This window comes from Clarias gariepinus, chromosome 5 (genome assembly GCF_024256425.1).
Source record: "Clarias gariepinus isolate MV-2021 ecotype Netherlands chromosome 5, CGAR_prim_01v2, whole genome shotgun sequence".
In the NCBI taxonomy this organism is placed as follows: domain Eukaryota; kingdom Metazoa; phylum Chordata; class Actinopteri; order Siluriformes; family Clariidae; genus Clarias; species Clarias gariepinus.
In genome coordinates this window covers 30216440-30288528 of record NC_071104.1, presented here as the reverse complement: position 1 = coordinate 30288528, position 72089 = coordinate 30216440, and the positions used below count along the sequence as shown (strand labels likewise).

General features: G+C 38.4%; 2 protein-coding genes across 3 annotated transcripts; one reads left to right on the top strand and one right to left on the bottom strand.

Moving 5' to 3' along the window:
- Positions 1-19919: 19919 nt before the first annotated feature.
- igfbp5b (insulin-like growth factor binding protein 5b) lies at positions 19920-31600 on the top strand. Its single transcript, XM_053495901.1, has 4 exons — positions 19920-20677; positions 27223-27440; positions 27535-27654; positions 27814-31600. Exons 1-4 carry the CDS (start codon positions 20338-20340, stop codon positions 27946-27948), a joined length of 813 nt encoding a protein of 270 aa, XP_053351876.1. The 5' UTR covers positions 19920-20337; the 3' UTR covers positions 27949-31600.
- Positions 31601-33729: 2129 nt separating this feature from the next.
- igfbp2b (insulin-like growth factor binding protein 2b) lies at positions 33730-50941 on the bottom strand. Of its 2 annotated transcripts, XR_008360480.1 has the most exons (5): positions 50202-50941; positions 39886-40043; positions 37550-37690; positions 35982-36191; positions 33730-34165 (listed from the first exon to the last, which is right to left on the bottom strand). XR_008360480.1 is itself a non-coding variant. In XM_053496197.1 (4 exons), exons 1-4 carry the CDS (start codon positions 50581-50583, stop codon positions 36033-36035), a joined length of 840 nt encoding a protein of 279 aa, XP_053352172.1. In that variant the 5' UTR covers positions 50584-50940; the 3' UTR covers positions 33730-36032. The 2 variants fall into 2 exon arrangements, 1 of the variants encoding a protein (XP_053352172.1); XM_053496197.1 differs by having other exon boundaries at positions 33730-36191; positions 50202-50940.
- Positions 50942-72089: the final 21148 nt, after the last annotated feature.

Here is a 72089-nt window from a genome sequence, read left to right as displayed (position 1 = left end):
CTGATCGTTTTCTGGCAGATATCAAGACGTAGAGGCCCACCGTAGTCGGCTCAGCTCGTTCATCTCCCCTGCAGTTTTATTGATCCCAGAGCCTCATCAAGGTTATTCTCGGAGAGGTACATGTGAGGCAGCATGCATGATAGCTCTAGCTAATTTGTTCCATGCACAGAATTGTTGATTTGTTAGGACAAAAAGAAAGAAGAAAGACGTTAAGATTGCAAGATGATCTCTCCTTTTAGAACTGTCTGAACCACACAGGTGGGATTGGATTTGGGTGTTTTTGCTTTTTGTTTTTCAAATGGTTGAATGATAGGAACATTTCCAATCTTAGCTAAATTTAGACTGTGTCTCATGCTAGCTGCTCAACAAGTTATGCAAGTCTTTCGATATTTTAGGAGTTGCATGAAATAATGTGTGAATATAGTGCAAAATAAAAGAAACTCTACTTATGAAATATCATTGGTAAAAAAAAAAAAATATGATGCAAATAAAATTAAGCTGCCAAAGACACGTCAATTAGGCTAGCAATAGTATTTTCCTAAGATAACATGCTGGCAAAGATCAAATGAGTTGACACACTACATAAGAAGTCTTTGCCTGCAGGGTAATTAGGCACACCTGGTCTTAATCTCACACCCAGTGCAGGAACGCTTAAACACAACTCATTAGATGCCATCTGTGCAGAATGTCATGGAACCTTTTAAAGTAATTAGTCCACACAAAATAAATTAAAGGGTAAAGTGAGTATAAATACAGAGTAGGTAGGACTACTGCTTATTTTCAAATATACAGCAAATAGATTCAAAAACTTGATAAAGAGTAAATCAGAAGGCTCTATGCTTTCTGAGGCATACACAATGAGGTCATAATTTTCATTGATTTTCTTCCCATTCTCAAATGTAATGTTTTGGGAGTGTGTTAATGCAACAAAAAAAGGTCAAAGTGCTGGCTCTCAAATACTGCTCCTCATAGGTCATCTTTCAGGGAGGCATTGGATGGACCCTCAGCGGGACCGTGATTAAAGACAATACCACACGTCTTATATCATCACAGTGAACACACTCCCACTCCTTAAACAATAACAAAGGCGGGACAGTTTCACTTGCATCCAGAGAGAAAAACATGGAACATTTTCCCTCAGCCCTTACAGATGAGCTGTGCACCTCGTACATAAGACTGATATTTCCGTTACTGTTTCCAGTATCAGCCATGACTCATAAGAGGTCAGGAGTGGAACTATTTGTCAAGGAACAAGCAACAGTTTTGAGTTGTGTCTTATCTTTTAGTGCCAGTGTACCTCCCTGACAAACACCCACAAGAAACTCCCAAAATGGATGAGGATCTCTTTGTCTCTGTAAGAAATCAGACAGGACTGGTTACATAGATGCATGGATACTTTGGGGAATCATAAATTGACCATCCCTAAACCAGAAGAAAGACTGGCTTGCAAGCTCAAGCTTATAATTTCCACCTGTCATTACACAAATAGGCTCTACTGTGTCACCTATTACATCATTATCCATTGCCATTAATTGGTAAGGCTTTGGAATGTGATTAATATAACCATGTATTCAGGTGATTTATTTAACTGTAATCCATATGCAAAGATATACACGTAAATAAATGTCCTGGAGAATCCCCATCATCACAATTCCCAGAAAGAGCCCTTCAGACACATTTCTTTTGTGAGTATTTTATCATCTGACAGGAAATTAACTCCTTTAAGATATTGAAACTCAACCCTGTGATATCTGATTCTTAAAAAATATTCCTCTGCATGTTGGAGCAGCAGATACCCTGCTTTAGAGTATTGGCACTTAACCGACTTTTGATTGGCACCCAGATATTCAATGCCAAAACAAATAGAATTATTGCTCTTATTTTGTGATTCACGCAACATGCGCTGTAGCTACAGAAACACTGACAGCCTTGAGAACTGGCACTATAGGTTTGACATTGATATTGATAGTTCCAAATTAACAATGACAGCACTTGTAGTTATCAATCCACACCTTAGTGAAGCTCAGTTCATCGCAAGTCATAGCAGTAACCAAAACACAGTATACTGTATGAAGTATGTTGTTATATTTCTGGAATGAGAATTAATTAAAGTGCAAAAGCATCATTAATCACTCCCATACCTTTTGCTACAGTATGTTATGTAAAAGCTAAAGAAAAAATGATTTCCACTGATTTCTTTTCTTTTTAGCTTAAGGCTTTTTTTTTTAAACTGAAATATATCTGCAAACATAATTAAACAGTAATTTTATAAAAATACTCAATCTGACTGAGGGATATGTTGTTACACTCAGATATCCACCAAAAATTTGGGAAATTCTGTACCAATTTAGTTAAAAAAGTTTTCCACTTGAAATACACAGCCCACTGCACTTAGAAGGCCATCTTTACAACACTACCAGGCAGGTAATCTCAGTCAGAGAAAGTCGAACTTCTATCTACATACAGTAAGTGAGGAGAGACCCATGTGCCAGAAACAGAGATGACCTTCCCAACACTCACTCACTCATCATCTATACCGCTACAGGGTTACGAGAAGCCTAGAGCCTATCCATGGAGACTTAGAGCACAGTAAGGACAGGGTGCCAAACCATCCCAGGGCACACATACACACACTCACACACTTATTTATACATGACGGGCAATTTTAGAAACACCAATTAGCCTAATCTGCATGTCTTTCGACTGTGGGAGGAAACTGGAGTACCAAGCACAGGGAGAACTCGCAAACTCCATGGTGGGAATTGAACCCGGCTGGGAATTAGTCTAACCACTAAGCCACTGTGCCACCACCTTCCCATCATGCATATAAAATATTTTTTTTTTTATAACAGAAATGGCCCATATAATGTGCAGTCGTTGGCTCCAATAACATAAATGTTTTATGGTATTCCTTAATTATAAAGCACCATGCATAGGCCTGATGAAAAAGCTTTAACGATTGTATCTATCTTTCCTGGCTGTGATACAGTACCTACATCACCACTACTTGCTGTCCCATTTATATTTTATGTTTTCATACAAACAGTATGTCGATGTATTGGTGGACTAGCTGCCCTTATGCATCACTTTATTTAAGATAATAAAAAAAAATGATGTCTTTCATTTATTTTATAACTTATTGTATATTACATGTTGCCAAAAAAAAAAAAAGGTTAGGCCAAAAGTTCACATTTTGTTGCATGTAACCAGTAAGAACTACACTGAAAAACACATGGCAGCTGGTGTCATGGAGAATTTAGTGTAAGTAACACAAGCTGTCTGTGGATTTTTGAGGGTGAAAAAAGGGTGGGAACCAGTCAAAAAGTGAACGATGCCACTGAGAGGGTGTAAATCCAGTGTGACATCTGGTTTCACCTCTCTGTGCTCACTGTTATCCCATCTGAGACAAGCTGGTTCATCTGATAAGAACCTGCCATCCCTATCAGTGTTCCATGGCTGCTCTATGCAGGGATATTGCCGACCACAGTGGAAAGGGAGAAAGAGAAAAAAAAAAGAAAAACATGGGAAGCAGGCTTGTTCATAGTTGCAACTGACATGTCTGTTTATCACTGCTGTTTCCTCTAGTGCACGAACTGTTTTAACTTGCACCATCTCCACTGATAGTGTTACAGTGAAGTCCTAAGCTTCTTTACCTTTTCTCTGCCTGTCTATCCCGCCAAATCTTTCTGTTCCTTCTCTTACCCACAAATCTGTGTCTTTGCAACTTTAAAGTTTTTGGAAGGACACCCTGTAACAGAATGTTCTGGAGAAAAATGTCTAAAGCATGTATCAAAAAGTGTGTTCCTGGTGAAGATTATTTAATACTGAACAAATGAATTCCTGACCAGTGTTTCAGAAAAAAAAAAGAGATAAAAAAAATAGGCACAATGTATTATAATAAAATTGTGATATTCTGTGGTTTGCAATCATAGACTAGATTTCTGCAACACATGTCAATAAAACCACATGACTAGAGTTTTATTAGGTACATTATTTTGTTTTGGTTTTATGTGGAAATAGACCGATCAGTCATGACATTAAAAGCACTGACAGATGAGGTGAATAACATTGATTATCTACTTAAATTGTGTGGTTAGTACCTACCAAAATTATTTCAAGGAAAGACAACCGATGAATTCGTGACAGAGGGTGTCCAAGGTTCATTAATCTACATGAGGGGGCAAATGCCTGTTTGGGCCAATAACACAGAAGAGGTACTGTAGCACAATTTGCTAAAATGTTCGTTTCTGGCTATGATAGAAAGGCGTCAGAACACTGTGCCATGAAATGCTGTGTATAGGGCTCTATAGCCACAGACTGGGTAGAGTGCCCATGCTGACCCCTGTCCTCGGCTAAAACCTCCTACATACTGTAAGAACTTAAGAACTGGATCATGTAGAAATGGAAGAAGATGAACTGTTTTGATGTTTTCTGCAAACGTGCAAACTTCATTGACATATACCTGCAGCGTGAATCAAAACCTTCACCTTGAAGGTGTGAGACCACAGTGTGTCCCATGCATAATTAATATTTTAATATTTTACATAATACATATTTCCATCTGTGAGGGTTTCCTTGACCTAGTATAAAACTTCTGGTAGTGAGAAGTTTGTAGAATGTAGAATGAGAAAGGGTGATGTAGTAGGTTTTTGGTTTGATGGAAAGGGAGGTGTGTGTCTGTGTTGGGGGGGTGGGGTATTTTGCAAAAAGGATGTTTACAGCTTTTTGTAAAAAAGACCTTGGTAAATTTAAACATCTTTTCATCGACTAGATCATTTTTATTAGATAAGATACATACTGTACACTGGATCTTTTTTAACTCTTCCTTCGAATAGTCTTTATACCAACTTGGTCATACAGCAGAGGTCACCAGGATAGTCCCAGTGGTGATAGTCTTAATCACCTACATGAAACAAGAGTCCATTTCTCACAAATAAAATGAAAATATAAAACACAACATCTGTGTTTAAATATTCACATAGAAAAAGTCACCCAGGACAGTTTTGATTATCTGATAAAAATCATATTGCTGCATCACCCATGCGTTACCCATAAACCCCATCCTCAACCAGCACTGTCGTCAGTTAGCGCAAACCCTTCATTTTGATTTGCCCCAAACGTAAGGGTGAAACCTCACTGAAAATGACCTCAAAATCCTGGAGGTAGGTTTAATAGTTTGCTGACTCAGTTTACAGAAAGAACAATTTTCTTCTTATTTACTTCAAAAACAAGTGTCTCAGCACATTTGTCCATGATTCATCTCTCTGTAGCACAGCCTGTTCCCCAGTGAGCTGCCACTGAGGGGAAAAGCCATTTAAATTTCACCCCCATTTTAACAAGGAGCTGTAGAGCATGACATTGGCCTTATAAAATTCTCTGGCTAGTCCTTCGACAATGAAAAGGGGGAACATTGGACATTCATAATACTCAAAAGGTACAGGACTTAGTTTAATTTACCAGGATTTATTACTTGTGATTTGCTTAAAATATGCACTAGTGAAAAAGTAAAGAGTCATATGTAAACTTTTTTCCCTTTTTTTTCGTACAAAAATAGTATTAATATTTGGCTTGTTTGTGTTTATGGAATGTAAGCATGCTAAAATTAAAATAAGTAAATTTACATTTTCAACATTGCGTCACAGTGTCAAGTCAAGTAGACTTATATTGTCATTTCAACCATTTACAGTTCAGTACACAGTGAAACAAAACAGTGTTCTCCCAGAACCAAGGAGCTACATACAACATAAATACAACATAAAAGGTTATAACTAGCTAACTAAGAAACTTAATTAGCTGACTAGCTGAAACAAATGAGGGGAACAGAGAACAATTTAAGTCCTTTGCAAAAAAAAAGTGCACGTGCGAATGTGCAAACAAGAGTGACAACACGACAATATGACACAATTCAATACTCTGTGGTAATGAGGTCAAACTTTGAGAATGTGTTCTGTTCTGTCCCTGAATCATCCATGCATTCCATGAAGCAACCCTGTTCAGATCTCACTGCACAAGTTTAATGCTGAAGTGTAAGATATGGTAAGGAAGAGCCCCTCAATCACAGTAGTGGCACTTCTTCTCAATCTAAATGGTCAGAAGAGACTGGTTTGTGAGCACCATACTGTGTTATGTGTCAAGAGTTGTTCATGGCTACCTTGTGTACAGTACAGTATAGTAAGTGATAGTTTACAAGGCAAGCAGTTTGACAAGGGAACACACCTAGAGGCCACTGAGTTCCACAAGCACTCAGATAAGTATGACCATTAGCTTTCCATCAGCTGAAAGATAACAGTAGATTATAGGAGTCAGCAGCTTGGGAGGACAGGGGACCTGTAACTCTGATCATTTGGGAACAGTATAAAGGAAGAAAAATGAAGGTGCAAAAAAAAACTGCAAGTTACAGTATTTATATACTTCCTGGCCAAAAAGAAATGTCACACCATCTAATTAAATGAGTTTACAGTTACAGTTTGAGTCCTGAAAAATGCATGTGCAATCAGAGAAGAAGTAACCAAAAAAATCCATAGATGTGATAACCTGGTCATTCAGTACATTCAGGTCATCAGATGACTTTATTTTATTGCCACATTGATGATCCTAGACTTGCCCATTAGAGGCAACCCCAGGTCATAACACTGCCTCCAGAGGCTAGTATAGTGGACACTATGCATGGTGAGTGCGTGCATTGCTTCATGCATTTCCCTGACCCACCCATCAATCCGGAATAGGGTCAATCTGGACTCATCAGACCACATGACCACACCTTTCTTCATTAAGCCAAAGTCAAATCATCATTCTCTGTAGCAAATTAAAGACATTTTGTCTGATTAGTCTCACTAAGTGGTTGTCTTAGCAGTGAATGTTAATATGCTGTACACATACGTGTATACACACACACACATTCGAGTATTTACACTTATGTGTATATATACATATATACATACACAAATTTATAGGCACTTTTTGAGTGACTGAAAAAAGATGAAATTATAATGCTTTGTAATTTTATATATAATCCAGTATACTTTAAATAAATACACTAATTACATGAAGGCCAGTGGCTGGGATTGGTTTTGTTAGGTAGTCTTTTATTTATAACTGCACAGGTAATATACTGTAGTAGGTAATATTATTCATAGGTAATAAAGATAATACTCTTTGCCCATATGCAAATACTGTTGTGTCAGTAGTTAATACATTCAAATATTTAAAAAAAAAAATAAAAAAAAAGAATAAATAAATACAAAATAAAAACACTCTGCTCACTAGCAACCCAGCAAACCCCAATAACATAGTCCTATGTGCAATTGCCACTGTTCATTTGCAATGTGTCTTACAGGCTACCACATGAATGGCCCCTTTTGTTTATTTTAAGACTGAACACACATCTTCAGACTTGAGGGGTTGGTGGCAAAAGGTATTAGTCACCCTCTGTCATGACCTTTTAAATAACTGCAAGGTGATGTGACTCTGGGGTTAATGTTCCCATATTGCAGCCAGACGCAAACCTTGACTATTAGTGTTTAATGTCTACCAGGCTGATACATCAGGACATTGACACTTGTGTAAGACAAAGACACACAAGGTTGATGGAAAGAATATTTCAGTGTCTGGAGCTTAAGGCAAAACTGGCATAGCAACATTATCAAATCCAGATTGCTTAATGATGGATCTGTTAGCCAATATTACTTCTGCTTATTAATAACTCTTAGAGCAAATAGTTCAAAATATTGAGTTACAGAGTCCAGAATAAATCAATATGAATTATTTCAGAGAATTTTCTGTTAGAACAAAAAGTTAAATGAATTTTCTTAAATGAAAAGCTTTACCACATGGATTTATTTAGGTGACATGATCACTTAGTACTGAGTTTTGACTGTTCTGTACAGTGTACCACAATATTCATAAAGTCCCATACACCGATTTATTGTCAACTATTATGGGCAAAGGTTTAGAAGTTTATGTAAATAATGTAATCCAGTAGAAGACCTCCTTTGTCTTTGTAGCTGTGAGGCTACAGGACTTTAAAAATTGTAAAAAAATTTAAAGAGTAGAACACTAGATTAGAAAAAAAGGTTGATGGCAGTAATACTACATGGCAGTAATACTTTAAATTACTGGAATACTTATTATAATGGTTATAAATACCTGTATCATTTTAAAATCTTGGAGAGATTAGAGACACAAGGGATTTTAAGGGGGTTTTGGATGAATGGCAAATAGCTGAAGGAATGTTTGTATGGTTATGATCACATGAAAAAGACACATTTAAAATCTGATTATATTGTATTGATTACTACTATCATTTCGAAATCATTTGTCTTATCTTGAAGTGAGATGATGTGTAAATGCTAATTGGGAACTCCGTGGCAACTACTTATGGGAGTTCTGGGTCGAAAAATCTTTCACAACCATTCTTCGAAAAAACAGACCAGATACACTGAAAAGCACCAGCAGCAGCCAACCATACTGAACCATTTGAACTAAAAAATGTCAAACCTGCAACGTGGACCAGGTTTGTTTCCTGGGATGTTTTGATTGCACCTGGTGGAATTAATCTTGTGTAGGCAATGAGGTTTGGTATTTTTCAAGTTCCAGGAAATCTACAAGGACCTTAATGGGTCTTTGTAAGGGCTTGCAATAAAAATTAAGGGCAGCATTGAAAACTGTGACATATGAAAGTTTGTTTTATTTATTTTATTCCCTAGCTGAGAATGTTTCTTTTAAATCCAATTTTTTTGTGTGTGTGTGTGTGTGTGTAACATGGTTTCTGCCTCTACTATATTGAGATAGAATGTGTGGCATAAAAATTTTAATATTTTAAGTTTTATTGGTTATAACTGATTACTTTGTACCATGTTACCCAGCTTGTCCGCAAAAACATTAGTACTAGTAATTAATACTGAGAAATTGAAATTTTTGTTTGTTTTACATTCCTTACAAAGAGGTCTGGACTTTTGTCAGTGAAATACTGAGGAAGGAAATATTATAACAAACATCACAGTCTAGAAAAACAGCACAATTTAGGGCAGGACCATTAAACATCATTAAACTAAGATGAAGGTAACCATGTTATGCATCAAACTACACGTGAAATTATGGAAGCTATAATCTGTGTAATCTTTTCTTAAATTTTTTTTTTTTAGATATCTTAAAATGTTCTGTGCTTGTTTTGGCACTAGCTGGACAGCTGCTGCAAAAGTGCAACTGAAACAATCGTCTGATTATAAACAATAGAGGCAGACCTGCAGTATGAATTATTGTGCCTCTCTACAGTATATGCCTTTGTACAGTCTTAGATGGCAAACCTCAAAAGTGAAAAAAGCATTGCCTGAAGGGCACTTGGCACTGGGACGACTCTTCTGAGTATGTGGTGGATGAGTGGGATCTATGAGCAATACCACAGTGCCCAAAGGGACAGGCCAGGCTGAGCAGCTACTGCACAATGACCTGAACCTCTTTAATTCAGTGCCATCAGGAGAGTGCGCTCTTCCTGTCGCTTTTCCGAAACTGACGTGTCAGCAACACTCAATTCCGCTCCCTACCTATTGCCATAGTAACAAAACCTTGTCACCATGGCTACAGCAAAATTAATGCAAAAACATGCAAAATTCATTGGCAATTCAACAAAAAAAACATCAGTGACCATGGTTACGGTAGATGAGTGCAAAACTTCCTATTAGCTTGTGGGTGGCATGGCACTCAGGACCTGGGCAGATGTTGTTCAAGTGCTACTTGTTTCCCATAGCTTACAAGTTCTTCTGCTGGGCAGCAAGCAATAGCACACCAGAGTTTTAGGCCTGCCAGATGAAGACGATGAGTTCTGATTCTTACCATCTGCTGAGTTGAGGCTAGACTTCATCCATAGCTTCAGTGTGGAGCTCCGTGGATAAAAGCGTCTGCCAAAAGCCTAAATGTACAGTAGATGCGTTACATGGATTGTGACTAAAATGATGGGGTTGTAGCCAGATGGTTGGATTTAGGGGGTGTGGTGCCATGCAAAGGTTCCTTTTTTAGATTTTGGTACAGTGAGGTTCTCAACATAGATATCAGAAAGAAGGTATAAGTAGGTTAATATTTGTCTTTGTACTAAAGGGCTAACTGAACTAATGACAACTGAGTGGTCAGCTTTTACATACAGTTTTGGCATCAAAGTATCAAAAAACATTTGAATGATTTTTTTTCTGGTAAAGATACATGATACAGTAAAGCCATAAGCTAAAAAAAAAAAAAAAAAAAAAGGGAAAAAAATGCTCTAATGACTAAATAGACACCCATTAACAATTGGCTTGACTAAAAACAATTAAAATCTTTAAATGCAGGAAGTGTGTGTAAGTGTATACCATTGTTACATCATGCAATAATTAGCATTTCGGTCAAATTATAGCACAGAAAATCAACTACACCAATCAGCAAACTGTTCACATGAATGAAACTTCTCTATGCCAAGATATTTCAACAAAGTCACATAATGACAGATAACGCATTATTCGCAATTAAATACTGTTGCCATACAACGTTCATTCCCTAGAGCCCTCCTGCTGAGCCTGCTTAAATTATGAATGACAAGGCAGTTATATTGGATTTATCGAAGCATGGTTCCAAACATAACAAGCATTTTATTTTACCTTCACCAGGGAGGTCTGTTAAACCTGAACAACATCTGCCAACAATATCATGCAGGGCATGATTCACCCTAGCACTGCCCTAAAAGATGTTCAAAGATTACCTATGAATTCACACCACTGGGAGGTGTAATGTTAACCTTTAACCTTGATGTTGTTTGACGATATCCACAAAGAACAGTCTTTCTGGATTGGTAAAACTTTAGTTAGGATGTTACTCGTGAAATTAAACTGTAAGTGTAACTGAACTATACTGTAAGTGCAGGGGTCAAATGTCTAGCCCAACCCTGGGCTATGCCGAACATCAATGACCAGTGTCCTACCACATAACAAACAGCTGCTCTGTGGATCGAATGGCTGTTGTCCAGTCTAAATAACACAAGACATGCACTGGACAAAGCAAGGAAGAGTCTTTAGACTCACCCTTTTTATGGGCTGTAAGGTCAAAAGTTGATTTATAAAGTTGGGTAATATGATGTTTGGCAGAAAACCTAGGTTCAGCAATAATAAGGTAACTAAAGAGACATCTCGCTGCCAACACATACAAGACAATCATAAGCTCAAAGCAAGCCATTGCAGAACTCTTAGGTAGCAACAAGGGAGTTATCACAGACACCCACTTCAAGTCAACTTCACACATAGGCTGATAAGTAGAATCCTCCAACACAAGAGGGAGGTCTCACTAGTGGATCATGACATATGGAGACAGCTTGTTTAGAAACGTAGATGGAGACAGCATATTTAGAAATGCAGTGATAGGCCAATGGGACCCTTGGAAGATACCATAAACAGTGACCACATACAGGCCACATCATGGCAAATGGACATCTAATGCTGTTCAGAAAGTCCTTACGATAGTCAAGGTTATTAAACATAAACAATGCAAATAAAAAAAGAACAGATACATAAAAGGTAATGAGGCCAGTAATAGGCCAGAGCATCGCAGAGTTCTCATCTCTGTCAGGAAGTCACAATTTGCAATACATTAACGTGGCACTAGCAGAGATATCCACGCACAGCCAAACCCGGATCTGGGTAAGCACCATGATTTTACTCCATTCATCATGACTCATGCATAGTCATGGTACTACATTGTCACGGTCTGCTATATTATTTGCAACGCTGGCCGATGAGTTACTCTCATTGAGATTAACTGTGGTATTTACACACGACAAAGTGATCTAGTTAGAGGAGACAAATCACTGAAATGCATGCCTATGAGCAGAATGCCATCATCAGTCCACTCATACTTAACAGGTGACAGACTGAACTTAATTGGCAACTATGACAATGTGACTAATGCAGTCTCTTCATTTTTTTTTTTTAAACAGAAGTTAACACCAGATGTTCTTAACCATCCCAATCTACCCTACATTTACACAGGTGATCCATATAATGGAAGATGAATGCATGGATTAATTATTCAGCTCACTTATGCACAACACGCACCTGTCCTTATATGTTGATTAGCGGAGGATTTGTATACAATTAGTATAAGCAACGTAGCTAAACACCATATAAGGACAGTGCATGTGTGCTGTGTGCAAATCATGTACTAGAAATAGAGAGACGCCACCAAATAAAGTAGGTAAGTAAGTAAGAGGAAGAAAAACAGCAGTAGGAAATTCGAATGCTTTGTAATCACTTAAACAAAGTAAAAAGTCCAAGAAATGAAAAGGTACAAACTAAATTTAAAAAGAAAAATTGTATGAGGCTCAATATTATCACTTACTAGTACAGTACAATAAGAATTAATATTCTAGATGAGTCCATCCTCATGCTGGTGACCTGTGCAATCTACATTGATGGTAGGGGATCTATTCTGATCTTTTCCAGTTTTCCAGAAATGTTCTGTTGACAAGTATCCTGATGACATTGGACTTCAGGACACCTGTATGCACCTTCCAAAATGTAGGAATTTGAATTGGAATCTCTAACCAGGGGAAAACCTTCGGAAATATCTGTGTTGTGGCAACAGAACCATAAAAATAAGCACTGCACATGTTCAGTGATGTGAACCAGTCCTGTGTCTGCATGCCTTGAACAACATCTGCCACTTACAGTATAAGAACTGCGAGGGGCTTCAGCAACACATTCAAATCTAAATGTGGATAGACACTGATATCTTTCAGAGGAAACTAAATGGATATTGAATATATAGCTTTGTTTAGAATATCTGTCTATTAGAATATTAAATTACTAAAAAAAAAAAAGCTGTATAAAATGACCTTGTTGTCTAAAATTAATGAGGCCCTCAAACCAGTAAACCAGTGACCTAAAACCAGTGTTGATATTGCAGTTTGCAGAGATGCCCCCAATCAGGACCACCAATATAATTTAATCATGTTTCAATTATAACACATAATTCAAGTGATATCAGCTTTAAGATCATCATGTCAGATGTCCATCATTAGTCCATGCTCTTCAGACACATTCTGATTCTGATTAAATGTTGTGGCCCATCTTAAGGGTCATCAATAGGATTAATGCACTCGAACCTATAATGTTTAGGCTATGCTGAGGAATTTAGGCTTTGAAATTGCTCAGCTGCCAGATCATTGGTTTCAGTTTAGTCATGCCAGTTGCCAATTGAATCATTAAGCTAGAGAGCAGTTCTGATTGATTTCTGGGCATCTTGGGATGGTTCATAGTTGTCTGAGCCTAGGCATTTGCAAAGGAAAGGCTGACGACAGATTCAACTCTGACAAAGGATTCAATTATCTCTTTCTGAGAGACGGGTATTACTACATCTCATCACTGCAGGAGATGTCTGCGTCAGAAACAGCGTCCTTACTATGGTCATTGCCAAGGCAGTGACCACATGAGCTAATATCTTCATTGTTTTCCAAACAATTCATTGTCTGGATGAGCACAAGCCCTTTACCATGGTTGAAAGTTACCAAGTACTTGGTAAAATGTGTAGTACAGTATATGGGTGATTCAGTCCAAGCTTAGAAAAGCAGAATAGCTAAGAATATTAAACTTAACTGGTGATGGTGTGTAATATGAATGGTGTGTAGTTGGCAGTACCAACTCTTGGATGCTTAGCTGCATTTTAGCCAGCTGACTAGTAGAATTTGCCAGGATGTGAGACATTTCATGGATAAAAACAAAGCAAGGTAGGAAAAAGAATTGTCCCACTCACTTATGGATACCCCTGTGATTAAACAGCTTGTAGATCCACCTTTAAGAGCAACAACTTGAGGCTATTGTTTTTTGTATTACTTTATCAGTCTCCCACAGTTTAGGCCATTCGAAAACTTAGATTAATTTCCCCTTTTTGTCCATTTTTATATAGATTTACTAGTGAACTTTGGATCATTGTCCTGTTACATGACTTAATTTCAACTACGTTTTAGCTGTCAGACAGATAATATCACTTTTGCCTCTAGAATACTTCAGAATGCAGAGTTCATGGTTAAATCAATGACTCCAAGGTGCCCAGGTCCTGTGGCTACAAAACAAGCGAAATCCTCACCCCTCTCCCGCCTTGCTTGACAGTGCATATGAAATGCTGTTTGGTTTTCCCCAAACATGGCACTAGACATTAAGGCCAAACAACTCTAATTTGGTCTCATCTGTCCATAGGACATTGTTCTTGCAGCCTTGTGCTTTGTTCAAAAGCATTTCTGCAAACCCCAGGAGTGCGTCCATGTACTTTTTAGACAGAAGAGGCTTTCTCTGGCAACTCCTCCAGACAAACTAAATTTGTTTAGTATTCTCCTAATTGTGCTGTCATGAACCTTAACAGATGACATGCTTAATGAGGCCTGTAAAGTCTGAGATGTAACTTGTGCTTTTGTTGTATTTCTCTGAGCATTGCATGGTCTGACCTTGGGGCGAATGTGCTGGATAACCCAATTTTGGGAAGATTGGCAACTGTCTTAAATGCTTTCCACTTGTACATAATCTTTCTCACTGTAGAATGTTGATCTCTAAATGGTTTGGAAATGGTATTCTATAAACCTTTCCAGATTGATGTGCAGAAACAAATGGTTGTCTAAGACAACCTCTTATGATCAGTTAATCAAGGTCTAATGACTAGCAGCACCTGGCTGCAACTAACCCCCTTTAATCTTGGGAAAGCAGTAAGGGGGTATTTAGAATCACCCATATGTTTTTCTTTTTGTTTTTATTTTTGCTGAATAAATGATGGAAGGGTGAACGTTACATCTGCTACTTGCCTGAGGACATAAAACACATAGGGGGTACTTACTTTTAAACTCACCTTCTACAGTAAAATTTGTGAAATATAACAGTTTTGCTGACAGTTTTGAGAAATGCCAATTCATTTCAAAGTTTAAAAAAAAATTTAACTGATAATTTCTTTTGCTAAGAAAGACATATTGATCAAACCATGAGCTTTGCTTTAAGGAGATGCAAGTACTGTATACCTTCAGATACCTGACATTTCTGTATACCTTTCATATAAAGGACATATCTTACAAAGATAGGATTGCACGGTTTGTTTTCTGCAAAATATTTTCTTTGTTAGTCTCACACAAACTTACTTATGCATTTGTACTGATTTGTACTGAGCAAACTGAGCAGTTCTTTACAAATTTAATTATGTGCATGGACCTGTTTAATTATTATCTCTTAAAAGCTGCAGTATAAATTACTTGCCGTGTATTTGCCAGCTATTTGCTTCACACTGACTGACAAAACAGAACAGTTGGCTCCTGTTCTCTGTTACTGTTTTGTTTTTTTTCGCCCCTTTGGCTTATCGCTCTCTCTCTCTTTCTCTTTCTCTCTCTCTAAAAAGGAGGTGTAAGACAAGGGTTATAATTCAAGGATCAAGATGGTCAAGGTGATACAATGTTCAGCCAACCTAAAATAATAATAATAATAATAGGGGATGAAGAAGGAATGTTATTTTTATTCTGAATATGTTTAATGCTTAACCTTTGCTTATTGATGCTGCTATTGGAGTGGTAGTGTTGTTTATTCTGACCATCAGGACAAAGTTTAATTTAAGAGTGAAAAATGAGACCCATGTTGGTAGTGTTCGGTCAAGTCATTGGCTTTAACCCTTTGCTGGGAGAGGAGCTGCTAGTATGTGGGTTTGGAAATGAGGGCCTTCCACAAACTCCCTTCTTGCCTGAAGAAAATTTACTACATAATTATACACTCTGAAAAACCCTTCTATGTCTTCTCTGGGGCTATTTGAGTGTCTCTGTAGAATTGTGGACACAATGAGGTCCTTGACTAAATCAAAATTTTTATCCAGCCTCTAATCAAAAAGTGGGAACCTAGCACAACATTAAAGATCGTCTATCTGCTCCTAAATGAAAACCTCAAAACTAACAATTTAGGTGTAATTCTCAACTCAGTCAACATTTTCATTTTGGCGCAGGACAACAGAACACTGTTGTTGCTGGTTGATCTGAAACACCGAACGAGGTCATGAAGAGCAAAAACAGAATGTGGCTATAACTAAGTCCTTGTTGCGGTTGAAACACAACTACCTTTCTAAATGCGTGACTTCAACTTAAAATTCAACAATACTCCTACTGTAGTGTGTACATAACATACATATATTTTGGTGGAGAACTGTCAAAGGAGACAGATTGCTGGAAGAAGAAAAAACAGTTGCACATAAATAGTGATGCCACCATGAATGACAGCAGGGCATGTCAAGCTGGCATCAAGTGATTTGGGCGAGGTGCCTGACAGTGCTGAGGAAAAAAGGAAATGTGAAACATGATCATTAGACTAGCACTAAATCTTTAAGGTGCAAATACTATTTGGGTAGCAGCAACGGTTGTGCACTGTCATGGTAATATCCATGCACATTCTAAAATTCTTATGTAGTTACATTTATTAAATACATTGAACCCCAATGGGAAGCCCAGATGAATATCTTTTTTGAAATAAAGCATGCATGTTTGCATTTGTGTGCTATGAAAGCCTACATGAATAAAAAGCATTTAAATCTGTAATGAAATACAATTATTGATGCAAAATACAGCAATTTGATTTGGAAATGCTATTTTGTTTTCAGTTATGCTGTTAGAATTGAAACTTCACAAACACTCAACAAAGCAAGTAGATTAGTAGTCGTATTTAGATTACATGTGATTCATGTTATGCTTGAATGTGATGTGATGGTTCATCTCAAGTTCTAAACAATCTGAGATCTTTCATTTGGCCAAAACATAGACATCTCTACTGATGACTGGAGTAAACAAGAAACACGAGAATTGTATAAGTTAAATTGATTGCAGTTCTATCTATATGGTCAAGTTGGGCTGATAGAGAAGGACAAAGGTGGCAGACGAAGGGATAAGAAAGAGGGGATAGGATTTAAAAGAAGAATGACCTGTGTGATTGTAAAGTCCTTGGCAGCTGCAGAGTTTCATTCAACAGCCAGACTGCTTAATCCCAGGAGATGGGCCTGGATGAGTTAGGCAAACAGGGATCCCTGAAACCCAGCACCACCTCCTGCTCTGGGGGCTTAACACACTAGCTGTGCCCAGAATTTTCTGCAAACAGGCTGCCATGGGCCACAAGTGGCAACATAATTTATGAATATTGCCAACTGCTTGCTCTTAACCAGTGTCTAAAATAAAGAGTTGAGATTACTTGGTCACCCTTCCTATTCTCACCTTGAAGGGCATTTGCGTTAGTCTTGATACTTGGATTACTGAACTCAATTCTGCAACTGCAGGTGATAATTTGCAATGTAATGAAATTCAATCACCAGAAATCACATCTAGTCTCCTTGGGTTTCCTTTTTAATAAAAGAGAAACAAAGTCACATCCAAATAATAATTCTACTCCATATGGAATTAAAGAGTAGCTCCATGTAGTTGTACTGCATCAAAAGTCACTGGGCATCCAAGGAAATTATTTTGATAAGCATCATTTTGCAAACAGCTGGGAGATAACAGCATATTCACTAGGCTGATGGACACTTTTCTTGCTGACGCCTTTGTCTTTGGCACTTCCTGTTCTTGTGTATGTGAGCTGACATGGAGTCATCTATGTGGGTGACTGTGTACAAAAGTTAAAGAGCATGGAAATAACATTTTCAAGTAGAGTAAATATTCCTGAGACACAAGTAATTAAAATGACTGACATTGGTGGCGCCTAAGATTTTTTAAGTCAGACAGTGTAAATTTGTTTCCAACTAATCTGTTTGTATGGTTCTCTTACACAAAGGCAAATCACACTTAAGAAGTGAACGACATTGATTATTGTAGTACATGCATGCATACTACTTTGAATTTAGCTTGTGCTGCTCTATGTCAGAAGGCTACAAAAACTCTCTACATTTTCTACATTCTTACATTTTCTACATTCATAGAGATACAGTATACTCTCAAAGAATAAATATTAGGTGCAGAAGAATCATTTAATATCCTGAAAGTAAAAAAATATATTTTTGGCCATTTAAAACTGTCAAAGTAGACAAGAGCAGGTGAGTCTCCAAAATAATGGCATTAAGATTTACTTACATAAAGCAATGAGCTTTTGTGTCAAAACATTACACTTATGTATCATGGAACATTAGTATCCTCGAAGGCATCAACTCAAATACACACACACACACACACACACACACACACACACACACACAGAGCTGGTCTGTGAATGTGACCGTTTTCCTCCTCATTAGCAAAGTGGATTAAATTTCCATCATGTTTCCAATGACTTCTGCAACCTGTATCCTATGAGCTAGTTTTCTTTCCGAGTTAAAGAACTGGGAAGCAAACCAGGGCAACTTGACACCTTGTTTGACCTGAAGGGAGTCCGTGTTCAGATGCAGAATTGAAGCTCACGAATGGCCCAGCAGGAAGGAAAAAAGCTGAAGAAATGCCTCAATAAAAATACTTAACAAACTGTCAGTTTATCATTATAGATGGTCACATATTAATGATCACAGATAAATAAATAAAAAAAAATGCATCTGGGTTGCACTAAATGACAGCATCTGTATTCTAATACCTATCATCATGACTTTTCTCTAATACAGAGTCTACATAACATATTACCAATAGTATCCAAAACTTACTTAAATACTACTATATACTTTTAAAGTGTTTTAAAACATTATGTTGATTATGACATTGAATAACGACATAGTAGTCTCATTTCCATTTTAAAAAGTAAGTGTGGAATACATTTGGAGGCACACTTCTGCTTTAATATCATGCAAAGCTTCAAGAATTATATCAAGGCCCACCAACAGCTCTAATCATTGCTAACAGCTCCTTCTACTGGCCAATGCAAAAATCTACCAAAACCCTCATGCACTGAATAAGCATCTGCCTTAACTATAGACTGGCACAGCCAGGGGGAGAATGGGAAAACCCAGCATGAGAGGTATTTAGGAAGCTACTTGGAAAATAAAGATGTTAAATGCAGAAGTGTTTGTGACTCAGGAATATAGGCTTGCTGAAAGACAGCACTGAGGAAGAGAACACACTTGACCTTCTCATAAGGTCCACATGTAAAAGCCATCACTGAACAGTGTGTCAGGTAAATGAGGAGCATGGAATGAGGGTAGACTACAGCTGCAATAGCACATGCAGAGATGGAATGTTTGTAAGGTTTTGACCCTTTTTTTGTTGGATGCTACAGCACAGTTACTGTATACGTCCAGTGCCATAATTATAAACCACTACAATATATTCTCTATTGTAAACCTGCCCCCCCCCCCTTTTCATATAAAGGTAAATAAATGGAGATTAAAAATAAATCTATGATTCAAAACAACTGATACAGTGTCCAAACCTGCTTTAAATTGTCAGTGCTCATCATCATCATCATCATCTACTGTACACTACCACTGAAGGAATGTTCTCACTCAGGGATGACAGGCTCATGCAATATGCAGGCACTCTGAAGCAATCCAACTTTTATTATCCCCTGGTGTGCTTTGTGCGCTTTTGTGCACCTTGAACGCATTTGCTCTGCTTTTTCACATGCGCACAGATCACACCTCGCACATCATTTTTTATCATCCTTATCAATGCAAATAGATTTTGGATTAGGTATTTGGCAGTGCGTGTGGAGATCAGCCAAGACACGTGCGCATCGAGGGCATAATTCTCAAAAGAAAGACAGAAAAACACGCGACTTCGTCATTTGTTAGGGCGTCGGGGTTTTTGATACGTTTCGAAACCCTGCAAACTTGGTATCACTTCAGCCATCAGCGTGAAAGACAGGATTCTGTTGCTGGGGAGGGAGAGAGGGAGGGAATAAAACACGGTGGCGTGTTGCCAAGATGTGGCAAGTGCGCCTCCCTCCAGCGCCGCTCGGTTTCGGCGGATTTTAAAAAGGCAGGGCGGCCCGCACTCGCTCAGTGTGCTCGCCAAAACTTGTGCAGACGCGGGGAAGAGATCAAGAGCGCAGCCGCAAAAGAGGGGGGAAAAAAAACCGGCTGCGGGTTCTGGGTTCTGGAGCGCCGGATAGGTTTGCGCACACGTTGGACCTTACTGGTGCTGTCATTAAAAACGGGGGATGATCAGAATAGATCAGAATAGTTGTGCAAACAGATCTGCGGATGCTTTATAGCGCAACATTGACTGACCCTTCTTTTTGACTTTGGATGCGGACTTTCTTCTTCTAAACTTTCTAATTGCATACTAAATTCCGATGACCTGAAGCAAAGGTGCGTCGGAGAGTATAATTACGAATTGTTCGGATCATATTGGAAGAATAAGAGTAAATAGAATCCTTTTACCAAAGACTAAAAAAAATAATAATAATGCTCCTCAACTTCTTCTTATCCGTAATGATGCCGTTTCTGTCGGCTGTGTCCCAATGCTCGGGCTCGTATGTGCCGTGCGAGCCGTGCGACCAGAAGGCGCTGTCCATGTGCCCTCCCGAGCCCAAAGGCTGTCAGCTGGTGAAGGAGCCCGGCTGCGGCTGCTGCCTCACCTGCGCGCTCGCCGAGAATCAGTCCTGCGGTGTCTACACCAGCACGTGCGCGCACGGACTCCGCTGCCTGCCGCGCGACGGAGAGGAGAAGCCCCTACACGCGCTGCTGCACGGCAGGGGGCTGTGCACCAACGAGAAGGGCTACAAGGCGTCTCATCCGCCTGTGGGTAAGTGCTGGGCCGCTGCGATGAGTTCTTAATAGCGGGTTTATGAGTCACATTAATACTCAGTGGATGTCAATTATGGTAGCTGGAAGCATCAGAGATCACTTGAATAAAAAAAAAAAAAATGTGACCAAGATCACCAAAAGGGGTCATACACATTAACGTGTAACATCACTTACTTTGATAGCAGGACATTCCAAACCAAATATGGTTGACTTTAGGCGGATAAGTACCAGATATTTGAATGTGCTATTAGAATAATCAGTCAGGGGTGACCCAGTTATGAGTATTTAAGATTTTTTGTCACTTCTACTATATAAGACTACCAATATATAAAAGCTCCATTTGGTCTCATCAGTGTTGGAATCCAAAGCAATATATGAGCACTTGGCTATTACTAATGTGCAATCGTGGAAGTTGTATATCAATCATAATCGGATGCTTTCTAGTTAGTATTGATTTCGGGACTGTAAATAGAAATGACACTGAAGTACTTTGAATGCACTGCCACTCATTCTCACATCCCCACCTGCATTCCTGTATGCTAATAGAATGCAAATATGTTCCTTAAGCTTCACCTAGATACCCTGAACCTATCCAAACAGCTGACAAATGCACTGCCTTGGCACTCTGCCGCATGGTCAACATTCACGAAGCTGTGTTGATATACTAGCCCAGTCCTCAATTCTGGTCCTGCACTCTTCTTGACCTGCACCTGCCAATGTTTTCCCTGCTCTAACACACCCAAATTAACACACAATTTGCTTGATAATGACATGATGTGGTGAGTCATGTGTGTCGGAGATGAGAAAACACTAAAATGTGCAGCAGATGTTGTCAAACCATTCCAATGCAAGACCAATTGAAATGCGTGTCTCTTTCCTAGAATGGGAAGGGTGTGCTTTAATAGTTGCTCTGTTGATGGAACAGTTGGTTTACAAGATACAAAGTTTGGTGCACTAAAACAAATTCCTTGGCATTTTGTTCATTATTTAATTACCTGCAGCTGAGGACAGTAAAGACTGTGGGGGGAAGATTTATGGGGCAGTAGATCTTGGTTAGTCTGAATTTAGGTTTACATCTGGGGGTGGTGCAGGGGGTCGGATTACTGTTTAAAGATTAAATCTGAAGGGAGGCATGGTTTGGTCATGTGTACCCAATGCAGCTGAAAGCTTCAACATTAACTTTTTTAATCAGTCTTCATACTATACATGTTCCTTATATGAATTATTGTTGTAAGTACATGCAACCTGTGTTAAAATGGCTTTATTTCCACGTGTTGGTTTTATTGTTAAACCACCCCTACCCCACTGCTCCCTGAGGCCACATAAATCCATGGGACAGCATGTGAATGGAATTTGTTCTGTTCTTCAGGCATTGTTTGTAAAAGAGAAGGATAGCTCACAATTTCTTACAAAATGGAAAACAGAAACATGGTTGTACTCTATGGTTATGGCTTTGTAGGTTACACACATGCACACCCACGCACATGTTCACACACAGACACATCAAAATTCTTACTGTCACGAGTTAGACGTAAATGTGTGAGGAACAACGCTGTAACAGGAGAAGCTCTTCCCCAGTGTGTGATTGCATTGGGCACTTGGTCATGCCACAGTGATTCAGCAAAACACATTTGGAGCCACTGTCTAAAGAGCTATAAAAGCACTGGATGGATTTAGATGGGTGCTTCTTGTCTACTTGAGTGTTTAGTTTCAGCCCATTTTCACCAGATGGAAAGGACGGACATTGCTGGAGAGGTCAAATGTTCTTGAACACCCCCAAGAGCCTCTATCTTTAAGTTACCTAATTGTCCTTTTTCTACAGCGGTAATTTCACCTCCGAATCCCCAAATTATTTCCTTATTAAAGGGCATGCTAGAGCAACCCATCCTAGACAATTTAATGAATCTTTCGTGTTGACTCTGCCTGAAACTCCAGGTATGGCAGTTTTTAATAACCTGTGTTAGCTCTGATATTATAAACTATGGATGATGACTGCCATTTGGTTATCGTAGGCCAGGCAGGTTACTTAAATCTAACCGTAGGCATCATGGCTTTTCACCATAGGCACCAAATTTTGCTCAAAAAAGACAAAAAATTTGTAATGCCATATCATGAAAAACAGTCTAAAGCCAGTAGTGATATGTCATTTATTCAGATAGAGCAAATGCATATTTCTTCTTGACATGATTTGCAATGTCTTGCCTTGCATAACCACAAATATGTAGTGCATTAAATGTGTAGTGCTGTAATTGATATCAAAATTATTTTTTTTACAGCCAAAAAAATAGTGTGAAAACTGTAGCCTGCCATAGGTTGCCAGTTATCACTTTTTACTATTTAAAACTACTAGACAGTCTTTTAAACAATAAAGTAATGCAAACTGTTTTGGACACAGCCTTGAAATCACTAGTTTACATCAGTGTTTGACTGAATGGGCAGTATTGGTAGTATTATACAGTACTTTGGCAATTGTTCTTCTTCCTTAAGCAGGTCATTTAGCATATGCCATATGTTTTAATTCAATGTAGTGTTTAAAATTGGATTTTAATTTTAAAATACTAGAAGTGCTCTAGCTATCGTTGCCTATGTTTCTGGGCTTCGTTATGTTTGTTGTGTTTGAACCCATACTTTGTATTGATTGAGGAACACTTTTTTTGTACATTCCACCAGGCAGTATAGAGCGTTGGCACATCAGAAGCATTACACTTGCCATTAGACATGGCTAAATAGTAGCTTACTACTTGTCCTCTGATCCTCATGAAGGACCTTCGTGTTAGATTTCAGCAGACTTCTTTGTCAGAGTTCACAAACAATAATTAAAGATGGCTCAAATTTTAAAAGCTTGAACTGCACATGAACAAGCATGTTGCTCACTGACAACCCAGTTTTAACTAATGGACCTTCACCCGAGGCAAAAAAAGCAGACATTTGGATGCAATTTAGTTTTGTATTCCTTATTTATGGGGCCTTATGTAATTCCTGGAGGTTGTCCATATTTAAACTGCAATCATGAGGCAACAAAAAGAAGGCTTACTTGTACAGCACTAATCAGTATATGGTACATACAATTCACACCAAAACCAGATTTCCATCATTAGATTGTTTTTAACTTCTATATTTATTTTATAGTTTGATCAAATTCACTCTCCAAGACATGTCTCAGACAGCTATTTACATTTTCAGTGTACACAAAGGGAGATTCCATTTGGCAAGCTTGAACTGTTTCTCCTAATGAAGTTTAACAGCAGTTTGTTTAGTTCACATTTGTCATCAACATTGGGAATATAAGTGGGTAGCAGCTATGCAGGAATCCAGCTCCTATTGTCCTGATGATCAAGCAACTGTTGATTTCTGAGATTCACATATCAGGCTTTAAGTGGGAGCTTGTGTGGCTATTTGAAACAGCTGAAAGTTTGTTTTACTTTTCTAATATCACTTATGACAGGTTATCATCATTTATAAAAAATTGTCTAAAAAGTCCAAGTAGAAAGCAATAGAATCTACCGGAGAAACATGCGGTTCAGGTTTCAACCTGTTGAAACACCCCGTCCTAGGTTAGAGGATGCTCACTTTGGTGTCACTTCCTTCAAAGAAAGGAAACAAAAGGTGGTTAGTTTCTTGACTACAAAGTATGGTAAACAGGAAATGAAAATGCATGGAGGAGTTGCGAAATGAGGCAGAATTATAACTTTTGCACCTAGCAATTGTCGTTTGAACAAACAGCTTCTTTGTTTTTTTTGTTTGTTAGTTTACCACTTTCCAGATATGATTACACTAACAGATTCAAAGTGGAATATAATAGGAAAAGTGGGTTTTATCATACAAATATTTTTCCGTCATTTAAATAAAAAATATACCAAACATCAATTATTACTATAATTAAAATTTAAAGTTATTTCTGCTGATCATGTGCCATTTAGGCCACAATTATACTTGTTGCTTCAAAGTCTAAATAGAATTAACAGTTTACATGGTTTAGGCATGCTGTTAATTAATAGAACTAGTGGCTAAAGTGAAGGTCAATCTCAATTTTTTTATCATTTACTTTACTAAATGTGCTACATATTCATGCCAGTCAATTGTCTTATGCATCAGTTTACCTTTTATAATGCTATTTTTATTGTCCATTTGCCTGTCCGTAGCAATTCTCTCTGGCCCTCTTTGGCCCTTTGTCTGCTTGCTGCACTGTTTCAGTTGTACAATCATGCTGTGAATTTGGGCCAGCTTTTAAATATTGAGCAGCGGAATCTGGCTTAGGATGTCATGGCTGGCCAGTGACTTGAACAAAGCAACTAATGCACAGCGAGGGACTAAGTCAGTAGACTGCTTAAACATTGCACACTTATCGACAACTTGCCTCAACAGAGTACAATGACAAATAATGATTTGAGGTTATAGTACTTTAGTGCAAAGGAGGGGGATTAGAACCAAAAAAATTGACATTGTGAATATAGCAAATCCAGTTAGCAAATGAAAGGATTTTTTTTTAATTCTTGCTTAGTTAAAAAATTAAAGCATAATTCAATTATTACTCATCAGACTGGAAGGAACTTTGGAAATTGATGAAGTATAATTGCCCAATGCACATGTTAATATTTAAACAGTCCTATCAGATGTTTCTTGTTTTCCTGCTCAGGTCCTCTCACCTTAATGAAAACTTTGCAAAGCTAAGCATAGAGTCATCAATACCTCTTTGCCATTCATTCCAAAGCTCATTTGAATAGAGAGGTTGCATGTGACATGTCTGGCTTGGCCATGCTCCAGTGACTTGGCTAGGGCTCAGATGTTAAACACAGACTGTGTAGCCTATCTCCAGAGCCTATCTCTACTTCAATTTTTGATATTAATATGTTTTTTGTAAAATAAGTTGTTTTAACAAATCAAATCTTTTGTATGAAGTTTTCACCTTTTTTTATTACAGTATATTGTTAAATAATTTGAAAGTAAGTTAGTTATATTGAAACGATTTGTAATAATAACTTCTGCTGTAAATAACATGGTAGCAAAGGGTTAAAGTTCTGTCCATTGTTGATTTTTTAAATCAAACATAACTGGCTATGTGCTCCTTGCTGGCACGCAAAGCCAAATGCAGTGAAGTATCATAAATGTCCATCAGTCATTTTTATAACTCTAAAAGACCTTCTAAGTATGAGGCTGACTGTGATAGATGCGATTCAGCCAGCCTGCTGGCCTGTCATGAAGCCTGGCTACAGGGAACATTTCAGGGCAGAATTTAGTCTGCCAAGTCATGGGTTGCAAGATTAATTTCAAAGAGTCAACCACTGCCCTGATAGCAACTTCAGAAGCCAGGAACCTGGTTCCAGTAATCACCCTTCCCCCATGTCCCTATCCATGGCTGCAGTGTCAGACAAACTCTTTCAACACCAGTCTGCTTGGAACACCCCTCTCTTATAAAGGGTGTCACTGTAAACCAGACATTATATAAGAGAATCTAAACCGTATTAACCCCACCTCTTCCCTCCATCCTAATACCGGCTAATGGTTCTGAATATGGTATGCTATCACACAGCTGTGTCCTTAACAATACTTGACAAATTCCCATTGCAACATTTGACCTGACGCACCTTCTGTTATATTTTTTTATTGGATAAATATAGCCACATGTTCACACTAATGGCTAAATCTGCTAGGTTCAGGGATTATTTATATACTTACTCTACTGTAAAACCTGTTGGGGGAAATTATGTCTGGTTTAGGTTTAGGTCTTGAGACCTCAGCCAACTCTTTTCTTTTTTTCTTTCAGTAAAAGTTTGGCCTGTTTTTCTTCAACAGCATTAGCTAAAGGTTTGATGTAGATATCATTTTAAGTAAGCCTTTTTTGAAAATGTGTTTGTTCTCAGAGCAGTTCACACCACACATCACACTCACGTCACATGCTACTTGTGGTTGCTGAGACTTTAAAGAATCTAAGTATATTTTAACAGGCTACCAAACCTCTTTTTCTTTAAGTAAAAGTGCTATAGTAATGAGTTTTTTTTTTTTTTTTTTTTTCAAATCAAATAATAGGAAAATGTCTTGCAAACTCAAGAATAACAATAAGAATGTAAACCGGACTATTACAATTATTGGCCTCTTGTAGTTAGTATAAGTCTCATTTGTATGCTCTGCCAAATGCTTGCCTTCGTGATTTGTGATTCCCATAAAGCAGCCTACGATGATGATTTAATGCTATTTGGCCACACTGGCCACATTTTGCTGTTGACTGTTTACGTAACCATGAAGTGAAGTCCCAGAGAGAGTAAAACTCCATTTCAGGCACCTTATTTAGGTTTGGGTAAGAGTGAAGGGATTTGTATGGGAGGGAGCAGGGCTTGTCATCACCTGCTGATCCCTTTCCACCTCTGTAAACAAATGCAAAGGAAACATTTGGCGGGAAAGCAGTTGGTCCCAGGTTTATTTTAAGACACCAATCAGATTGTGAAATAGCAAGCTTGTCTCACGTATTTTGTGCAGCATTGCAACAACCTGTCTGGGTTGTGAGAAGTGAGGCTCATAATGTGTGATATTTTGTGTTCTGTGTAGATCGTGAGTCTAAAGAGCATGACGAGACCATAAAGAGTGACACGACAGAGGAGCAGTTGCCCCAATCCAAAGTGCCCATTTCCCCAAAGCAAGACCTAATCAACAGCAAGAAGCAGATTGCCTTGCTCAAGGACAAGAAGAAGCAGCAGGAGAAACTGAGGACCATGGGTTCGCTGGACTACTCAACGCTCCCAGTCGACAAGCACGAAACCGAATTTGTAAGTTACAGTGAAAGAATGAAAAATGGGGAAAATGTCAATAATTGCTAATCAATAACTTACACATATGTGTTGTTCTGAATTGTAAATAAAGGGTCCATGTAGAAGAAGGCTGGATGGGATAATAAAGGGGCTGAAAGACACTTCCCGCATTGTGGCTCTCTCTCTTTATCTGCCCAACTGTGACAGGAGGGGTTTCTTCAAACGCAAGCAGGTGAGGAGTTGATCTTGAAAACTTCTAAACTCAAAAATGCTGTGTCATACAGTAGATATGAATAGAATATAAACTTAAAGTTATGAGTTTCTTGAACTTTTTAGTGATGGTTGTTTAACCCTACTTGCAACCCCTCTCTCCCATCCAACCCATGTGTAGTGTAAGCCCTCACGTGGTCGGAAACGAGGAATATGCTGGTGCGTGGACAAGTATGGAGTGCAGTTGCCAGGGACCGACTACAGTGGAGGAAATATCCAGTGCAAAGACATGGAGCCTGGCAACAACAACGAGTGAGGAGGGACGCGGCATGATCACCTAAGCCGAGGCTCGCCTCCTTCTTTCCTTCCCACCTGTCCACCCGCCAGTCACTTTACGATTTTGATCCAAAAAGAAGAAACGAAGCAAACACATTTGAACGAAAACAAGTGATAGACTTTTTTTGACTGAGTGCTCATCTGTAACTTGGGGTACCCAGTTAATCAGAGGGTCTCTGTTGTGTTAAGAGCTGGGTCCCAGCATAAAGATTTTTAAAAATATATACATTCAATTATATATTTTTATAGAGGCTGGGGTTTAAGCACCATACTTGTTAACATACAAAAAAAAAGAGAGCATATGGTATGTTAATTATTACCAGCACTATCTTTGTCTTTTACATCTTTAAGGTTGAGGTGTCAGGGGAGATAGTGCAAACTATTATTATTGGAAGAACTATAAAATGTTTTGTTTGTTTGTTTTAAAAAAGAAAAAAGAATAATGTCATAGGGACGTGCTGATACAGCTGTTTATATGGCTATTCGGTCCTGTCAGAGCACTTATTGGGAAAACCTTGGAAATGTGTAACTTCACCAAGTTCAGTGTATGTGTGTGTGCATAAGTATGTATGTCGTTGCATGTGTGAATGTATGTGCAGTTGCATGAAAGAGAAACATGGTGGATGCTTTTTATATATACATATAAAAGAATGTCCCATTTTATGTTCGATTTCCACCACATGAGTGTGTGGCGAAACCCCCAAGCCCCGAGAGCAGTTATAGAGTAGGCTCTTTGCTAGATGTTAGCATTCTCTCACTGGCCCACTCTTTGGGAGAACGACGGTGTAGGAATTGAAACCATGTTTGACATACCTGTCTCAGTGACTCTGCGACTGTGTAGCTTGCCTAAAATGCCAACTGTGCCTATGTAACCTGACGCTGGCATGCAGACTCAGCCAGGTGAATGGATAGCTGATGTGCTGGCCGTGGTCTGAGGTCTCGTCATGTTGTCAGAGATTGCAAAAAGAAACATCCCAACTGGCCTACCCATCATCTGGCACCAATTTTGCAGCACTAGTATCAATATGCAGATACTGATACGGGGACACTTGGTGTTATGGTTTGAAACAGATCTCAATGGCCTGACACTAACTTTCCCAAAATTTGGGCTTGATGTAACTTGACTTTGTTCAATGTTAACATTTGAGAGTGGTGGCTTCTTTCTCAGCCTGTGACAAGTTTTTAGAATACTCTCGTTATAATTTAATTTTTGTTTTTTTGCCTTCAGTGAAGTATCAACTTATCCGCTTATGAGCCATTTCCTAGACCAAGCGCTTTCACTGAATTGAGTGACACCTTGGCGTAGATTAATGAATGTTTTCTGAGGAGCCATCATCAGGAATTGCTGCTTGGAAAATGAGTTGTGCATTTTAGCATTTTATTCCTTGTTACGATTTATTTTGATTTCACTGTTGCAGCCACCCGGTCATTTTGGGAGCTTGGTCATGTGAATGAAGGTCTTCCCCAGTTCACCCCAACCATCTCACCCCAAAGTTTATTTTATTTTTTTTCAAGCCACACAATTATTTTGTGTGCTGTTCTCGAAATTCAGCATGACTTAACTACACCTTTTGCTTTTTAAAGGATGTCATTTAAAAAAAAAAAAAGAAGGCACATTTAAGTACCACTGTCATTCAGAGAGTTTTTGTGCTAGTCTGTGTGCGTGTTTTAGTGCCTTTCCACATACAAATATACATATGAATTGTGACGTGAACGTTACACAGTAGCCAAGGGGATAAAATCGGTCAACCATTATGTACTGACGAGGGTCCTCGGTTGCTTTCCGATTTATACGTCAAAGATTTTTCTGTTATGCCATGACTATTTCAAAACACCTTGTAAAAATCACTAGCTGTGAAGGGGGAAGCTAGTGGATACATCTATGTCACTCATTGATTTTTTTTGTTGTTGTTGTTTTATTATTTCACTGAATAAGCTGAATTTTGAGACTGCAAGTATATGTAAATGCTTGAGAAGTTGTTTTCAGTCAAGCTACATATGAACAGGGATACACAGAGGCCTTCTTGGCCAGCACAACCTGGTGATTCTTTAGTAGAAAAACCAGCAAGAAAAGCCATTCCCTGCCACAGTGGTTCCACTCAGATCTTATTACAGAGCTCATGTGATCTTAGTTTCATGGCTGGGAGGGGGCCAGTAATGCTCGACACAATGAGATAGACGAGACGCTACTCCACTAAGCTTGCCTCTAGTGCTGCTTCTCTCTGCTATTGATAGCTATGCCATTATCAAAACAAAAAAAAAAAAATACGACAACCACAGGTAAAATAACTAAAGTCCCATTGGCATGTCTAAAAGGAAGAATGAGCAATGAGAGACCCTCAAAGTGTGAAGAGAGAAAGAAGAGAGTTTGTCAGAGTGAATGTTATAAACAGACCTTCACGGGTGTTTTCAAAGAGTTATTGAGGTGGTGTTGTTCACTATTATTGCACAAATGTCCTCGAAGGAAAAGGCCAGAGCATTTGCCAGCATTATCCAGGTCCTGATTTGTGCTCGGAGCCCCCTCCCACTTTTTTCTTTGTTTTTCTTTTTTTTTCCTTTTTTTTTTTTGTTGAAAAAAAGCAGCTTGCACTTATGTATTTACAATAATTCTTTCGCTATATGACAACTTCCTCCTAGCAGTGCTGACTCCAAAGCACATCTCAGATCAGGTGTAGGAGAAGCAGGAACAGGCCTCAGACACAAACCCTGCCTGAGGACTTTTGACAGGGGCTTCAGTGGCCCAAGCCTGACAACCACCTTTTCATCTTTTTCATGGTGGGGGAAAATAGGATCATCATAGCTATTGATCTCAGTCCAATCTCGACTCATCTACTTTTACAGTTACCGGACTATGTGCCTCAGTGGCATCCAGGGAGAGGGAGAGAAGGTGAGAGCCCTAGGCCATGATCATGCTCTGGGCCTCACTACCCCATCACGTGGGGTTAAGAACACACACCACAACACACATCAGTAGATACTGTTAGCAGGCTAGGCTATGGGGTCTCGGAATCTGTGAAGCAGGTACAAGCAGCCAGTGGTAAATTAGTGACTGCTCTTCTAATCTTGTAGCTGACATCAAAGTCTGTGGGTTTATGATTTAAACTTGCATGGAATTGATACCCCCCAGATCCTGTTGTGTTTGAGTACCAAATTCTAAGTGGACAAAACAGAAACAGTGTTCTCGCATTAACCAAAGATGAAACAAATCTGTCATTTTATTCTGAGTCACTATGTTAGACAGAATCTCAATATTGAAAGAAAATACTTCTCTCAATTACTGAGATTCTTTGGTAATATGTAAGAAGAACAGTCACATGAGCCCGATATAAGCCATTGTGATATTGCTTGGTGCCTTGACCAGATTCCGAATCTTTAGAATGGTTAGATGAATACGTAATTCACGCATGATACAGTAGTATTACAGCTTTCTTTCTGGATCACTAACAGTTTTTTCTTGTCGTTTTCTTTTCTTTTCTTTTTTGTGGATGAGAAAAGACTTGATGAATGATCACAATGACATGTGGCCTAACATGGCATTTAAAAAGGAAAAACAAAACACCCATTTGTGGCAGGAGGACCGTGAAAATGTTCAGCATTTGGAACTCTCAATAAAACAGATAAAAAATAATAAATAAAGTAAAAAAAAAAAAAAAACTCAAATTATTAAGAAAGTAAATATCACTGTAATATTTATTCAACTTGTAATTTATGTACTCTTTTAACCTTTGTCTTTTTTGTTATGACAAAGCATTTATTTAAATAAAGTTATGTATTCATTTAAACTTGTACTTGTTCTTATTATTGAAAACGTATTTGTCTGAAGTCCAGGACACCACTTTGCTTAAAATGGACAATACATTTTATATTCACCAGTCATAAGTCTTAAATCATAATATGCAAACAAAATATAAATGTGCATAATAATGCAGTATACGTTAGCATACAAAGGAGTCCTGGCATATAATTCTGTATCATATTTGTATAAAAATCCAAGTTATTGTTGATATAATTGCTTACGGTTGAGAGATAAAATATTGCAGATTTGAATGCAGACTTTACATTAAAGGCCTGCCCCAAGGCTAGTCACCTGGTTTCCAACAGTGTCTAAAAACACTGCACAGGAACTAAGAAGTCATTTAATTTGAGCCCTAACTTCAAGGGGAAAGCAGAGCAACACAATGAAAAAAAAAATTCATCACAGAGAGATTTTGCAGGGTGATGTTGTGCTACAATCGCAATACAATCTGATATGACACATCAAGTTAGCATAAAGTCATGCCATATGGCTTCAGTGATGTCTTCGGTGTAAACTATGGCTCTTAAAGTCAATAGTGGCAATGAGGGTTCAATCTCTAGCTAAAATTTACTGAGCAGAATCATTTGCCAAACAGAAGCCCTGAGGGTGGTGGTGGCAGTTTGAAGGTATACCGGCTTCTGGTTTATATCTTATATTAGTGTGTTTTTTATATTTACTATACTGTAATCCTACAGCCATACATCCCGGACATAAGCAGTACAGTAAGTAGTTATCCAGATGTGACTCAACCACTTGTGATGAGATTTATTATTATTATTATTATTATTATTATTTTGCAAAAGGGTCAAATCTAGGAAGCTGATTCAGCAAAACATGTGCAGGGGATTTGATTTGTGAGTCAGTGAACATTAGAATTACGGTCGCCTTCAAAGAATCTAACAACTGTACATTAGACTCCAGCGCCCCGTTTATTACTTAATTAGGCCAATAGCTATGGATGATTGCATGTGCTATTTAAAGCCATACCTTAAATAATGATTATCCCAGATATCTGTGTCTGACACTCAGAAAAAGATTAAATACAATATATATTTTTTTAAGTTGACTTTGGGGATCACCAGGGAAATGTGATGGATATTTGGTGGGAGATTAGCTATATTATTTTTTGTCTTTTGCGGTGACAATTTATATCAAGTAATGTGGATTTTGTTATGGTTGTATTTAATTATTATATTTGTAAACCTAACTGACTTTTGAACAGAAATGGGTTAATCCAGAGTCCAGAGTCTATTGAGGTCGCACTGGGTGCAAGGCAGGAGAATTCATCCAGGATATGGCACCAGTCCATCATGGAACACCAAGCACTCACACATACACAGGTGTTCACACACTCACTCATGCCTAAGAGGAGTTAGTGTATCGAGTCGACCTGGAAGGAAACTGATGCAACCCATACAAGGAAAATATGTGCAACTCCACAAAGACCATAACGCAAGCTGAGGCAGCAATGCTATTGTAGATGTTTTAACCATTAAGTCACAGCTTATTATTGATTTAATTCTCTTAACGAATAGTATTCAGTAACTACTATGAATTATTCAGTAACTTTCATACAACTACCAAAAAAGTTATTAAGTTATTACGTTAGAAGAGTGAGGAACATAACTTTGGACCCACCATCAAACTTGGGAGTTAAGGCTTATGGGACAAACCCAGTAGATATAACTTTTTTTTAGTGAGGATAGTATTATTGCTATGTTACATTGCTATAAACAAAAGGAAACTCAAAAGAAGCCAGTTTTCAAGGACTGTTTTCATCTTGCAGATCTCTCCTTTTTAAGAGAGAGTGAGAGAGAGAGAGAGAAAACAAATCACATACAATAGTGTCACATACAGTTAAACCACAATGTCTCTATGGAACAGCTCGAACAAAATAAACAACTTTTTTTCATCTGTTGTTTCATTTCTGTGTAAAATGTGATGAAAGAAACACAACAAGAGGGCTGAAAGTAACATGTTTAATCATATTGTCATTTATTACAGGCCTTTAAAAATATCTTTGTTGGTTGGCATGCATTTATGGCTTTCACAATCCCTTTATGAATTGCAAGCAGGCACTTTAATTCCAATACGAAACGATACAAGAAGCATGCTGCGTTAGTGGTCACCAGTAAACTTTATTATCTGATGCTGGTGTGCCTCCGGGTACTCGGTGGCATGCAATGCGACGACGACAACAACAAGGGGAAAGAAATGTAAAAAGTGAAAGTGTGCGAGGCTTGTACATTGTGTGCTGTGTAGGATTTGCTTAAGAAATTCTTCCTGTCGCATGTCCGAGGCCGTCCAAACAGCACGCAGCTCTGACATTTTTACACTGCAGCAGATGGCAAACACCACTTCCCTCCATCCTCTGGCTACAGGCATGGCGCAGCAACCCCCTCTGCACACACACAACCAAAGTCTTTCACTCCTTCAGCACAGCTCTGGCAAATCAATATGCTCAAAAAAACCACAGGAATTGGTTTTGCTTTGTTTTCAAACTAGGTCAGACTCAAACTACCATAAAATTTACTGTACCACCAGAGGGGAGGCAGTAATCTATTTTGGAAGCCAGCCCAAATGGAAAACTCGTAGCCAGAGTCTCAGCAGCCTATGTGCTGGCCCCAAAACCCCACATGGGGGAGCAGGGTTCAGGAGAGCCAGGCTGTAGCACCATAATACACTCTAAAAAAAGAAAATCTATGAAAGCTAATTTTAAAGGCGAGCTGGACATGGCAATACCATGTGAGACATTGAAGGTTAATATGTTATCTGAGAGGCAAAGCTCACAGAAGTCTTTAAACAGAGTAGAACAGTTTTTAGCCAAGCTCTTGGGCCTACGTCCCATTTGTTTACAATCGATCAGCTTAATCTCAGCTGCTATTTATGGATCCTGTCTATTTAATCTGTCCAATGCTACACTCGGCGAGAAAGAGAGAGAGAAAGAGAGAAAAGGAAAGAGAGAACAAGAGAGACAAAGATGGAAAGACAGATAGACAAGCATGATCGTACGTCACAGACCGAATAAAATGTAACTACAGCTTTCAAGGACAATCGCCGCCCTAGAGTGAAACATTTACAATAAACAAATCACACCATGTGGGAAAGCTCGTGCCACGGCATGCTTAGCAGCCCCCTCAACCTGTGCACCAATTGGCATCCTCTCACACATCTTGGGAGCCCAAATTCCCCCCTGACCCAACCACTAAATCTTCCAAATGCAAAACAAGCTCTTCGTTCACTCCCCCCCCCCCGGCCATGGAAAACCGTAAAATAGCAACAAAACAAAAAAATTAAAGTACAGCCCATCTGCATTGCAGGCATATATTTGCAAACCTGTGTTTATTTATAGGTACTTAACCCACTTAATTTTGCTTTTGTCAGTGTCAGCTTTGTGTCCTAATCTTGACCTCTGTCAGCACATCATTAGAAACCACTTTTGCTCCGAACCTACCGCTCCACCCGTATTTTCCCCCATATGACAGGATGGAGAGAATAGGGGAGAAGTCTATCAGCTACCAACACTGGCTACACTCCACTTAACACACACACACACACACACACACACACACACACACACACACACACAAAACGGTGTACTGAGAAACCCCACGGACACCCCGCAGACACTAGACAAGGCCAGTACAGAGAATGTAGCTCCACATGGTTCGGTCGGGTGAGTCAAAGAGAGGAGGCGGTTTTGAATACAAGTAAACAGCACTGATGGTGTCCGTGCACATGGAACAACCACAAAAAGGAGGGCCAAACATAGAAAACAAATCCATGCAAATAAAGTACATTGTTTGCAGGACACTGCTTAAAATTATACATTAGCATTCCTACTTTGGTGCATGTTTAGTGTTAGAAAAGCAGCAGTACAGGAGTGGTTGTAGCTTATGTTCGCATGGCTCTAAAAGGAAGTTGGGAATGGGACCAAATAGAGGAAGCTGCACGAACTGTTACATACTGGGATTTGTACTGCAGCTAAACTAGAAGATAGTCACAGCATGAAAAGAGCCTGTTTAGACCTACTGTGCTAAAGTACAGACTATAACAAAAGGACACAACACAGTCTAATGTCATTTAGCATATATGAAATACACTTTGGTCTGAATGTGGTGCTTTCTACTCTGGTATTTCGGGAGATTAAAATGCGATTCACAACAGGTCTGAAATATTTCCACATACAGACACACAGGAATTATATGCTTGCACACTTGTCTCTCTAGCTTTGTCTCTCGTTGTTCTGTCGCTCCAGGTATCCACATCTATTTGTACATGCTGGTAGTGGACTTGAGCTCGGGTCCCCCGTAATACTGGCTGCAGTTGGGGTCACCCCTCACTCTGATGGAGGAGGGAATCTGGATACCAGTGTGGGGGTTCACACACCAGCATTCACCCCTTTGCCCATGGGTGGACATGTGGCACTGTAACACAAAGAAACAGGAAGAAAGGGTAAGGACAGGGGTGGTGTTTCCCGGATTAATGAAGTGCTCAGTCCAGTGATCAGAAGAGAGACATGGAGGGTGGAGCCAAACCCCGGCAATGACAGTACCCGCCTCGTTGGTCACAGCATGGCTCTCTGACCCCCCACTGAGCGCTCCCGAAATGAGGTCATAATTGAATCGGACACAGCTTAAACAGGGACCCCGGAAAAAAAAAAAAAAAAGACATGCAAGAAAACAGACTTTCCAATTTTTTCCTTCAGCGAGAAAGAACAAAGCCCTGACAGTTTCATTAATTACAAAAGGAACAAGATGTTTTACAGAACAATTTAGGGTGGAGAGGTAAAGTTTTTCGAGTCCTGGGAAAACTGGGTTTCTGCATCAAAACAACGCGATGGTTTTATTTGTGCCAGGCGTGTTTGGCCTTGTTTTACCTCTATCGTGTAATGCTATGTGTCAGTGTGCTAAGAAAGATTGCACATATCATTGCTTTGGCTCTAAAAATAAGTGGGTCTAAGTCAAGGACATGCAAAGGATGGAGAGGTAAAAAAAAAAAAAAAAAGAAAGAAAAAAGAGTGCAACTGCAAAACATGAGTGTCAAACTTCCCACCAGCTTGAGTCAGTGAGCAAACATGTTTATGACCTTGAAACTTGCAGTTTAGACTTTGACAATGCTTTGAGAGAAAACCATAACTTCCGAAAGTTTGGAACACATTTTTTTTTCTTTCTCAGTAGTGTTTTTCCGATTATTCTAATCCCCATGTTATTCCAGTTCGTTTTAGAGGGGACTATGCAACCGCTGTGGATGAGAGGTTATATATTGCTTCATGTTTGATTGCAAGATGTTGTGTTGATAATTATGCATGCCTTTTCTGCCCTGACTGGATAAAGCATCGGCAGCCTTGGGGATGCCTTCACTTGATTTTTAGTTCGTGTTGCTTAATATCCCAGGAAAGCAACTAAACAATTATTTGGCACTAATAGTGCAAGGCCCTCAACTCTAAACTGTTCAGCTGCATGCTTAAACCATTTGTTTTTTAAGTCACTTTGAATCATTTGAAATGTAACGCTCTGGTTAACCCAGATATCATGATGGAATATTTTTGCATGGAATGTATTGTGTCTCAAATGTTATTTAATCAAAAAAAAGTGTAAAGCTACAAGTTTGCCGGCACAAGAACTTATTTAAAGGCTCTGTTTGGTGATTTCAGATGTTCTATATTGGATGAAACATGGCTATAATAATGAACCCCCCCAACCAGCTAGGTCAGAAATATAATAATAATAATAATAATAATAATAATAATAATTAGTAGTAATAATTTCATGTTCCGACATACCTGTTTTACATTATATTGTCCGTTACTGTCACAGTTGGGAAACGATAGCTCATACAGGTTCTCAAGGTGTCCCTTGTTGTCATGGAAGGTCATTTTCGAGATCTCTTCCAGCACCTTATCCAGCTCCTGCTGACATTGACTCTATTCAACACACACATACACAAAAGACAAGAAAGCAAGCAAGATAAGAACTCGTTTGGCAGCTTCTTGAAACATGGCTGATATTCATCTCTCAGAGTTTTCTCTTTTTTGGTTGTTGTTCCTGAGCTACACTTTCACTCTTGTTCTCCCTCTTCCACCACAAGGAAAAGCACTTCTATATTACATTCTAAAGGATCTCTCTCTCTCTCTCTCTCTCTGTATTCTGGCTGCTTCTTGCTTGGCCCAGGATAAGAGGGTACTAAAAGTGAGCTCTGCCAGGGATCTTATCCATATCATTTGGATGAATAGTTCTGCAGATGAGCGTTTGCTGCACTCAGGTCCTGGCTCTCAACGTATCAATTTGACATATTCATAGGGCTTCTGCTGTTTGTTGGAGATGGGTGCTGGATGAACATGAGCAATTTCTCAATCTTTCCTTCATGCTAAAGCCAGCTCCAAATCTCTGGATTCTGTGTGGTTTCTCACTTGTACATGTACACCAGTACTTGTTGTCCTCTAATGCTCTCATTGCATGTTTTTTTTCCCCCCCTTGGACACCCATCATGCACAAAATGTTTATGATTTGACAAAATGCTAATTTGTGGGTGCAGAATTGGCAGCTTCAAACCTTATTGTGAAATGGTTTGAATTATTATTATTATTATTATTAATAATAATAATATTATTATAAATAACAATAATTAAAACAAAAACAACAACAATAACAATGCTAATAAAATTATTATTATTATATGAACAATTTTCCACAGCGCTGAAATATGTCATATCTCCAACCAGTGAAAGAACCTAGGCTTTTCTTGGCTAAATAACCATTTGAAAGGAAAGGAAAAACAAATAAAAGCTTGCGCATGAAATTGCTGAAATAACCTGCCTATAGCCAAAAAACAGTAATGGTAGATTGGGACTTTTGTTTTAGGATGAAGTCATGATGCAGCGCTCAGCTGGCCTGAGCCTGAGACGATCCAGGTAGGACATGGTACCTTTCCAAGAAAAGTTAATTAACTTGCCGTAGATATACTGTATGTGATGGCCAAATGTGATAAGGGTATGTTTCAGAAATACCAACGTGATAACGGATACCTCATATTAATTCACCAAAGGTGCCAAGCGTTTGTTCTCGCGCAGCAATGCATTTGTCACTGTCTACAGTCACAAGTTACTGAGGAATTATCAAGGCCTCCCTGAAACATTTTATAAAGAACACCAGTTCTGCCATCTTGGCCATCTGGAGAGAACATACACCTGCTTAAACTGCACTTAAATTATCTTGTGTTCATCTCTTAACCTGTTTTATGTTTAAAGCATTTTGAATTGTATTCATCACACATACCATACATCATATTGTACAAGTTATTTAGTAAACTATTGGACTTTTTGCGTCGTTATGCCTGTTATTGTGATAACCAGAAGATGGCACTGCTGTACTAAACACAGTGCTAGCCAAGGTGAGTGTGAGGTTTTGCACAACTTACTGCCACTGGAACACAGTGGTTTGTCAGAAGCAAACGGTTGCACGGATACCTAGGTCCATCCTAGGATGTAGGACATGGTTGAATTTAAAGAATACATTGATTGGTTACATAATGACACTCCTATGTTGATTTTATAGTTGGTCTTTATTTTCGATAAGACTTCTATTTCCCATTATACCACAACACGGTATTTATTTATAGGGGACAAATTAAAAGTAAAACTCACCAGATATCAGCCTTATTAAACACCAACTGTATAGGAGATGTTGGGTTCTCCACTAACACCATCAAACCATCAACAGTGAAAATATCTTTAAAGAACATGGTGTTCTAGTACAGATCAGATGTACAATCTATGCCAAAGTAGCTGTTTTGGTGACTTGTAGTGGCCCGAAATGTAAGTAAGACACAGATGATTAGTTTATGTTGGCTAGCTCCTCTATTCTGAGGCACTTCAAGAATGTCAAGTGTGTTATCCAATCATGAGGAGTAACCTCATTTCCTTCACCTCGTCCATCTGGTCGCTACATATTTCAGTAAGACTGCATAAACTGCTTTGTAATGAGCGCTCTGATACAGTAATTCACCTTCTAGTGAGAGATCACAGCTGCCACCCTGTACCACTCTCTTGTGGCTACTGGATCCGAGTGGTGTAAAAAGTCATAACCTGTGCTGTTTACATCAGGCGCCACACAGTCTTACCATTCTGGCCCGAGGGTTTTTCGGCTCATCCACACGGTTCATCATCCTGGCTTTCTGATCATTCTGGTGATGCTTGAACATATTCTCCCTCATGTGCCAGTAGTTGGCATCTTTGTTCGGCTTCCTCGGGATCGGAGGCCTTGTGGTGAACAGCTCTCCTGGTAAAAGTAAAGTAAAACATGCTATTTTTACATTCCAGGTAGAGAAAGAATCAACCAAGCAAACATTGCTTCACAACTGATTATAAATCAAGTTTATAAAAAGGATGCCATCTTAAGTTATAGGCTACATTGTCCTTATTTGTACAAATTCCTACACATTTTTAGAAGAAACCATAAAGAAATTGAAAAAAAAAAACATATGTGAAGATAGGATAGGACCATAGGAATGTGAAATTCAGCACAGATAGGAACCAAACATCAGGATTGAACCCAGGACCCTGGAGCTGTGAGTCAACAAAGCTTCACACTGTGCCACTGTGCCTCCCAAAGTCATTATTTGAAATGAAGAATGTATGAGCAGTCCACCCACCTCCATAGCAACCGCCCAGTAGAATGAATGGTATTGGAATTCATGGGAGTTGATGATTAGATGATCACAGCGGAGGATTTGTCCTACTACAAGCTATTACAACCCATTACTTTACAAAACAAAACAGCCTCCTTCTTCTAATGAACAATTGATTAAATTATAGTATAGAGGTAGAATAGAAGCAGCTGTTCTGGAACAGTTCTTGTTAGAACAGTATTGTAAAGTGCATTTGCACAACCCATCAAGCACCATGATGAATCTGGCTCTCATGAAGACCATCCCAGGAAAGCAAGACCAAAACTTACCTCTGCTGCAGAGAAGTTCATTTAGAGTTACCAGCCTCAGAAATCACCAATTAACAAACAGCACCTTAGATTAGAGGCGTTATGAAGGCTTTACAGAGGATGAGTAGGAGACACATCTCAATATCAACTATTCAAATGAGATGATTACATGCCTTCAACATTATTTTACAATGTAAAAAGGAATAAAATGCAAGAAACACCATGGAATACATATTAGTCTATTAATACATTATTAATAATATTACAGAAAGAAACTTTCAAGTTTTCAAGCACATGTCTTAAACAAATAATTCATTAGGATTTTTACAAAAATGTAACAGATTTTACATTAGAACGTAACTAATTTTTAATAAATATTTGCAGTGTAGGTCATTCTGTATTTATTTTCCCAACAGAAAAATGCTGCAGTCTTAATAATAATCCCTAATAAATAGAGCTTTGCCGTTCACTACAGGTCTTGATATACAGTACTGTGCAAAATCACCCAGATTTCTTCACATTTTATATCTTTGTTATGTAGTCTTGAGGAATGGGACTTTTCACTTCCCATTTTTGGCTAGCATTTTCAGTCCAGTTCCTCAAACTGACCAGTTTTCAATCAGACCTACAGTATGAATCATTCAAGTATACAAAAAAAAAAAAAAATCTTACTTAAGGCATAAAGCAGGGAGAAACAGGTGCAGATGATGAAAGATAAACAGGCCGGTGATTAGTATACTGTTGATGCTGAAGGCTGAGTGGTAGGGGAAATGAGGTTGCTGCTGATGTTGTTACATCAACAACCAATTTAAAAAAATCCTGAGGCATCCTTTGGGCATTCTAGCTTGCCACAGTAAAAAACTTGTTCCAATCAATTTAATCTACATAATTAAATTTAATGTACTGTACTATGAAGTGGAGGCTCAAGGCTTTTGCACAGCACTACAACAGTATATATAATTCTAGTATCCTAATGCAGGAGGTACCAGTGTATTTTATGATCCCATATGTGTATGACCTCATTCTTGGTCCCTTTCTGCTAGTGGCAGATCAAATGCGCATGCTTATTTTTGGCCTCTATAATCAGGGCACTATCATGGGTGCAATTACCATCATTTCCATCAAATGATCCCTTCCTTCTCTCTTTTTGTCCTGGCAATCCCTTGAGGAACTTCACTAGGGAAATGTCACCCTTGGTAAATGTCAGTTCTACTGTGGGTGGGACATTCAGTGGCTATTTGGCTAGCTTGCTAACATTATTTGGCTCCATGACCTCATCATTTTCTCTACTGAGCACAGCTAAAGGAAAGGGTTTCATGGAGAGTAGCACCCATAGGCCATGTGTGCACTTTTACGTGCTGAAACAGAAAGTGGCTTGACATCAGCACAGCGCCCATCACTGGAGCTGATGAAGGAGGTTGACTGCTCTATATATTGTCTATCCATAGCTGATTCAGTCTTTAATTTCATTCCAGGTTATGAGAAGCAGGCCTAAGAATAGTGGCCAGAAACTGCTGGGCAACTTTTCCAGAGCCTCATTTCAGAAATTGCTGGTGGGTGTGCTTTGTGGTGGACACCTGCAGTTACGTAGAGACTAAAGCATCCCCTTTCCCTGGTCACATTCCTGTGTCAGTCCCAGCAACACCTCCTACATAAAGTTCCTTTTTCTGTGCTTCTTTTCTCTTTCCACTCAGTGTGTGGGCTATGCTGGATCTGTCAGGTTTTGATCCACAGTACATATGCAGGCACCAAATGCAATTGTAGAATGTAATACAATTTCCTTTCCCTGGCGGAACTGAGCCTTGGCCTGGGTAAGATATTCTCTTGGAAGAGTCTTTGTGTGTAGAGTCTCCTTGAGATTCTTTGGAGATTAACATTTGTCAAGACATCTATCTCACCCACTGGACTTCAGGATTGTTCTAACTGGATGCACATTGAGCCATCTGAGTTTTGGTTTACACTATACTCTTGCATTATGCAAAATTTTGTCTTTATCTAAGGGTTGGTGTAGTCATTTTTCCAACAGAGTTAATGAAAAAGCTGGAAGGAAAACTAGAAATAACAAACCGCATCAGTTATCATAGATGGCACCTTTACGTAAGTTGTATAGGCATACAGCATGTAAAATGGTAGACATTAAGAGCAGTCATAAAGCAGCTTGATAGAAACCTTGGTTGGTAATTTACACTGCCTGGCAAAAACGTTTAGATTTAAATCCACTAATACTTAGGGAGCCTTTGATAATTACTGCAGTGATTATTATGTTTTAGCTGGCAATCATTCAGTAACCCTAACTGATGCAGTGAGGAACTTTCTTATTATTTCTTACACAGTGTCAGAAGATGTATCCTGTGGTCATTGACGTTACTGTGTTTTAGAAGGATCAAATCACTGGCGTGCATCAAGCTAAGAAAACAACTAATGAGAGTGCTGTTTCCAACAGATTATTAAAACCTGGAAGTATAGTGTTGAACTGGGCAGGGGTACTGATTGGAAGGTCCCAGGGTTAAACCTCACCCACACCATGTTGCCACTGTTGGGCTCTTGAGCAAGGCCCTTAACTCTCAACTGCTCAGATGTGTGGTGGCGGTGGTCTTTCGGCTGCTCCCGGCAAGGGGTCGCCACAGCGCCATCCGGTCCGCACATACAAGCTTGGCACAGGTTTTATGCCAGATGCCCTTCCTGACACAACCCTCTCATTTTTTTCCCGGGCTTGGGACCGGCACTGGGTTTGGGCGCTGGCTGTGAATTAAACCCAGGCCTTTCTCATAGCAGGCACATTACCTACCACTGAGCCACCAGTGGGCCTCTCAACCGCTCAGATATGTAATAGAATAAAAATCTAAGTCACCATGGATAAGGACGTTTGCCAAATGCTGTGAATGTGGATACAAATTTGTGGGTGACATATAGTAAAAAAATTATGAATAAAAAGGATAGAACATCACTTGAACATCACTTATTATTATACAATAATATTGAAAGTAACAGGTCTAGGCTCAAAAAACATTAAGTCACCGGATGACCTGAATGTACTGAATGATTAAAGTTCTCACGTTAATGCATGTTTTTCTTCCCTGATGGTACAGGCATATTCCAAGACTCAAATTGTGAAAGACTGGGAGCATGAGAAATCATTTTCGCACATGAATTAGCCACCACGGACTTGCCCTTAACCCCACTAAAAGTCTTTGGCATATGCTAGAGAAAACTTTCTGGAGTGGTTAGATTCTCTTGTCATCAATACAAAAAGATCTTGGCCAAAAAATTAATGCAACTCTGGAAAGAAAGAAATTTTGTGGCATTGCATAATGTTGTTGAAACACTGCAATCAAAAAAAGTTCACTATAATCAAAGCTCAGATTGTTCCAACAAAATATTTGTGACTTTGTTATCTTTAATGAGCAAGCTAGAGGCAACTAGTGGCAAACATGAAAAACTCCCTGAGATGAAATAAATCTAGAATTCCTGGGGAGAACCAAACTCCCAATGGAACACATCCTCTTCTGTGTGACACCTGAAAGTGGGAGTATTATTCACACATTTTACTAAATATGTTCCAAATAAATAACTTCAGAAAATCACTGCTCGCAGAACAAACGAGGCTACAGTTTTATCACTTTGTATCTTCATGTGAAAGGAAATGAAGAATCGTAGGCATGATGTTGCCACATATGCCTCCCTACAGCAGCTGTACAGGAAGCCCTCCTGCTGCGGCTAATGTACATTTCTGACATTATACCCCAGCTTATAACTTAGATGTAAAATATAAGACTGTCTGGGCCTTAAGGCTACAATTAAGATACATATGCCGTGAGTACAAAATCCATGTGGCTTGACCATACTGGCAGTGGTTGTTGATCATGCAGCATTTCTCTGCTTCCTTAAACATAAAACAGAGATGGAAAAAGAAATAGAGTAACACTTCCTGTGTACACTGCAGAACATTTATGTTGTTGTTACATGAAATTTTCCAAAGTAAGTAATGCTAAAGAAAGGTCACGTGGGATAAAAATCGGGTCACTTTTCTAGTGTTTTAACATAACAAATGGGGATCAGTGAAACAAAACGTGTGCATTCCAGACTGTAAATGGGAAAGGTAAAGGTCAGAAGAACAAACTCGCAGTGCTTCATGCTGAATTTCTGAATTAGCTCTTGGATACGGGCCAGTCACTGTTGAGCATTCCTAGGAGTGCTATGGGATTTGCCCACAGTCCTACCTCAAAGCTGATAGCCGGTGAATAAGGAAAAACTTCACCTCACTCAAGTTCACCACAATGTCTTGCATAGGTATTCACCCCAGTTATTGTGGAAACCCCTAAATTGATTCTGCCACAACAAGTTGTCATGAATAATTTGTCCAATACATCTGTTATTGGACGGGTCTAAAGTTTGTTAGAGAATATCATCAGACAAACAGCATTATAAAGATCATGGAGTTATAAAAACAATTCCAGAGCAAAGTTCTGGAAAAGCCCATTTAAGACAGGAGTACCATTAACCATTGCACCTCATATGTTGTAAAAAAAAAAACACATGGTTTGATGAGTTCAGTGTAGAAGCCCTGACCTCAACCCAATCAAGCACCTTTGGGATGAACTGGAATGGAGCTTGTGAGCCAGGCCTTCTCGCTCAACATCAGTGTCTGACCTCATAAATGCTCTACAGAATAAATGAACATGAATTCCCACAGAAACGCTCCAAAACACTCTCCTTGGACTTCCTTCCAAGGAGAGTGTTATAGTGCAAAATGGGGACCAACTCCATATTGAAGTATATGTATTTGGATACAATGTCATTGCAGGTTTGATTAAATACCTTTAATGATACTATACAGCCAAAGGTGAGAAGAACAAACCATGTAGTTGGTGGACAGTCCTGTAAATCAAAAGTTTATGCCTCTATGTTAGAATATCAATTGTAAAAAACAAAAACAAAACACGTATCTAAGCTAACTAAAACCCTGTTCCGTGGTTGAATCCCAAAAAGCATCAAATTTAAAGCTAGTCTACTATGTAGGGTGTTGTTCCACACAGCAAGTAGTGCCTTTGTTCAGGGGTTAGAGAGGAATTTGGTGCCATGGAGCTTCGTCGCTTAAGTTAATCATGAAAAAAGAGGTGGGGTGAGTCATGAACCTGTTAACTAGTACTCATGAAAGACCGAAGCACAACACAGAGGCAATTACTATGGAGACAAAGTGTTGTTTAAGATGACATAACGTTACCAGATGTGTGTTCTCGATGGTGCTACCGTGACTGGTTTTGAATGTGGGTTTTGGCAGGAAGCTGCTCTCCACTCTTTCCAGTACTGCCATTGAATCTTTCAGTGGTACACAGTACTGAACCAGACCGACCTACTGTCAGTCATGGTAACTGCTTATCTAAAGTACATTTGTGTCAATGATGAATAGCAGATCTATGCTAATAGTCAGAACACAAGATAAAAGCTAAGAAACAAAAAATATATATTTTTTGCAACCTGCGAGTTACCTCCTAGGCAATAAACATTCCCTGTCCTGTTTTGTCTTAAATGCAAAGTGAGGCAGCAGTGCTGTGCTGTAAATCAGAACCTCACTGGAAGAAGAGATGATGAGTCAGCAAACATCAGTGTGCACAGAAAGAAAAAAGCCTGCAGGCCATAATGTGCATGTTCTGTGTGTGTACATGTTTTCCTGTGTTTTGGGGGGGACCACCTGTCCCCACAATGCAAGGCATATCTGAGAGCTTCAACCTTGTTGGGACATCTAGCAGGTCCCGATGAGAAAAACTGCATGGTCCTAATAAGTTTGTCAGTTGTAGGTCCTAGTAAGAGGAATGTTTGTACTGTGTGTGTGTCCATGAGTATGGACATACAAACTCACTATTGCCCTGTGTTATTCAGTAGATGAACTGGTTCCACTGTAAATGTTAAACAATACAAATTCTTCTCAATAAACACTTAAAGTCAAAACAAGATGATTACATGCCCTAGAGTTTGAGCTTTTCATGATGTTACTAAAGCCAAATGGTACAAATAACTTGGATTCATTTTGCTGGCATGGTGTTGATCTTTTTTCTGGCACCATGGCAACTCTATTTTACCTATTGAAGGCTAAAGCTCAGGCTTTTAACAAGCTGTTGAGCAACAGCAACCTTGTCACACCCACCTAGCATGTGGCTAGGCATCTGACATTTTAGACAGGGGTTGCCATGCACACCAGATCTAAATAAAGAATGTTATAAACATTGGCTCACCCCTTCATCAAACAAGCAAAAGAACAAGTCGAACAACCTCCAAGTGCAAAACCACTTAAAATGTCCAACTATATGAGAGTGGATGCTCTTTATAGGGGAAGAGATCATAAAAGCACAGTTTTGCATGGTGTGTTGCTTTGAAAGTCAAAATGGCAAAACTGGGAATCAAACATCACCAAGCACCACAAACACTGACTCCTAAAGGCAAATATACACCTGCAATCATCCGTTACATTTTTTCCCCACATGAACCTCATGTTTCTAAACGTGCACAAACGATCAGTTCCAAAAACCACCCATCGTGTTAAAGAATATTCAGAGACACAGAATTTCGGGGTTGCGACTATATTCATTGCCTGAGATGACAAAAGGTATTTTTTTACAGTAAATGCAGACACCGTATCTGTTTACGGTTCATCTGTCTAACTTTTCATCTATCTCTTAATTGAGATAAACACCGCCTAAGGCCTTACATCACTAAGGCTTTACACTACCCTATTAATCTATCTATGGTAGTGGGCTCAGGCAGTACAATCATGAGCATTTATTTTAACCACCTGGCTGTAACCCTTGATGCTTCTGATGCCCTCACCTTGCCCTCAGGCACATGTAAAGAAAAAAGTCAAGCTGGTCACAAGGAGCCTCTCTGGGGTCACAAGTGCCGACATGCAGCCGCCACCCGAGGCATCCCCACTCTAATTAGGCTCTGTATGGGTGCTGGAGAGAGGAAGGAGGGGGAATAAGACAGGTCCAAGCACATCATACTCCCTCAGGCCTCTAAAGGAAAGTGGAATATGCACGCTTCAGTGGAGGAAATAAAATACAAACAGACAAGACGTGCTTTAAAGGATAAACTAAAGCTACGACATATCTGAGTGAGGGGGTAAGAGACAGAAAAAGTGATTTCCTAATGGGGATTTGGGTAAAAGTTTTTACACACTAAACTCCTTTCTGTTTCCTGAACATGCCAACTACTCCTAGTTCCCCCCAAATATTCCGGTAGCTTTGTCACTGAAAACTTATGTGGAATTGAAACAAACAGTGTTATATTACTTGCACTGCCAAGTATTGATCAATTCAGGGTATGTGCTAAAGGCTCTGAGGCCACTTTATGCAAACCAAGCTTGAAAAAAAACGATCATGGAGAGAAAAAAGCAAAACTGATGGTTATAAACGCTATACAAGTAGAATCAACAAAAGCACACAGTTAAAATCCCAGACCAATATGTTTTATGATTATGTTTGCTTTTTGTAAAACCCATTGAATTTTCTACAATACACATCTGCAAAATCACTATCAAGCCTTAGTCATTTTCCCCATTTTCCATAGAAGAGTAGGTCTTTGATGAAGCTGTGGCTGAAGTTCACATATACTGTTCATGACAGGACACACAAGACAACTTTAGAAGGCACTGCTATAGATGCGGCCACCTGCAATTACAGTGTCATGACATAATAATGATAAAATATTCAATGTTAACAGAAGATGTTTCTGAAGACAACTTGTTGAAAACGAGACTCTGTTTCATTGCTGGACCAGTGCAACAGCAACTCTGAGTCACTGGGTCTGATGGGGCCAGATTATTCACCCCTGGTGGTTTGGCAGCTCCAGTTCTTGAATTCCTGGGCATCACAAAATACAATGTTTTGTGCAGAAACATCAAACCAAAGCAGCCAGGCAGATTCACATGAGAGACTGGATCAAGCTCAAAGTTCAGTATGGTAATCGTTGCCAAACTACATTAGCCTTTCTCCCCCTTTGATTTCCTGGAAATTTAGCGGCAAGTTACGATAATGGCAGCCAATTTGTTTCAAAGCAAATGCCTCTGGCAAAGAGTAGCCGTTGTGATTATTAAAAAAAGATCCGTTCTAAGAATCTTAAATCAAGGTCATGTGGCTAACTAGTCTGATGAAATAAGATAGTCAAAGAAATAGGCTGAAGCCCAATATCAAAAGTTCAACAGGTACCGGTTTGTTTACTGGAGGGCAATGGCCTCCCAGTCAACCAGGTGGCTAACCAGAAGCTTTAGTAACTTAGTGTTTGAAATGTTTCTTAATGTTTTAAATGTTTCTTGTTAAATTGTAACCAAAAAAATAACCAAACACTCCAACATGAGCTAATAAATTACTCATAGACCCATTCCAAATACTAAAAGAAGGATTTAATGCAGAAAGGACAGCAGCAACAACTCGATCTTTCTAAGCATGCATGTAATGACAAGTGCATTGAACACAGCACAAACCTCACCAGACATAACATATCAGTTTTGTAGTAACTATAAGTGTCGAAATACCAACCATAACGCTGATGTAATGCTTTATCATGGTTGATAAACACAGTCATATGTTCGTCAACCATGTTGATAGTGCCCATCAACATATGTTTACATTGATAACAAAAAAACGTTTAACATTTAAATAGAATGCCAAAAAACATCTTGTACCCTCTAAGGTACAGTATTTTTGTTTCATAATCAAGCACAGATTTATTTATTTTTTTTAAGAAAAAACAGTCCAACTTTGAAAATATTACGCTCATTAAATTTGTGTAGTAATATTTTTTACTGGTGCCATTATTGCTTTTTTTTTTTTTTTTGTTCTTCAACATTCCACGGATGGAACCCAACCCCTTTAAACTGTTTTGCATCATATTAACAGCTTTATGTTTTTTTAGGAGAAAAAAAGTTGTCTCATTACATAGGATTCCAGTTTCTACTTGTATTCAAGTTAGTGAGACTTGGACTAAACCTATTCATCATTTTAACTCGCCAGTAAATTCGAATAATAATAATTACTAGAACTAAATGAGGTCTAGCTATAACACGTATTTATTAGTGTGTGACTTTGTTCATGATTCACTGTGATCTCCATCACAGTCACATATTTGTATGGACCTCACTTTGGAACTTTGTTTTATGAAGCCCTGGGGGCAGACAGACATGAATTTTGGCCCCTGACAGGTTAATGCACTGGGCCTCTCTCACCCCGGACAATTTCTCCTATACACTTATGGTCTACTTAGGCCCACTGTCTACTCACCTCTACCTTGATTTATCTTACGAAGCCCCTGGCTCAGCCCTCACACACTGACAAGCACACACACTTTGAGGAGCATGTATATAGCCTATACCCCGGTCCTACGAAAGAAGTCGTAACTTTCTTTTCTTTTCTTTTTATTGTTTATTTGCATGGGTGAGACTATGCACCAAGAACACGATATGCATGCAGACAATGTGTATTGTATCCACTTCTAATACGCGTAACTCACGGTAATCGGACTCGAGGTCGCGCTCATCGTCCGTACTCTCGGTTCTGACCTGGCAGCTCCCGAGTCCCTTCAACAGCTCATCCAGCGGCATCTCGGCGCCCTCGCTCGGGGAGCAGCGCAGGCCGCTTCCGCAGCGCGCCGTGTAAACCCCGCACGGCTCTCCGAGCTGCAGCGCGCACACGGGGCAGCAACCGCATCCCGGCTCCCGCACCAGCTCCGTGCACGGGCTCGGGGGTTTGGGACACGCCGCCTGCTGCTCCGCCGTGCAGCTCGGACAGCGGAATACGACCTCAGCGGCGGAGGAGGAGGAGGAAGAGGAGGAGGATGAGAAGAGCAGCGCCAAGGAGGCGAGCAACAAAGCGCGCACGCACCGAGACCGCATCGCGTTCCGCCGCCGCAGCACTGAGTTACACGGAGCGCGAGAGCACACAAACCAGATAACGGTTTTCCGTTTACGGTCAGCTTCAGGTGCGGGAAGGGGGGAAAAAAAAGAAAAGCTCAAAGAAGCGGCTACGGACAGGTGAGGTTTGCCAAATCTGTCTGCTGGGTCCTATCTGCTGCCATGTTCCTCAAACACCACGGCTGGAAACAAAAAAAAGGCAGACAAAATACCCCGACAGGCAAATAAGAGCACTTTGAGCCCCGCTTCAGTGCACACAAGCGGACACACGTGACAATGTTTTGGAGGACAGGCCACGAGAAATACGATGTTTCCGAGGAAAAAAAAAACACGACCGTGTCGCAACTGACTTTACTTTTCTATTCTCCTGTGTTTTTGGCCGAGTTTACCGGCAGCGAGTCTTTTTTTTTTTTTTGTGGGAAAAGCATGCTCTGAATGACGCCATCGATTAGCACACTATTCATCAAGTGATTATTTGCGTATCAAAACTTGCTTTATGAAGAACGCAGTTTTCTCAAGACACTAGAATAGACCGAGTAAAAATACACTACATACTGTATTATGTCTTCTTTGAAGAAAGAATGTGTCTGATCATTCCATATTCAAATATTACAAATTTAATCAAGAACAAAGGCAAACACAGATAATGACATTAGTCTTATCAGGGGAAGTCACCGGTGATGTCATAGACTAATTTGCTTATTTATATTATATATCTTGAAATCATTATTTGCATATCAAAACAACATACATGAAAAAGGAAGATTTTGTAAAGATTCCAAATATGGTGTAACAGAACAGAACAGACCAGAAACAGAATAAGAAGCTTTCATGTTATTTTCATACTTGAAAATCTAACCAAACAGAGTCTTTAAAACACAGGAAAAAAAAAAAAAAAAAGTGTGGGTGGGACAGACAATGGTGATGAGTGATTGGTTATTGGGAACAGTGGTGACCTTTGGTTATTGAGATTAATGGTTATTACTGATTTGTTGTTGGCACCAGCGGTGATCAGTGAACACTGGTGCCACTTAATTTTCTCAGCAAAACTGACTAAATGTATCTGTCTGTCTAGTCAAAATATTGCTGACTTATTCTTATTTTTTTATATGCACCTGTGTATGAACAAAATTTGTCTTTACTGCGGATGTGAAATGTTTTGCATTCATCAAAATCAGATTGTTATTCCCTTGTACAACATGACAGGCTAACCTATGTTTCATCACTTCTGTCCCCTTAACATTCCTGTAACATTATCTCACTAGTGCAGCTTTTGTAATGTACTGTACAAATATATTGAGCCCCCCTCTAATTTCTTTATATTACATTACATTAAATAATGTAGGTTAAAGGAAAGAAATTATAACTAAATGTCTACTGTAACAGGCTGCAAAGTGCCTAAAGATACAGTTTAAAAATGGGTTGTTTATGTAACAACCTCAGTAGCAACCTCATTTAACTGCTCGTCTGTTCCAACCACACAGCATTCAGCATCACCAGTATACTAATCACTGGCCTGATCATCTGTCATTATCTGCACCTGTTTCTCACTGTTTTTTTATGCTTGGATGATTGATGGGCCACTGTGTGGCTTAACAAACAAAAACATTCCTCTGAAACTGGTCAAGTACAGGGACTGAACTGAAAATGAGAGCCAAAAGTCTACCAAAAATTAGAGTCAAAAAGGTCATTCAGGATGCAAGGAAAACTGTTTCTCAAGACTGCATTTAAACAATACAAGAGTTACAACATTACAAAAGTCTGGCTTATTGGAAGCAAAATATGAAGAAATGAGAGTTGGCTCAAGACGTTTGCACAGTACTGTATAGTAAGACTTATAGAAAATGGCAGAGCCCTATTTAAAATCTGTTTTTGTAATTTAATTAATATAGAGACAAAAAATTTAAAACACACTGAATACACAGCCAGCACCTCTGATCTGAAGCTAGGACTGTTAAATATTAGATCTCTCGCATCTAAAGCAGTTATTGTTAATGAAACTATCACAGACCAGGAGTTTGATATATTATTTTTAACAGAAACCTGGATTAAAGAGAATGAGTATGTAGCTCTAAATGAAGCTAGTCCTCCTGGACACAGCTACATATACCAGCCTCGGCTAACTTGTAGCGGAGGAGGCGTCGCAGTTATTTACAATAAGAATCTGTCTATCAAACAAAAACACGGACTTAAATTTAATGCATTTAAAGTTCTCTATAGTAACATAAAAAGTGTAGCTACAAATATGAAGTCAGCTCGGTCGATCTCACTAATTATCATTTACAGACCTCCGGGGCCGTACTCTGAATTTCTATATGAATTTGCAGATTTCCTCTCAAACCTTGTCATCTCTGTAGACAAAGTGTTAATTGCTGGAGACTTTAATATTCACTTTGAGAACAGCATTTATGTCCAAACTAGACTCAGTAGGACATAATGTATGTAGTAGAATCCACTCACAAAGCAGGTCACACTTTAGATTTAATATTAACCTTCGGATTAAGTCCAAGAGATATAACCACAATTCCACTGTCTGAAGCTATCTCAGTTCACTGTCTGGTCTCAATTAAAAAGTGTGTCATAGTAATAATGTACATTAATGATCTCCCAGAGTTATCAACTTTAATTCGGATCGCCATCTGGCTCCACAGAACTTAATCAGGCGACTGAATATTCAGAGTCAACATTTCGGTATACCTTAGATAATGTAGCTCCAGTTAAAAGGAAAATGATTAGAGATAAGAAACTTGCTTCCGGATATAACACTCACGCACACTTTAAAACAAACCGCTCGGAAATTAGAACACAATATCAAACTAAATTTTTCTGCATGTTTTAAAATGGAGTTTGGTGTTCCACAGGGTTCAGTTTTAGGCCCACTGCTTTATTTCTGTTTCATGCTTCCTTTGGGCTACATAATTCGTGAGCATGGTATTAGTTTTCATCGTTATGCTGATGACACACAGTTATATGTGTCAGCAAAACCAGAAGAGAAAAAACACCTTACCAAAGTTGAGCAATCTGTGCATTTACATTTAGCAGACACTCTTATCCAGAGCAACTTACATTTATTTATTTTTTCATCTCATTATACATCTGAGCAGTTGAGGGTTAAGGGCCTTGCTCAAGGGCCCAACAGTGGCAACTTGGTGGTTGTGGGGTTTGAACCTGGGATCTTCCGAACCGTAGTCCAATGCCTTAACCACTAAGCTGCCCCAGGACATTCTAGTCATAGGACCACAAGCAGCTAGAAGTAAGCTGTAAACATTAAATAGCCTTTCTGTTCTATCAAGTGCAACATTAAAAGACCTCGGTGTGATTATAGATCCCAGCCTTTTATTTAAAGCACATTTGGATAATATTACCAGGATAGCATTATTTCACCTCAGAAATATTGCCAAGGTAAAAATATATGTCAATAAACGATGTAGAAAAACTTGTTCATGCTTTTATCACCTCTAGGTTGGACTATTGTAATGTCTTACTGTCTGGTTGCTCAATTATGTGTATAAACAAGCTTCAGTTAGTTGAGAATGCAGCAGCGAGAGTCCTCACTAGAACCAGATATGAGCACTTCACCCCTATTTTATCCATACTGCATTGGCTCCCTGTGAAATTTTGCATTGATTTTAAAATACCACTCTTGACGTATAAGGCATTAAATGGTCTCACGCCAGAGTATCTGTGTGAACTGCTAGTGTCTTACGATCTGCCACGCCTACTTCAATTAAAAGATGCAGGCTTCTTGTCAGTACAACGTATTATGAAAACTACAGCTGGGGGCAGAGCTTTTTCTTATAAAGCCCCAAAGTTATGGAATAGTCTTTCAAATAATATTCGGGACTCAGAGTTCAGTCTCAGTGTTTAGGTCTAGGCTAAAAACCTATTTATTTAGCCAAGTATTTTTGTAAATAGATTTGCCTTAGGTAAAGGAGCAGATCTGGGGGACTTATGGACGTAGGGTATTATGGTGAACTGGTATGTTTAGATGCTGTCTTCCCCACTCTCATTGATCACTCAGGTTTGCTGACGGTGAAGTAATTGGTCGCTTTACATCTCAGGGAGTCCTCATGTCTGTGTTTTCTTTTGGCTCTCCCTTTTAGTTATGCTGTTATAGTTAGTCTTGCCGGAGTTTCTGCTTGCACTCTACACTAAATATTTATTCATATTATACATTATGTGACTGTGACCATACATAACTGCCATCTCTCCTTTTTTTCTGCTCTCTCCTCTTGTCTTTCTACTCCTCTCTCTCTTTCCCTCTACCTGTTTCTATGTCGAGCTATACTTGTAGCTCCTGAGCTGCCAGTGATCCAGACTGCCTCTGCCCTTTGAAGCTGTCTGACTCATCCTGGAGTCCTGCTTCTGGTTGGAGATCTTGTTGCATGGATGCGTGTGGTGACTGGGGACGGTTCCACTTTTTCACGAAGAGGGTCCTGGCCTCGGCTGATTCAGACAGCTGTTCTCTGAGGACTTGTGACTTCAGTCGCTAAGTAGTTCAGGACTGGAGTTTACTTCAGTCTACCTGAGCTTTCAATAATCAACTGGACTTAATTTTAACTTAAACACATCTGTTATACTGAACTTCCAGTCTCACACAGTATGATTGCAGATCAATCCCTGCTATCCGTTCCACCCAAATGAGGATAGGTTCTCTGTTGAGTCTGGTTCCTTTCAAGGTTTCTTTATTTTAAGAGTTTTTCCTTGCCACTGTCGCCGTCATCCTCGGCTTGCTCATCAGGGACAATCTTATCATTTTGATTCATACACGTTTACATCTCATACAAACTTAAATAATTCTTTTGATTGTGTAAAGCTGCTTTGTGACGATGTCAATTGTTAAAAGTGTTATATGAATAAAATTGAATTGAATATTTACAGTAGGGCTCATTATTCAGGCTGCAGTATTTGTCTGTTGGAAAATTAATACAGTATGGCCCACACTGCCAGTCAAGGCTTTCCGAACACCTGGAGATTATAATGTTTTATTACAGCTTTAATCAGTATAAGTGTTACTGGAAAGAGATAAGGGCTTAAAAATGGCAAACATTTAATAAAAATTAAAAACAAGTGTTCTAAACACATGTGACTTTATTAAACACACGTGTACTTACAAGTTTCCATAAATTTATTTACAAGCTATTTCTTTTAATAAAATGCTAATTGTAAGCAAAGACTGTTGTAAGCAAGTATGTTGTTGCTGTACAAGTGCCTGATCAAAGTGTTTTTCAGTTAGATCTAAATTGTTTCCAAATACATTCACATATACTATATAATTTTACACTTTAGAGATTGTCACAGTCCCGTTGCTTGAAAGTATACTAGTAAGATAAAGCAGAAAGAGTAAATGCCCATATACAGTATATATGCCCATATACAATTATGTTATAAAAATATAATAACACTTAACTGTTTCCTGTCAATGCAATGGCATACTTAAGCTTACATCTTTTTTTCCATTTAGTATGTAATGTTTATGTAAAAAAGTGCAAATAACGTGTATTTAAATCTGTAAAGGTAATTATGGTCCAGTTATATACTTTAAAGCTTTTAAAGGTGCACTATACAGAATCTACAGATCCATACCTTACTTACTCAAAAATGTTACAAAATTGTGTAAATAGATTTTATCATAAAACTATGAGAGTCTAATGAATTCTTGTATGTCTGTGTATAATGACTTCTTGCATGTCTCTGTACATAAAACTAAAAATAAAGTCACCACGACCATGAAATAGAAAAGTACACTTTAGTATGCTTTAATTTATTTCGGGCCGAGGAGAGGGACATTAATGAGCCATGTACAGCAATTTGCAATGTAACAGCACTGATATCTTTCTTGTTTGCTCTTATTCAAAAAATTGGAAGATTTTCCACTATGTAATATGGATACGGTCATAACAGACAATATCCAGCTGATCTATGACTTTCAACATGCAGTATTTCATTTGATTAAATGGTCCTACTGGAGCATGTGTCGGAAACACATTTGTCATTCGGTGTTTAACTTAAATACATCCAAACCAGTGAGCCAAACATCATTCATATGTTACCCAAGGGTTGAGCGACTGGCAGCAGGGCTGCCCCATTTAAAGCAGAAGGCAATTGAACATGAGGAACAAAGTGCTCTTACTCTTTTGCATGGTTAACAAGCTTCCTGCCTGTGACCCATGAGTAAAGTCTGGGCTACTTAGCGCAAAGCCATGTGGCAGAATAAAAGCTGACGTCTGGACCATCTCAGCATCTTAGACTGCAATGATGTAATGTCTGACAGGATACTTCCTCATCCTGCCTTACATGGCTCACCTAATGGCAAAAAAAAAAAAGGAATGATGATAGCGTGTTGGTAATACTTTATGTTATAGTTAAATAACAATATTTACTTACATATGACAAACACATAAAGAATAATTTATGAATTCACTTCAATTAAATTCACTATAGTACTTTAAAAATGGATGGTGTCACAAAGCATTATTTTTTTAAATGTTTCTTTCTAATGGACAACCCAGATTTTTAGCAAATTAACAGGCAAATACAATTTTTTTAATGTAAAAATAAATGTTTCTAAATGGACGCCACAGTGGTGTAATGCTTAGCAGCATATACTTGCACCTGCAGAGTCCTGCCTTTGATTCCGTGCTTCATGGGTTTCCTCCAGGCACTCAAAATACAGTCCAAAGACATACAGAGTAGAAGAGTGTTTACAGATTTCCGGTTGTGTATGAGTGTGTGCGCTGACATGTTTGTGCCCTGCGATGGATTGGCACCCGTCCAGTGAGTACCTCGTCTACTACCCTGAGTTCCCTGGGAAAGGCTCCAGGCCTTCTTTGACCCTGTACAGGAAAAGTGGCATAGAGAATGAGAGAGAGAGAGAGAGAGAGAGAGTGTTTCTGAATGCTGATAACATACTGAACTGTGGTCTCTGTGTGTAAATATTGGAATTTGGTTCTCAATTCTAAATTTTGCCAGTTTAATCATTATGTTAATGATTAATTATGTGAATTATGGTATGTGGTATATAGGTCGCCGTGTCTTTAATTTAGGATGAATATTAAAAATAATGCTGTTTTTTTATGTAGTTTATCATAAAAATGTAATGTGTGTTGTAATCCATTGTTTGTTCATAATAAAAAAGGAAACCTGAATGCCAAATGTTGCCAGTAAAGATATAGTTCTTGAGAGTTTTATAAAGCCTGGCTAGTAATACACATGTATAAAAATAACAAGTCCGTCAAATCCCTACAGTGGCTGTTGCTGCCTCCAAAATCCAATGTCTTCAGTAAATTTCTCAGCTCAGGTTGCTATCTGTGTGGGACTTCACCTTCCCTTTTGTGGCTGCACGGGGTTCATCTTGGTTGGTTCTCCAGGTTCCTCCACCTCCCAAAAAACCTGCCAGGAAATTGACTGCTTAGAATGTCCCATGATCCTGACCAGGATACCATAAATGATTGTGCAAATAAACTTTTGTCTGAATTTGCTTTTTTACATACTGTACATTGTGGCTGCATTTTCAGTAAATGACTGTTCGACTAACAGAAATTTCTAGAGAGCTTTTTTAGTTAGAGTTCGAACTCTGCTTATAGTATGGTTCACTGATTATCCTTATTTGTCATAACTACTTTGACAAAATTTCCTTGTGGCTATTCAGTTGACTTTGAACTTGGCTTTGAACCATGTTGACCTCTCTGCCATGCCAAAACACACAGCCTCTTATTATATCCTGATATAAATAGTTCTGCTGAGTGTGGAGAATAGTCTGGACATCCTCTTTCTCAGGCTCTTTGAAGACTGGCAGGACAGACTTTACATTGTTAAAAGTGTTTTTAATGACGTTCTTTGTGGCACTTACTGTACAGTTGACTGAGGTGGATTCTGCCCCTTTCCTTGCCACTTGTCGGTGTGTATTCTGAAAATACTGGAAAGACCTGAGAATGTTTATAATTAATCATTTCCTGTGCCTTGTTTTTTTGGTTGTATGCATGCATGTTTTGAACTCATATTTGCCTTTGGTTAGCTGGATTTAAATCCAATTACAGCAATGTGCAATTTGCAAATCCTTATTTCCACTTGACCATAGTTCAAATCTGCTATGATCCTGTTTCTTCTTGTTTCATATAAAGATTGCAGCAGTGGTTTTATACTGTAAAACAGCTACATTTTGTTAAGGCACCAAGCTTGACCAATGCTTTAGAAGAGGTCTTAGATGTCAAATATGGCATGGAAAGAGATTCAATTACACTTAAAATAACATGTAGCTCAAATGCATCTCAGACCTTCTGAAGTAGTCTGAATGAGCTGATTTAAAGTTGTCCTTAAAGTGACCTGGTTAAAATTACATTTGCAGTTATGGGGATAATACTGAAGGTAATTTGGTATAAATAGCCTAAAAGGGCGAAGTCCAAATTTTCCTTACTAAATAAGATTAAATAAATTAGTCAGTTTCCAAAATTCAGAATCTTAGAGAATTTTAAGAAAGTCAGAATTAGAGAAAGTCAGAATTAGAAATGAGAATAAGTTTACCAGCCATTCTTTTGCAAGAATGCATGACATATCAATACATACATATTTAAACAGTGAAGGTACTCACTCTCACTTACTCATCTTCTATACCACTTTATCCTGTAATCAGGGTCGCGGGGACCTGGAGCCTATCCCAGGAGACTTAGGGCACGAGGCGGGTACACCCTGGACAGGGTGCCCATTCATCGCAGGGCACACACACATACACACTTACTGTATTCACACACTACAGGCAATTTGGGAACACCAATCAACCTAACCTACATGACTTTGGACTGTGGGAGGAAACCGGATGCCTGGAGGAAACCTATTGTAACAAGCACGGGGAGAACATGTAGACTCCATGCACACAGAGACGGGAATCGAGCCTGGCCGGGAATTAAACCCAGACCCTGGAGGTGCAAGGCAACAGTTCTAATCACTACACAGTACCGCCTACAGTGAAGGTAGTATGTAATAAATAGTGTATAGTCTGATTTGGGATCAGTACAGGCCAACAGAGCAAAAGCATTTAAAAATAAGCTGCTTGTCTATCTGCAAGGTGGCTTTTATTGATGTAGTCAGTTCAAACAGTCAGTGTCCACCAATGTGAGGTTAGCAGGAGATGATCTTGATTTTAATGAGTTTAAACCCCAACACCACTAGGCTACTACTGATGGGGCTTTTTCATGTTTGGGGCTGTTTTACTTTCACGTTTTCATTAAAACGGACTGAAATACTTAAATACTATAATGTAATATAATCTGAGTATTTTTAGGACATGGTTACCAGAGATAGAAAATGTACCTCATAATGGGTATTTTAACTTATAAAAACAAAAAAATTATTAAAAAAATAAAAATAAAATGTAAATATCCAGATATAGCTAAATGACTTAAGTTACATAATCCAGCCAGTTGTCTGTGTTTCAAGTATGTGTTCCTCGTGCTTTGTTCAGTTGTAAAACTGCCAATTACTTCCAAGCATCTAAGAGAGAAAACCACTCAATCTCATTCTACCTCTATCCAAGGTCATTAAGGTGTGCGTAGGATGCAAGGTATATGTGAAAGTGCAAAGTATATAAATATCAAATGACTGCATATTAGACCATTCAAGGAAAAGCTAGAGCCATCGGCCCACACTTACAGCATGAAAAATGCCTTTTATTTCAAGATATGACACAAACCATGCAGTCAGGAAGCCTGTGTAAAACTCCCTGCATGTGGATTGAGCCTCTAGTCTGTTCAAAAGCTAACAGGATTATGCCTAAAACTTGCTGAAATTTATTTTTATTTTTTTTCCTGACAGACACTCGGAAATGTCTCCTTATAAATAAGTTGTGATTATATTATGTGCATATTGCTTGGCAACTGGAGCTGGACGTGCATTAGCTAATTCACAGAAACATTCATTTTTAACATTCATTCATTTCATGTTACGACAAAACATCATGCACCAAATTATTTTTTTTCCCCCTTTGCCATAGACTATAAGAATTGGACAAAACAATCCATGACAGCACCCAAAATCTTTTAGAAGGAGTGGTTTTGAAGCTTAACTGTGGGAACACAGGTTGTCACCATGCTGGCCAGAGAAGGACACCTAAATTCCAGTTTGTTCATAAATGGCCAATTGGGCAGAACCAACAGCGTCTGACTGATGGGGACTATGGGGACTGAATCACTTTTTTAAGCAAGCTGATCTTTTGAGAAACTGCCCTTTTTATTATTATTATTATTTCTTCAACCTTAGACTCATTTTTTTAGGTTGCCCCTTCGTTTTTGCACCTTCCAAATTGGGGGTTCGAATCTCGCCTCTGGTCTGTGTGCATGGACTTTGCTTAGTGAGTTTCCTCCCACAATCCAAAGACATGTGGTTTCGGCTGATTGGCATTTCCAAATTATCTGTGGTGTATGACTAAATAAGTAAATGTTTGCTTATACCCTGTGATGGGTTGGAACCCCATATAGGGTGTATTTTGCTTTGTGCCCTAAATTTACTGGGATAAGCTCCAGCCCTCCATGATCCTACACAGGATGAGCGGTATGGATGGATGATTGGATTATTATTACAGTTCATTAAATTTTTTCTTTCAAATATAAAGAACATTCTTTAACTACTGTAACCAATATTATGACATGGATAAAGAAAATAACTATGAAACATATTAGACTATAATACAGTTATTTATTTTATTCTAATAATTAATAAAATAATGGAATACTATAATGTGTACTACTATAATCTCACATTATATATTGAGAGGCTTGTGTCAGGAAGGTCATTCGGCGTAAAACCTGTGCCAAATTGTGTGTGCGGATCGGATGAGAGAGCAGCCGAAAGGCTAATGACATAATGTGATATTTCAGGCTCTATTGCACATTAAATACACTTGCCGTTCATGTTGTTATAATTGCAGAACACTGTCGCAAGGCAACTATGAAATATCCCATATGTCAGCCAACGTACAGACCAAAAATTAGCTTGGTAATATACAAATATTTTCCCTTTTTAGGAAAAAATTGTTGTTTGTTGTAGTTTGTAGTAGGAGTTATACAGAATCATTATATTCTCATGTCTTAACTGTGTGTGATGTTAGATACAATGTAGATGCCTATCGAGGTTTGAAAATGAGTCCATAATCAACTCTTTCCATCTGATCCTCATAAGTTTTTATTTTAACGAGTATTGTCAGACACTTGTCTTACTATAATGGGAAAAATAATGAAGTTGATCATTTTATTTTAAAAATGGTAAAACTTAATTTTAAAAAACTTATTCCAAATAAACATTTAATTCTAGGAAAAAAGATGTCATGCACAGTAATTGCAAAGTGGGCATATACTGTAAACTTTTTGAAGGTCTACAGCTTAACTAAAACAGGCGAAAGTCAGCTTCTTTTACCAAGCGCCAGGTGTTTACCGTAAAACCTTGTATATACACACAAACTCTAGTTTCAACCGCAGCTGTCTTGACTGCAGCCATAGAGTCTAGTGAGAGATAAACATTATGGGTGATTAAGTCTACGGGCAAACATTAAGTATCCTCCTCAGCTGCTCTGAGGTCAGTTGAGAACCAACAATCATTGCTGATTGGGTAGTCTTGGAATGCAGGTTTTTTCCACATAGTTGACTACAATCTGCAACTCCATTATCAGTTTACATATTGAATTTAGCATTGGAATAAGCTATGTGAGAGGTAAAAAAAAAAAAAAAGACCTTTGCAAAACTACCCAGGTCTACTACAGCTACTAGTTGGTGTCCTCATAACTGACTACAACCATGCTGTTATATCTAAAATAAATGCATAAATTGTGTATGTGTGTGTGCATGTATTAAGCGCAGCTGTTTATGTGTTTTTCTATAGACAGCCCTTGATAGATGTCGAGAAAGAGAGATGATCTCTTCTCTTCTTCATTAGAGCCTGCATGTTGGTCCAGCCCATCTTTCATTAATAAAACTGGGAGGGCTCTTTTGCCAGTTTGCATGGGAATGACAAAAGACTAGAATATTTTTGAAGGGGAAAAGGGTCTAGCCCAGAGGGACATGGGAAAGGAAGCAGGGACATGGGAAAAGTCCAGCAGCTTAGTTTTGGTAATCGTGAAGTTGATAACATAACAGACTGCACTAAGGGCTTCAGCAACAGCAGATACCTCCCTCGTATTGCTTTAGCCCCAAACTGAGGAAAGCTTGCTTTTATGTTTTTTCACAAGTGACACAAAGTAAGAATGCATCCAAGGCCAAGGTAAGTAAAGTACACCCATACAAATCTCTTCTGTTTTGCTGGAAAATGCATAAAAACAATTACCTCATGCAGAGCTATGAGTTTGTGAGATAAAAGATTGGTGTTTAATGACTGTAATTCTATAACTCTTGTTCTTTATTGCATGAATGTGTTTTAAATTAGAGCTCCTCCCTTTTATAATGTGACATAAAACCACAACTCTGGGTCTAGGCTGACTAATAGTAACTGGATGAGAAACATTTGTGTTTTACTCTGACGAATTGAGAATTGATTTATTTGATTTTCTTTTTCTAAACTGTCTTTCAAGATTTTACAAGTTTGTTTGTCATTTATCAAGTCATAATTTCCTTTTGCAGAAATGTGTTTTAAGAGTGTTCCACGGTCGTACAACTTGTCTTGTAGACAAACACCATCTCTAGGGATTAAGAAAAAAGTATAACAAAAACAAATAAATCACATTCTGCCATAAAGAAAAAGAACATGTTGTGGAGATGAGCCTTTTTCTTGTACACCAGCATAAGCTTTGTGGAATGTGAAGAAATTATGACCTAAAAATAATATTTTGGGCAAAACCGTGCAAGTTGGACGTAAATGTAAGTGTTGCTTTGTGCACACAGATGTTCTTAGATTCCTTGTCTTGGTGCCATTTAAGAAGCAAAATTAATACATTTATCCACTCCAAAACTTCCATTTAAAGATGCATTTTGTTAAAAGGGTAACATGTTTTTGTGGAAAGGAGTCAGTTGAGGTGGTAGGTGGTAATATGACCTTGAGGTCTTTTATTGATTATATTGTATATCTGGTAAGGGTGCCACCAGGATGCCTCCCTAGGGAGGTGTTCTTGGCACATCCAGCTGGGAGGAGGCCACCTGGCAGACTGAGGACTACAGTAGGTGGAGGGATTACACTGTATCTCCACACTGGCCTGGGAACACTTCGGGATCCCCCAGTCAGAGTTACTTAAGGTGGCCGGGGAAAGGCAAGTTTTGGTTTCCCTGCTGGAACTGCTAACCCTGTGACTCAACTTGAATGGATGAATGAATGGATGGATGGATAACAGGGTTGAGATTATGTGCATTGAATGAACAATTACACAAAAATGGCTAAATTATAATTGAATGAAGACACTAGAAATAGTGGAATGATTTACTAAAAATATTGAATTGAATGTTTCTAAACGAGTCATTTACTTTTTAATAACTTTAATTATAATTTGTTTTAATTATAACAAGTATTGTACTCTTACTTTGACCTCTCATCAGCCAACATTAAAATCAGTGAAAATGAAGGGAAGAAAAAAGAATGGTGGAATATTTCTAATACAAGGGGTGTTCAGTTCAAACTGGGACATAATAACAGAATACTGTAGCTGAAAGCTAGCTTCATTTTATTTAATCTCCTGCTACACTAATGCACTTACCCCAGCATTTCACTAGTGCTTGGAGTTTTCTCAGTACACCAGAAATTTGTCAACTGGAGCCTGATCATGTCTGAAACTTTGGCCTCCCAGGAACTCCCAGTGCAATGTGCAATGGTGTACATCAGGGGTCTTCAAATCCAGTCCTGGAGGGCCAATGTCCAACAAAGTTTGGTGATTCTACTTCTCAAACACAGCTGATTTAACTAATTTGTTAATTACTAGGTTCAGTGGGTGTGTTTTAGGTGTTGGTGAATTACAAACTGTGCTGGTCACTGGCCCTCCAGGGCTGGATTTGAGGACCCATGGTGTACATGACTAATTGTGGGTACAGTTTCCATGGCAGATGTTTCTCTTCTGCCACTTGGTGGAAGTCGATTTTCAATGATCGACTTTCGTAATGATAATGATCATAATAATATACGTCGATTTTTAATGATCAAAAGCTGGCTTTCACCTCAGCCAGGACTGTAATCTACAGATATATGACAATTTAAATGGTTATAACCTATAAATGTTGGTTTTACATCAATTACAGAAAACTTCATCATATCAAGTCCCATTAAGTCCCAGTTTGACTTGAACTCCCCTTGTATACTCATAGGGTTAAAGGTATTCAGGTAACAGGGTGAGGTGAATATTGTGGATATGATTTTTCTTATATAAAAAGACATTTCATGTATAAGATCTTAAGTGCATTTACACATTACTGCAAAGATATAATGACCTTAAGGTATTTTAGTGATTACACTGTATACAATGATAAAGTGTAGTTATAGTACTGGGTTAATGTGCATGTGGGAGCATGGAGCAGCTTGGTGCAGGTTTTTTTTATTATTATTAAATTAATCAATGCAACTGTATGACCAAGACAAAGCAAAATCTCCCCAAATGTCATAGGATGTGTCATGTTTTGTACACATCCTTTTACCTATAGTTTCTGAAATATGAAATATCAATAAAATATCAGTCGGACAAAAGTGGCTCCCCACTTAAGGAATCACATTTTTAATGGAATGCCTGCTCGAAAACATTATCAAGCAACAAAAATAATGAGGAGAGTGAGCAAATGTTATTTAATGGTGTAAAATCCAATTTTAAAAATCTACCACGCTTTGATTAACTTTATTACAGATTAATCAGAAAGCTACAGAAAGTATAGAAGAGTTATGGGAACATTTTTCCATTAGCAAACTCTGAAAAGGAAATACACATCTTCCCAATGACAATAAAAGTCAGGCATAACCAGGAAGTATAAATCATAAGATGTGGAAGACTCATCAGATGCACAGTGACCAGGGAGCTCTTGAGACATGATGAGGCACACTGCTGGAGAAAGCTCATAAAGATGTCAGGATAAGCCAGATAGCACATCCGTATTTTCCTCAGTCAGATTCTCTTTTTAACTTTCTGTAGCTTCACAGCTGCAGTGCTAGTTCAATCATCAAAGATATACCCTCGCACCCATAATGTATTTCAAGTCTCAGAAATGCCCCCCAAAAAATCACTATTGGACCTTGAATAAGCCCAAAAATATAAATAATTTCTTTAAGTGTCTTAATGTCTTATGTGTTTAACCTTGCTTTGACCCCCCCTCCCTCCTTCTTCTTCAGCCTAGTTTAAAAGCGTGGAGACCTGGTGCACATCATGACCTCGCTGATTTCTACCACTTTAATCATTTGCTTAGCATTTGCAGGTAATCACAAACATATACTGGGAAATGTTACCAGTGACAAGATAGCTTCCAAGAGAAGTATCAGTTCTTTCAATATGCTCACTTTTAACAGTCCTTCTACTCTCGGTCTTTATGCCATCTAAAATAATTGAAACCATACTCCTAATGTTGGCCACAGTGTGCAGCATGCTAGACTTAGGTTTGTTTTTCCCACTCTTTCCTACTTTAGTAATGGACCAGGATTTATGCACAAACTAATTTGTTTATAGAGGAAATGGCCTTTTACAGACATTAAATTCTAAGACGGTCTGTAATTTATTGCTCTATCTAATGGATGCTGTTTTTGCAGTGCATCAGGGAACAGTTTTATTGATTTTCTTTATTTGGGTGCAGAGCTTGATGGGTCAGATGCTGTGCCCTGCGCCAGGGCCGAGTTTGATATTTCAGTGCACAAAAACTGTGTAACAATCTACAAAAAACAGATGGCAGCTATTAACTACCAGGACGAGTGCCCATGGCCCAACACTCGAAGGTGTGTGTGTGTACTGTATGTGCATTTAATTGTAAGTTAGATAGTGGTTTCTGACTATCCACATTCTTATTAGTACAGAGATTTTGCTTCATGTTTGCTTTATGGCTAGGTCATGAAAATGATCGTGGGTATATGACCTGTGTTATGTATTTCTATCCATTTATTTAATTGCAAATAAACAGGAACACTGACATTTTCTCCTGTCTTAAGAAGGCAAACCTTCAGATTTGGCTTTAATGAAGTATCAAAACTCACTCCTGGGAGGCCAAAAGTTATGACCTTCCCCTGACAGGAGGCCATAGACCATTTAAGATTTTTATTTATTTTTTGTTTTCTATATATTCAATCTATACGTCCACTACATTTAGTTAATCTATAATGATGTTACACCATTGCATTTTCTGTTCAGTAATATAAGGTATTGATAATAGAGAAACCATAACCATTTTATCCTGGTCAGGAAAGTGGTGGTAGCAAATATACAGTAGCATTGTTGCCTCAAAGTCCCCCTGGTAGATGGATTAGACATGCTAAAATTGCCCTGCATTGTGTCCTGCAAAGGACTGGTGTACAATCCAGTGTGTATCCACACCTGACACCAGATCTTCAACATCTTGACCAGTAGCAGTTAATAAGTAGCTACTAAATAAATAGAATATAACTTGATAACACAGTTCATATACTTAGTAGTGGTCATGATAATTTTTTGATCTGTGTGTAACGGAGAAGGACAGATAGATAAGAGAACACACAGAGAACTAGTGTATGATGCAAATCTTTGTTTTTCTTTGTGTCCTCAGCTACTACAATAATTTGAGCCACTGTGTTGAAAATGTGGGTAAAATCACAGCGTGCTATGAGCCATCTCTGACAAACGAGATCTTTTTGGATATCCACCGCACATACTTTTTCCACTGCCACTTCCTGAAGGATCCTGATATGCCTGTGTTGCTGTTGTATTTCCTGCCCTGCGTGATCATCACTTTTTTGTTCCCCTTTTTTTGCAGCTACGTTACCACCAGTGATATGGCCTCCTGTGTCTATGATTAACTTACATTGCTACAAGGGTTGATTACTGAACCTTCTGGTACATTCACTTGACTGACCACCATTTCCTGCATCATTTGAACACATATTATCTTGTTTTTAGCTGACATGCAACAGTACTGCTAGAAGAAAAATGTATTAGAGTATTTTTTTTTTTATCTCAGCCAAATATCAGATCCAAATTCTACCTCTTTATTATAGATTCTGACAGTTAACTTGTGAAAGTTTTGCTTCCAACTGGGTTTGTCTTTGTGAAAGTAAATATTATAAATTATTCAATAAATGACTTTGTTAGTCACCAGAACAGAACATTCATTAAATACAATGACTTTGTAAGTCACCAGAACAGCTTTAAAGTGATGTGATACATTTTGTCTGGGGAAATTTTGAGGACCAATAAACACTGTTATTGCATATGATATTTTAACAGAGTGCTCAGTTCAGTGATCCCTTGTGTTATTTAAAAAGACATCACTCTTATGGAACACTTATGCTTCTTTATAGGATAAAAGTGATCAGCATGCACAAACACTTCAATACGTCTTTGTTTGCACCACCTGGGTTAAACCTGGGTTCATGTGACCACTCATTCAATTCAATTAATAAATGTGATTTTAGCAGATAAAATGCTTGGAATGTTGCTCTGAAGGATGAAAATCAGTTAGTCAGTTGTATTTGTTGAGGTCCATAAGAAGGGGGAAAAAAGCCAGACACCTCTTTTTAGATAATTTAGCAGTTATTGCTAGGAATGGAAAGGAATCAAAGGCAAAAATTCATATGAATTCTCATCAGACCTTTTCATTCAAGCCGCATGACCCTGTATCAGATACAATATTTAAAACTGTATGTATTTAATCTAGGACCACATATAAAACTGAATATACAGTATATGTGCATTTGTGTTAATCTAGCAAGCCAGCTTGTTCCTGAGACAGACCAAGGGCATGCCTGCTGTGCATGCAGTGACATCATGGAAAAAATTACAAAGACGAAAAACTACATGGTTCAAATAGAGACGGTAGAATGAGTAATAATTGACACTACTTGGTGTTAATGATGTACTTTCAACAGTTTTATACATAGATGTCTATTTTATCACTGTGGTCTACAGTGTTGGGGGACATTAGTAGTAACTAGCAGTAACAGAACAGGGGTAGCTCAGTGGTTAAGGTATTAGACTACGGTTCGGAAGATCCCAGGTTCAAACCCCCGACCACCAAGTTGCCACTGTTGGGCTCTTGAGCAAGGCCCTTAACCCTCAACTGCTCAGATGTATAATGAGATAAAAATGTAAGTCGCTCTGGATAAGAGCGTCTGCCAAATGCCTAAATGTACTCAAAAAAATAACTTGTTGAATGAACGTAATTAAATTATGGAAAGAATTTCCACCTGATTTAATAGCTTTCTCTTAGCGTTAAGCAATTTTGTTGGCCCAACTTAATGTTTTTAGGTTCAGTCAAATTAATTTTATTAGGTTCATTTAACTTATTTACTACAGCTGCGTCCAACATAATTTAATACTGTTAACATAAAAGAATAGCGTTGGTACAACACATTTTTCAGTTGTAAATTAAGTTGATCTAACTCAAGTAAATTTAAATTTCAAGCCCTGGTCAACAGAATTCTGTGAAGGAAGGAAGCGTAAGACAAACGGGATAAAACAGAGATTTTTATTTTACACCAGCAGCAACTTACAAATGAGGTCTCAATGTGAAAAGATGTACAAAACATAAAACACCACAAATAAGTATTAATCATAGAAAATTTTTTTAACACCAACAGAAACGTTTTGTACATTATAACTGTTCGTTATGACTTAAATATGACCGTTAGAGACGGTTGGTCAGGAAACTCCTGAAGTCAGATGCAGACAGGACACTTTTCAGTCACAAACCCCTGTGAAAAAATACAGAGATAGATTCAATTAAAATTCATGATACTTAATTTATCAAATGAACAATATTTGTACTTTCTTCCTCTCGCTTCACAACTCATGAGAACAGACCAAAACCAGAACCGAACCACAGATTAAGCGTGTGCATATGGTGACCGTCGGTACTTAAAGTGTAATTAAAAATACAATAAATAGCTTAAACCAAAATAACGTGACTAAACATCGCTGAACAGCAGGTGACATTTATGTTCAGTATTTCGTTTCTATTTAGAAAGGAATTAATTCCTGCTTACCTTTTCCACACGCCCGCCAAACGTTTGTCTTCTCAACACGCTGTGTTCTCTTCTCGCGATATTTCCGCTTTTGCTATTTCCGGTTTTCATAGTGACAAGATCTCTTTGGTTTATCTCAACATGATTAAATCTAATACATGTTAAGTTGTTGAATTTCATGTAAATACAACATAATTTATTCATGTTTATCTTGAAAACATGAAATTATTATGTACAAAACACATATTACATTTTAGTACATGTAAAAGGTAGCCATGTTCATTTTTTTGAGTGTGTAACTAATTACATTACAAAATTATTGTCATTAAAAAGTAATCTGTTACATTACAGCGTTACTTTCTGACTCTAACTTGGCAGTTAGAGTCCTTTTTTATACATTTCACCTACGCGGTTTCGCATGGTGGCCGTAAGTACGGTTCATCATGATTCACAGAGGTTTGACGCTGTGATTACGTTTCCATTCTTACCGCTTCTTATCGCGAGCCAGGCAGGGGTCTAATAGCAGGAATAACAGAAGGGGGCAGGATATCGGGGGCGGGGCTTTTAGGACGACTTTTACACACACAATAACAAAATGACTGTCTGGCTCATGGATTACATAAATTGTCTGAATAACGGATTACATTTAAAAAAAAAACAAAAAAAACTAAATAACTGGGTACTTAAATGGCGGACCTAATGCGTTAGTTTACTCATTACATCACAAAAGTAACCCAAGTACTCTAATATTACTTTGTAACGTGTTACACCCAACACTGTCGGTCTCTGAAAATAATACTATCTGGGCCTCATGCAAGGTTTTTCGTTGCAGTACCACAAGTGGCCAACACACAAAATTGGCTGAAAGGGTGATACTGTAGGTAGCTCCATATTCACTTCTCATGATACACTATATAGACAAAAGTATTTGGCCAAATCTGTTCATTATTGAATTCTGGTGTTTCAGTCAGTGCCCTTATTCCCAGTGAAGGGCAATCGTAATGCTCCAGCATACCAAGACATCTTGGACAATGCTATGCTTCCAACTTTGTAACAACAGTTTGGGGAAGGGCCTTTTTTATTCCAACATTACTGTTCCCCCGTGCAAAAAGCAAGGACGATAAACACATAGTTTAATGAGTTTGGTGTGGAAGAACTTGACTGGCCCGCACAGAGCCCTGACCTCAACCCCATCAAGCACCTTTGGGATGAACTGAAACGGAGATTGTGAAAAGGGTCGCCCAAATACTTTTGTCCATATAGTGTGCATTCATGGTGCTAAAGCAGTAGGCTGGGTACATACAATAAACCTATGTTTAAAATTCAATTCAATTTAATTTAATGTTCTTATTCGATACTAAAGTTGAGGTAATCACCACTGGAACATTTGGACACAGTGACCAGTACTGAGGGTGAACTGGCTTCACATAACACTCCACCATATGTGTGTTGAGAATTTTACAGTTTCTGAGAAAAATCGTTTATTTCTGACTCTTACAAAAGAAAGACCATACAAAGACAGGCCTAAGACCATGTATGTTGAAACACATAAAACACATAATAAATATTTATTTGAGACAAAAAAATAACAATTTCTTTTACAGTGGTTTGAAAACATTTTTTTTTTACAGCCATAGTAATTTCTACTACTATTAAAATATCCACATAACATCATTATTTCTTTCAGTATTGCTAAAGCTAAAGTAACACATTACGTATTGTAAGAATTTGTCTGCCTTTTTTTGACAAACTATACCTCTTACCATAGTTACAACACTGAGTTATACAAGTGGTCTGTTTGGGAGTGATAACATTTAGACATGATATAAGAATAACTTGACACACAGGTGTGCGAAAGGATGGAACGCAAACATTTATAGGTTATATGTGCTACAGTCCAAAAGAATAGAAACTAGCAGGTAATATTTATAGATTCAACAATATTTTACAATTAAGTCAAGTTGCCAACAACCAAAATATTACACTTTATTTTTGTCATGTTCCTTCATTAACATTTAATATGGAATGGCCTTCATTGTCTTGGCTTAGAGCAGTTCATTATACTGACCTGATGTCAGTGCTTTAGGTGATCAAGGTTTATGGATATATAAATGTGAGAGTTTTGTGTAAGGGTTGCAATAAATAAATATTATAATTATTATTATTATTATTAGTTTTTATTTACTTTATTATATCATGCTTTTATGTTTTTACCTTTTTGTATTTTAATTTATTTTATTTATATGGCAAAAGTGCTATAATTAAGTGACATTTGTTTAAAGTACATAAAGAATTTTTTTTATTATGCATCAGTGCTGAAACTGTTATCTGATATTGGTTGGTCATTTAGTCATATTTTGGTATCAAAAAATACCAAAGATTGTAACCACATGATATTATTTTAC

Bases quoted from the DNA above. Each gene is read 5' to 3' on its own strand.
- igfbp2b (XM_053496197.1), bottom strand. From the start codon at position 50,583: ATGCGGTCTCGGTGCGTGCGCGCTTTGTTGCTCGCCTCCTTGGCGCTG. The intron at 37,691-39,885 runs GTAAGACTGTGT...TGTGTTGAATAG, and splicing joins AAAACCCTCGGGCCAGAATG to AGTCAATGTCAGCAGGAGCT. The intron at 36,192-37,549 runs GTATGTCGGAAC...TTTGTGTTACAG, and splicing joins GACAATATAATGTAAAACAG to TGCCACATGTCCACCCATGG.
- igfbp5b (XM_053495901.1), top strand. From the start codon at position 20,338: ATGCTCCTCAACTTCTTCTTATCCGTAATGATGCCGTTTCTGTCGGCT. The intron at 20,678-27,222 runs GTAAGTGCTGGG...TGTTCTGTGTAG, and splicing joins GGCGTCTCATCCGCCTGTGG to ATCGTGAGTCTAAAGAGCAT. The intron at 27,441-27,534 runs GTAAGTTACAGT...TTGTAAATAAAG, and splicing joins ACAAGCACGAAACCGAATTT to GGTCCATGTAGAAGAAGGCT.